Source organism: Mobula birostris, chromosome 10 (genome assembly GCF_030028105.1).
Source record: "Mobula birostris isolate sMobBir1 chromosome 10, sMobBir1.hap1, whole genome shotgun sequence".
Classification (NCBI taxonomy): domain Eukaryota; kingdom Metazoa; phylum Chordata; class Chondrichthyes; order Myliobatiformes; family Myliobatidae; genus Mobula; species Mobula birostris.
Window position 1 is genome coordinate 45,956,151 of NC_092379.1, and position 72,089 is coordinate 46,028,239.

A 72,089-nucleotide genomic window follows, 5' to 3' on the forward strand; every position below is an offset into this window, starting at 1 on the left:
CTATGATGTTGTGGCCATTACAGAGACGGATGGTGCAGGGGCAGGAATGGCTACTTCAAGTGCCAGGCTTTAGAGGTTTCAGAAAGGATAGGGAGGGAGGCAAAAGAGGTGGGGGCATGGCACTGTTGATTAGCGAACGTGTCACAGCTGCAGAAAAGGAAGACGTCATGGAGGGGTTGTCTACGGAGTCTCTGTGAGTGGAAGTTGGGAATAGGAAGGGGTCAATAACTCTATTGGGTGGTTTTTTATAGACCACCTAATAGTAACAGGGACATCGAGAAGCAGAAAGGGAGACAGATTCTGGAAAGGAGTAATAATAGTAGGGTTGTTGTGGTGGGAGATTTTAATTTCCAAAATATTGATTGGCATCTCCCTAGAGTGAGGGGTTTAGATGGGGTAGGGTTCGTTAGGTGTGTTCAGGAAGGTTTCTTGACACAATATGTAGATAAGCCTACAAGAGGAGAGGCTGTACTTGATCTGGTGTTGGGAAATGGACCTGGTCAGGTGTCAGGTCTCTGAGTGGGAGAACATTTTGAAGATAGTGATTACAATTGTATCTCCTTTGCCATAGCATTGGAGAGGGATAGGAACAGACAAGTTAGGAAAATGTTTAAATTGCAGTAAAGGGAAATAAAAGGGTGACAGGCAGAAACTTGGAAGCATAGATTGGAAATAGATGTTCTCATGGAAATGTACGGAAGAAAGTCGCAAATATTCAGGGGATATTTGTGTGGGGTTCTGAGTAGGTACATTCCAATGAGACATGGAAAGAACGGTAGGGTATAAGATTCATGGTGTACAAAGGCTTTTGTAAATCTAGTTAAGTAGAAAAGAAGAGCTTACAAAATGTTCAAAAAACTAGGTAATGATATGAATCTAGAAGATTATAAGGCTAGGAGGAAGGAGCTTAAGAATGAAATTAGGAGAGCCAGAAAGGGACCTTGAGAAGGCCTTGGCGAACAGGATTAAGGAAAACCCCAAGGCATTCTACAAATATGTGAAGAGCAGGAGGATAAGACGTGAGATAATAGGACCAAAGAAGTGGGACAGAGGAAAAGTGTGTATGGAACCGGAGGAAATAGAGGAGGTACTTAATGAATACTTTCCGTCAGTATTCACTACAGAAAAGGATCTTGGTGATTGTAGGGATAACTTGCAGTGGACTGAAGAGCTTGAGAATGTACATATTAAGAAAGGGGATGTGCTGAAGCTTTTGGAAAGCATCAAGTTGTATAAGTCACCGGTACCAGATGGAATGTACCCCAGGCTACTGTGGTAAGCGAGGAAGGAGATTGATGAGCCTTTGGCAAAGATCTTTGCATCATCAATGAGGATGGGATAGGTTCCAAAGGATTGGAGGGTTGCGGATGTTGTTTCCTTATTCAAGAAAGGGGGTAGGGATAGCCCAGGAAATTATAGGCCAGTGAGTCTTACTTCAGTGGTTGCTAAGTCGATGGAGAAGATTCTGCAAGACAGGATTTATGAGCATTTGGAGAGGCATAATATGGTTAGGAATAGTCAACACGTTTTGTCAAAGGCAGATCGTTCCTTACGAGCCAGAATGAATTTTTTGAGGATGTGACTAAACAGATTTTTGAAGGTAGAGCCATAGATGTAGTGTATGTAGATTTCAGCAAGGCATTTGATAAGGTGCACCGTGCAAGGATTATTAAGTAAGGAGGCATGGGATCCAAGGGGACATTGCTTTTTGGATCCAGAACTAGCTTGCCCATAGATGGCAAAGAGTGGTTGTGGACGGGTTATATTCTGCATGGAGGCCAGTGACCAGTGGTGTGCCTCAGGGATCTGTTCTGGAACCACTACTCTTTGTGATTTTTATAAATGACCTGGATGAGGAAGTGGAGGGATGGGTTAGTAAACTTGCTGATGACATAAACGTTGGTGATGTTGTGGATAGCGTGGAGGGCTGCCAGAGCATACAACGGGACATTGATAGGATGCAAAACTGGGCTGAGAAGTTGTAGATGGATTTCAACCCAGATAAGTGTAAGGTGGTTCATTTTTGTAGATCAAATACGATGGCAGAATATAACATTGATGGTACGACTCTTGGCAGTGTGGAGGATCAGAGGGATCTTGGGGTCTGAATCCATAGGATACTCAAAGATGCTGCACAGGTTGACTCTGTGGTTAAGAAGGCATACAGCGCATTGGCCTTCATCAATTGTGGGATTGAGTTGAAGAGCCGAGAGGTAATGTTGCAGCTGTATAGGACCCTGGTCAGACCCCACTTGAAGTACTGTGCCCATTTCTGGTCGCCTCACTACAGGAAGGATGTAGAAACCATAGAAAGGGTGTAGAGGAGATTTATAGTCATAGTCATGGTCATACTTTATTGATCCCTGGGTACTTGGCTACAATGATCTTGCCTGGATTGGGGAGCATGCCTTATGAGAATAATTTGAGTGAACTCGGCCTTTTCTCCTTGGAGAGACGGAGGATGAGAGGTGACCTGATAGAGTGTACAGATAATGAGAGGCATTGATCGTGTCGATAGTCAGAGGCCTTTCCCCAGGGCTGAAATGACTAGTCCGAGAGCGCATAGTTTTAAGGTGCTTGGAAGTAGGTACAGAGCAGATATCAGATATCAGATTTGTTTTTGTTATTTTTTTTTAAACACAGAGTGTGGTGAGTGCGAGGAATGGGCTGCCGGTGGAGGCAGAAGTGACAGGGTCTTTTAAGAAACTCCTGGATTGCTACATGGAGCTTAGAAAAATAGAGGGTTATGGGTAAAGCCCAGGTAGTTGTCAGGTAGAGACACTTTCACCACAGCTTTGTGGGCCAAAGGGCCTGTATTGTGCTGTATGTTTTCTATGTTTTGATATTGGATTTCAGCGAGTGCAGTTAATGTTGAAATTGTTGTAGGGTTATTAAGATTGTGAGGTGGTATCAGAGGTGGTATGTTTGTGGTGCCTTTGAGACCTTCCATATTTATGTATTTGCTTGCAGCAATCTAACAAATGATTGAGGTCATCAGGAAGGTGCAAACTGACCACTCCCAAATGCATATCAATGGCTTCTCCATGGAGAGAGTCAGGAGAACCAGAATGCACTGAAAACATAGTCAATGATGCCTCAACAATATCATCAAACTTCACCAGCAAAGTAAGTGAATCAATATTGGCATCCTCTTCCAGGCCTAATCCAGCACCGAGCCGCTAATTTCCTATTCAATGAATGGACCCTATTCAACGTCAAACCTTGAAGTGGGTGGCTACATCAGCAGAAGACTATGAACATACACTCAGTGTACTCTTTATATTAGGAATGTTCTCTCCTAATAGTGGCTGCTGAGTGCGGAACTTCATTGCTTAGTACAGCCCCTTAGGCACACGATGATGTGCCGATTATTCAACCTTCTCTTAGGTCAATTAACCCTTCCCTTCCTATATTGTCCAATATTTTCTATAATCCATGTGTCTAAGAGTTTCTTAAATGCTCATAATACATCTGGCTCCACCATCACCTCAGGCAAAGGCCACCTTGCACCTATCAATCAGTTTCTCTGTAAAAAAAAAAAACAAATACCAATCATTTTAAAATAATGCTTCCACATAGTAGCCATTTCTGCCTTTATAAGTCAGCTCCACCTATCCACTTGATTTATGCCTCTTACCATCTTGTACAGTTTGGTCGTCACCTCCCATTCTTCTTCTCTCCAAAAGATAGGGATATGGAAGGGAAGGACTTGGAGAGTTATGGAATGAATGCAGACAACTGGGACTAGCAGGGAGTATGATATGGTTGGCATGAACCAAAGAGTCTAATTCCATACAGTATTACTCTATAACTATCTCACTTCCAACAACCTTCCTAATGATCTGGAACTAGTGTACTCAAAGAATGAGAAGCTGTTCAGCCTTCATCCCTTCCACTGTAGAACCAACATTACTCAATCTCAGCCATTAAGTTGCACTATGCAGAAAGTTTGGAAGCCAAGCTCTGCATTATGTTTAACTCAATCAGCAAAGCACAGGAAAGAAAGGGCCTTAGATATGCAATAAACAAAATGCTGTTTATCAAAACGTCCCTGCTGTAAAACACTCTTAATCTGTTTGAATAGTGCTATAACAATAAACACTTGCTCAACATCAGAAAAAACAAAGAGATGATTATTAATTACAGGAGCAAAAAGCCAGAGACCCGTGAGCCAGTGCTCATTAGGTGATCTGAAGTAGCAAGTGTCAGTAACTTTAAATTAATCGGCGCTACCATATCAGAGGATCTGTCCAGAGTCTGGCATTAATGGCATTTTGATGTCAGTGGTGGGTAAATTGATGGAAAGTATTCTTAGAGATGGTATATATAATTATCTATTTGACAAGGTCTGATTAGGAACAGTCAACATGGATTTGTGTGTGGAAGGTCATGTTTGACAAATCTTATTGAATTTTTTGATGAGTTTACTAGGAAAGTTGACAAGGGTAAAGCGGTGGATGTTGTCTATATGAACTTCAGTAAGGCCTTTGACAAGGTTCCACATGGAAGGTTGGTTAGGAAGGCTCAATCGTTAGGCATTAATATGGAAGTAGTAAAATGGATTCAGCAGTGGCTGGATGGGAGACGCCAGAGAGTAGTGGTGGATAACTGTGTGTCCGATTGGAGGACGGTGTGTAGCGGTGTGTCTCAGGGATCTGTACTGGGTCCAATGGTGTTTGTCATATATATTAATGATCTGGATGATGGGGTGGTAAATTGGATTAGTAAGTATGCAGATGATACTAAGATAGGTGGCGTTGTGGATTATGAAGTAGGTTTTCAAAGCTTGCAGAGAGATTTAGGCCAGTTAGAAGGGTGGGCTGAAAGATGGCAGATGGAGTTTAATGCTGAAAAGTATGAGGTGCTACATTTTGGTAGGACTAATCAAAATAGGGCATACATGGTAAATGGTAGGGCATTGAAGAATGCTGTAGAACAGAGGGACCTAGGAATAATGGTACATAGTTCCCTGAAGGTGGAATCTTATGTGGTTAGGGTGGTGAAGAAAGCTTTTGGTATGCTGGCCTTTATTACTCAGAGCATTGACTATAGGAGTTGGGATGTAATGTTGAAATTGTATAATGCATTGGTAAGGCCAAATTTGGAGGACTGTGTACAGTTCTGGTCACCGTTATAGGAAAGATATCAATAAAATTGAGAGAGTACAGAGAAGATTTACTAAAATGTTGTCTGGGTTTCATCTCCTAAGTTGCAAAGAAAGGTTGAACAAGTTAGGTCTTTATTCTTTTGGAGCGTAGAAGGTGGAGGGGGGCTTGATAGTGGTGTTTAAAATTATGAGAGGGATTGATACAGTTGACGAGGATAGGCTTTTTCCATTGAGAGTGGGAGAGATTCAAACAAGAGGACATGAGTTGAGGGTTAAAGGGCAAAGGTTTAGGGGTAACATGAGGGGGAACTTCTTTACTCAGAGAGTGGTGGCTGTGTGGAATGAGCTACCAGCAGAAGTGGTTGAGGCAAGTTCGATGTTGTCGTTTAAAGTTAAATTGGATAGATATATTGACAGGAAGGGAATGGAAGGTTATGGACTGAGTGCAGGTCACCGAGACTAGGTGAGAGTAAAAGTTCAGCATGGACTAGAAGGGCCAAGATGGCCTGTTTCCGTGATATAATTGTAATTGTTATATGGTAAGACTCTTGGCAGTGTGGAGGACCACAAAGAAAGCATTACATTGCCTCTACTTTCTTAGAAGTTTGTGTCAAATCTATGTCATCTAAAACTTTGATAAACTTCTATAGATGCGCAGTGAAGAGTACCCTAACTGGTTACATCATGGCCTGATATAGAAACATCAGTGCCTTTGAATGGAAAGGTGTACAGAAAGTCATGGATACACCCCTATTGATCAGAGACAAAGCCCTCCACACCATTTACAAGGAGAACTGCCACAAGTCTAATGCCTTAGTTCACATTTTTACTGTTATGCTGCAGGTATTTCAGTTAGCAGTTCTGCAAGAGCTGCTGTTCTGCCTTCAACCTGTTTGGGTTATTTTTCAAGATAAGGGATGGTGTGGAATGTGTGCCATCCAACTAGTGGGAGGTTTTCTTGGTGAGAAAGTAAGGTTGGGCTTGAGGTTTTATTTTGTTCGAGAGGAAATGGAGAGAGAAAACACTGGGGAGAACCGGTCGTAGCTTACGATCAGTGGGAGACCCGCTTGTTCGAGATGGACTGCGAGCGACGTTTGGAAGGTGGTGTGTCCTTTCACGTAGACCAAGGGCCCAGTGCATGAGTGACAGAGAAGTTCAAGATGAGTTCCAACCTGTGCACATTTGACTGTTTAATTAGAATGAGCCTTTTTTTTGTTGTTCTTTACTAACCCTTCTGTCAAGATTCATAAATATAATTCCTTTAATCGTATGCAATGTACAGTCTGCTATTTCGTGGCACTAATTTGTAACAGGGTAGCAAATGACACAGCATCCACACAAACCGAGGTTTGGGGTAGGATCAAGCATGCCTACCCCAATCTCACGGGTTTTGCTGGGGCAGTGTCGTCTTCCCTAGTTTTACACAGCCAAGGAAACTGGGATGTTTCACAACAGCATCCACCATCAAGGATCCTCATCATCTAGGCCATGCTGTCTTCTCATAATTACCACTGACAGGAGGTACGGAGCCTTCAGTCCCACTTCAGGAACAGTTATTACCTACAAGAATCAGGCAGCTGAACCAGTGCAGATAACTTCACTCACCTCAGTGGTGGATGAACCCCACAACTTAAAGACTCATTTTCAGGTACTCTACAACTCATGTTCTCTTTTCACGTTTATCTTTTTGCATTTATTATTTGCATGGTTGTCCTCTTTACATGTTGGATGGTTGTCAGTCTTTGTCACGTACAGTTTTTCATAATTCTATTGTATGTCTTTATTTTCCTGTCAATGCCTGAAAGAAAATGAATCTCAAAGTGATAAATTCTTGCTTTACTAATAAATTTCCTCTGCAAGGGACTGGCAGCTGTTGGTGGACCTCGAAGGGCAGCTGAAGTTCCCCAACCATATCGCAGCCACCACCCTGCGACCAGACATTGTCCTAGTGTCTGAGTCTACTAAGAAAGTGCTGCCGCTGGAGCTGACAGTCCCATGGGAAGATAGCTTGGAAGAGGCCTTTGAAAGGAAGCTCTCCAAGTACACAGGACTGGTCAGCAACTGTCAGCAGGCTGGATGGAGAGCAAAGTGTCTCCCAGTGGAGGTTGGTTGTAGGGGATTCGTAGCCCGTTCTTTAGTTAGAGCCTTCAGCATCTTGGGCATCGAGGGAGAGAGGAAGAGGAGAGCCATCCGCAGTACCATCGATGCGGCAGAGAGGGCTTCAAGATGGCTGTGGCTCAAAGGAGCGGAGCCATGGAGTCATAAGTAGTTAGCCATCTGGACACAAGCTGGGGTCTGATCAGCCCCAGCTGGGTCACCTTGAGGAGGTTGTATGATGTTGAAAGACCCGGAACACCCAATAATTCCAGGAACATCACTGAAGATGTGTCCAGAAGCATCAATAGATGTATTACACAACTTTGAACTTTAAATTTCAATATTAAAGCCAGTGCTGAAACATTTTAAAATGAGAATCCTTCCAATACCTCAAGTTAGATAGCTTTGATTAATTGCAGATGTACAAAATGAAATTCACGATCTTCAGTGCATTATTATAGTTGTTGCCTTCCTGAGTAGTCATAGAGCTATATAGCATGGATACAGGCCCTTCAGACCAATTTGTCCATGTTGACCAAGATGTCTTTCTGAGCTAGTCCCAATTAGCTGCCTTTGAGCCATATCCCTTCAAAAGTTTCCTTTCCATGTACCTGTCCAAAAGACTTCTAACCATTGGAATTTTAGCCACCACTGCAGTTTCTCAATTAGCTTGATACATTTACGCAATACACTCTGTGAAAAGTTCGCCTCTCATGTCCCTTTTAAATCCTTCTCCATCAATGTCTGCCATATTCACACTCCCCTACATTTGGGAAAATCACGGACTATTCATCTTGCCTATCCTCCAATGAATTGATATACCAGTCAAAAGTCACTCCTAAGCTCTAGATGGAAAAGTTCCAGCCTATTCAGCCATTTTATTTACAAAATGCAATCCCTTTGTTCTTGGTAACAGCCTTGTCAATCTTTTCTGCAATCTTTCAAGCTTAATGACTACTGCCCATCTTATCATGTACCTCCAAGTACCCAAAAACTACATCCTTTGCAATCAACTACAACGTCTTCCCAATCACTGAGGTCAGATTAACTGGCCTATAATTTCCTTTCTTCTGCCTCTCTCCATTCTTGAAGAGTGGAGGGACATTTGCAATTTTATAGTCCTCAGGAACTAGTGATTCTAGAAAGATCATTACTAATGTCACCACAATCTCTTCAGCCATCTCTTTCAGAACCTTGAGGTGTACAGCAACTGGTCCAGGTGATTCAACTACCTTCAGGCCTTTCAGTTTCCCAAGAACCTTCTTTTTAGTTATGGTGACCACACACTTCATGCTTTCTGACACCTGGAACTTCCACCATACTGTTAGCATCTTTGACAGGGAAAACTGATGCAAAATATTTATTCATTTTCTCTGCATTTCCCTGTCCCACATTACTACCTCTCCAGCATCGTTTTCTAGGGGTTCAGTGTCCAGTCTTGCCTCACTTTTACACTTTATGTATCTGAAGAAACTTTTGGTATCCTCTTTAATATTTTTGGCTAGCTTACTTCTGTATTCCATCTTTGCCTACTTAATGTTGTTTTCAGTTATCTTCTGTTGGTTTTTAAAAGCCTGCCAATCCTGTAGCTTCCCATTCATTTTTGCACTTTTAGGTACCCACTCTTTGTCTTTTATGTTGACTTTGACTTCTCTTGTTAGCCACAGTCATCTTTCCATTAGAATACTTCCCCTTTTGGATGTATATATCCTGTGCCTTCTGAATTGCTTCCAGAAATTCCAGCCATTGCTGCTCTGCCATCATCCCTGACAGTGTCCTTTTCCTATCGTTTCTGGCCAGTTCCTCCCTGGTGCCTCTGTAATTCCCATTACTCCACTGTAACACTGATATGTCTAATTTAGCTTCTCCTCCTCAAATTTCAAGGTGAATTCAATCATATTATGATCAGTTGCCCTGATGGGTTCTTTTAACTTAAGCTAAGGAGTAGTTGTGCAGAATTCCGTGAAGGTTAATTTGCAGCTTAAGTCAGTGGTGCGGAAGACAAATGCAATGTTAGCATTCATTTCAAGAGGCCTAGAATATAAAAGCATGGGTGTAATGTTGAGAATAAAGCACTTGTGAGTCCTGACTTGAAGTATTGTGAGCAGTTTTGGCCCTCTTATCATAGAAAGGATGTGTTCAAACCAGAGATGGTTCAAAAAAAGTTCACAGAAATGATTCCCAGATTGAATAGGTTGTACAGGTCAACCTTCACTAATCCGGCTACCTGTAATCCAGTTCATTCGATAATCCAGCACTGATTGCGTTTATTGTGATCCTTCCGTCATTCGGCATTTTCACTAATTTGGCACTCCTCAGGTCCCAATGGTGCCGGATTAGTGAAGGTCGACCTGTAATAGAAAAAAAAAGTGTTTGATGGCTGTGGGGCCTGTATTCACTAAAATTCAGAATAATAAAAAAGATAAGTGTCATCCTCTTAAATCCTATTGAATGTTGAAAGGTCTCGATAGAGTGGATGTGGAAAGGATATTTCCTATGATGGGACAGTATTGGACCAGAGGACAGTTTCAGAATGGAGTGAAATCCTTTTAGAATAGAGATGGAGGAGGAATTTATTTCACCAGAGAGTAATGAATCTGTGGAATCCATTGGCACGGGTAGCTGTGAAGGCCCAATCATTGGGTATATTTAAGGCAGAGGTTGATAGATTCTTGATTAGTCTGGACATGACAGGTTAGGGGGTGATGGCCAGAGATTGTGGCTGACAGGGAAATGGATCAGCCATGATGATATGAAGGAGCAGACTCAATGGGCCAAATGGGCTAATACTGCTCCTATACCTTATGGTCTTATGGTATTTTGACCCTCTTCCAAAATTATAAGTTTGCAGCATTACATGTCTGATTCTAGCTACTGTCTCTTGATCATATTCAGCTTAACTAGAGTGTAGCAAGAATACAAAGAACATAGCTTTGTTAATTCACTGTTGGTGAGTAATCTACCATTTCCTCTATTAATAAACAGGCTTACGAAGAGAGGTCAACAGGAGACCTTCATTCCTCAAGTGATGTGGGTTTTCACAAAATGTGTTAAAAATGTTGAAAAGCCAATAGATTGCATTTGATATCAATTCTCATTTCAGTTTCTTGATGATTAGAATGTGGAGTTGCACAGGACTTAACAGTCTTCTGAATGCTGTGCTGTCCTTCAAGCAACTGAGTTGGTCTTTTCAACATCATATTAGAGCATATGACCCTTTTCAGCCTAGTATTAGTTACCAAAGGCAGGAACTAACCCTGCCAGGAAGGTAGGCTGGCATCTTGCCATGAATAGCTCAAATGTCTTTCGAACAAAAAGCTGTTCAATGCACAGTGGACATATTAGGGAAAAATCCTGAGCATCAACCTGCAGCAGCTATTAAGACTTGTTTACAAGCAGCAAAGCTGATCTTCAAATCAGCCCTGCTTTCACCGATCCACACAAGTCTGGGACTTGCACAAGATATTGGCCAGACCAAGACCCTTAGAACAATACTACCTTCTAACTATAGTTCAAAACTTGGCCCACTCCCCATATCTTAAGTTTCCTTGGTAAAGAATGACATCAAGAAAAAAAGTGCATTATTTTTGTTAAAGAAAACTAATAAATTGTTCTTTGCAATTACCCCAACTTGCAGAATATCAAGCTGCATTGATGCCCTTCCCTCCAGATGCTTTGAGTACTAAGCCACCTATAGTAGTCCTATCAAATGCCACAATACTGTCTCCACAGGTCGCTTGCTAAACTCTTAGCCACTCCCCAACCACTGAAATCTATGACAGGTAGAGAATCTTAGGATTCTATAAATTAACAGCAAGGTTGTCTAGAAAACAGTAGGTCCCCTTGTGTATCAATGGTTGGTTTAGAGTGTTGTGACTACTGGGATTTTGTTGAAACTGCAACTTTCAGTTTTCAACTTCCCATGATTATAACCTGATCTGGCATGTCTGTGGGAATTTAATCTGGTTCACTGATTCTGTATTCATTTGGCTTGGTACCTGCATGTTGTTAAGTGTTCTTGTCCAACTTCACGAGTACATTCACATATTCATGACCTGCCAGTACTAAAAACTCCCATGGGTCAGACTGCATTAAAAGAAAGGTAACTTAATCTTTGATCAGAGTTTTTCCTGGCAACACACAAAATGCTGGAGGAACTCAGCAGACCAGGCTGCATCCATGGAAAAGAGCACAGCTGACCTTTTGAGCCGAGACCCTTCAAAAGGACTGGAGAGAAGTAAAGAGCTGGGAAATTGATCGGTGAAGGAGATACAGGACTGCTGAAGGGGGGATCTGGGAGGAGAGGACAGAAGGACATGGAAGAAAAAAGTGGAGGAGCACCAGAGTGAGATAAGGAGATAAGGTGATGGAGGGAAATGGAAATGGGAAATGGTGAGGAGGTGGGGGTGGGGGGAGAGTGGTATTACCGGAATACAAGGTGATGCTCCTCCAGACTGGGCGTGGTCTCATCATGACAGTAGGGGAGGACATGGCCTCTCACATCGGAATGGGAATGGGAATGGGAAGTGGAATTCAAATGTGTGGCTACTGGGAGATCCTGCTTTTTCTGGTGACTGGAGCCAAGGTGCTAGGTGAAGCAGTCTGCCAATCTCCGTCGTGTTTCACCAACGTACAGGAGGCCACACTGGGAACCCGGATACAGTAGATGACACCAACGGACTCACAGGTTGAGTGCCGCCTCACCTGGAAGGACTGTTTGGGGTCCTGAGTGGTCGTAAGGATGGAGGTGGAGGGGCAGGTGTGTAATTGTTCTGCTTGCAAGGATAAGTGCCAGGAGGGATATCAGTGGGGTGGAACGAATGGACAAGGACATCACCTACAGACCGATCCCTGTGGAAAGCAGAAATCTGGGGTGAGGGAAAGACATGCTTAGTGGTGGGATCTCATTGGAGATGGCAGAAGTTACGGAGAACTATGTGCAGGGATCAACTGTGGCAAGGGATATGCAAAAGCGTGAGATTAGGGTATTTTGCACATACTCCTGCTCACTGGGTCATGGATGCCTGGGTACTTTTTATTTACTTCCTGTTGCAGATTGTCTTGCAGTTAATTAGTACTTAATTGGAATTAATACAAAGCTCTTTCCATTAATGTTCATTGTCTTATGAATAATCTGTATGCTATATGGTTCTTTGTTGAGCATAAGCACTAACCCATCAGTTAAGGATGCCAAATGATCTGGGTTTGTTCATTTGACCTGTGATCACGAGCCTTAGATACTGAAATTTAAAAAAAATCCTGATTGCTAATTGCCATACTGAAATTAGAACCTGATAGGTCAATCTTGCCAGAAGAACAGCATATCCTCTACATAATTCTGTCTGGTATTAAATATAAAGCTGGATTTGAGTAATTGTTGAGCTCACTTGACAAGTCTACAACAGCACTCCCAGCACTTCAATGCGAACTGGACTACAAGTAATTGCCATGGTAGAATATTGCACTCTTAGAAAAGCTGAATTTGACATATTTTGAATGTATTCCATTCCAACGTGTCAATCCATGGCCTCTTCTTGTGCCAAAATAAGGCTACCCTCAGAATGGAGGAGCAATACCCTATATTCCATCTGGGTACCCACCAACCTGATGGAATGAAAATTGATTTCTCCTTTCAGTAAGCAAATTACACCCCACCCCAACTCTGACCTTTACTACTTCACACCTGTCTATTACTTCCGAGTCCCCTCTTTCTCCTTCTCCTCATAAGGTCCACTCTCCACTACTATCAAATTCTTTCTTTTCCAGCCCTTGATCTTTCCCACCCACTTGGGTTCAACTACCACCTTCCAAATAGCCTCATTTCCCTCCTCTCTCACCTTTTATTCTGGCATCTTTTGCACTTCTTTCCCAGTCCTAAAGAAGGGCCTGAGCCCGAAATGTCGACTTTTTATTCTTTTCCATAGATGCTGCCTGACCTGCTGAGTTTGTGCTGTTTTGAATGTACCATTTAATGTCTTAAAGATCATGGCAAAGTAGATACTTAATTTTTGCTTCAGTTTTCACTGTAATTTTCCTTGCCAGAATCAACTGGAGGATCATTGGGTCAAGCTGTATCATTAGTGCAAATGTTTGCTTCTTCAGTTTAAGATGCAAGCATCTACAGGTTTGTCTCCATTCTACTTCCTTTGGTTAAGCCTATGTGCTCCTTAAGATACTTGCGTACTGATGAGGGATAATAGACCCTCAACCTTTGTCCCAGAATAGTTAATATACTCCAATTGGCAGGTCTTCATACTTTAAGAGGAAATATTCCAGATGGATTATTGAAGTGAGAGGACTATAGAAATTTAGTAGTTGGAAACATGAATGTTGGCATTAAAGGTACCTCAGTGAACAAAGTGATATTGAACTTGACATATCTTCAGCATTCTGTATTGTAGACATTTAAAGGAGCAACCACAATGAAGAATTATTTCGAACAATATTCCCATAAGATCATGTGGCTGTCTCTATTGTTGAATCTTGGATTCAGAATGGCAGATTCGCATTTTTTGCTTCAGATACAAATGAAGAATGTGGTTTTAAGTAGTGTGCATATTCTTCCTCTCCATAAATACAAAGTGAAAGTGCAGAAAGACACTTCTCAATTGATACATCTCAGTGGTAGTGTACATTAACAAACTTCAAAACTATACACAACCGAGTAGGCGAGGACAGCTCATTTGCCAGAAAACATCAGCTACTGAACTAAACTCGCTCCAGGCTCTGGTTCCTGATATGACATCTGACATCTGATCTAACTAGTGCTTACCACTAGACAAAGTAGATGTAGAAAGGATGTTTTCCATGGTGGGAGTGTCTAGGGGAAGATGGCATGGCCTCAGGATAGAGGGGTTTCCTTTCAAAACAGATGTGTAGAAATTTCTTTAGCCAAAGGGTGGTGAATTTGTCGAATTTGTTGCGACATGCAGCTATGGAGGCCAGGGCATTGAATGTATTTAAGGTAGAGATCGATAGGTTCTTGATTGGACACAGCATCAAGACTTACGGGGAAAGGGTCGAGAACTGGGGTTGAGGAGGAGATAGTTAAAAAAAGGATCAGCCATGATTGAATGGCGGAGCGGACTCGATGGGCCAGATGGCCTGATTCTGCTCCTATGTCTCATGGTCTTATATTACCACCGATCCATTATTACTGATAGGACAATCCATAATAACCAATAATAACATAATAAAACAAAATTAGAAAGCAAGAACAACTTACTTAATAGATATGGCCACTCCAAAAATGCATACTTTACGGATATCAATTAGAGAAAAATATCAGAAATATGCTAAATTAGAAGAGGAAATAAAAAGTCTTTAGAACCTGAACAGGGTATACATTGAAGAAGGATCTAGTGCTTTTTGGCGTATACATTGCTATATACACATTATCCCAGTAATAAGACCTACAATTGGTATCATCCCAAAGGCATTATATAATAGCATTAAATAACTAGGATGACACATTAATATCTATGCAATTCTTCAGAAAGCCAAAATACTAAACACCACTGAAAGTTCCTAGCAATTGAGAAATGAGTGTGCTTGGCTGTGCCCGTAATTCAGATTTTACCAGCTTGAGCTGAGAAGTCATCATCATCATCATCAGGTGCCATGCCCAGTTTGAGCTTTGACTGCCAACGCCCATACACTCCTGTTTCGGGTCAAGTGGATCAGTTCATTGGTATTCATTTCCAGTTCTCTGGCTGCTGACTCCATCATCATTTGTCTTTGTCTTCCTTTTGCTTTCTTCCCTTCAATCTTTCCCATAATTACCGTGCATTCCAACTCCTCCTTCCTAATCATATGTCCAATGAAGTTACGTTGCCTTTTCCTGATCTCATACACTATTTCTCTTTTTGTGCTTGCTCTGTTCAAGACATCCTCATTAGATCTACCTTTTGTCCATGATTTTCTTTGCATCCTCCTCAAAAACCACATATCTGCTGCTTCAATTCGTTTCTTCATGTTACTAGATATTGTCAAACATTCTGAGCCATTTAACATAACTGGATAAACGTGACATTTCAATACTGAGGTGGGTTGCCATGCCTAGTTTAGTATTAGTCAGTATACTCTTCATTCTCGTAAAGGTGTCTTTTGTCATCCCTATTCTTCTTTTGATGTCCATGTCGCACCTGCCATCTGAAGTCACCCAGCTTCCTAAGTAGCAAAAGTTCTGTACTTCTTTTATAACGTCCCCTTTTATTCTCAGCCTGTAGATAGGATTCTCCTTCTTTTTGGATATCACCATACATTCTGTCCTTTTGCAATTGATAGATAGACCCATTCTGCACTTTCTTCAACAACCATATCAATTAAGTTTTGTAGTTCTTCCTCCGTACTTACAATTAACAGTGTCATCCGCCTATCTGAAATTATTGATGTTTTCACCGCCAACTTTGATTCCCAAGATGTCTCTTACTTTTTGTAACATTATTTCACTGTACACATTAAATAAATCAGGGGAGAATATACACCCTTGTCCAACGCCTCTCTTGATTTTTGTAAACGACTAACCTCTCCATCTATTCTTACAGCGGCAGTTTGTTCCCAGTACAGATTTCTGATTAGGCGGAGGTCTTTTGACTGTAGATCTAGAGTTTCCTGTAATATTTCAAATAACTTTTTTTGCTTCACTTTATCAAATGCTTTTGTGTAGTCCATAAAACAAACAAATAAATCTTTCTGCTCTTGAATAGCTCATTCTGATAGTATCCTTAACATCAATGTTGCGTTTCTTGCACCTTTGTCTTTCACAAAACCACATTGTTCTTCAGCTATTTCGACTTCTATCTTACTTTTAGCTCTTGTCATCAAAATTCTTAGAAGTATGAGCTGAGAAATAAATAACAATAACCCATGAAGGGTTTTCTGTCCTCCATCAGGCTATCCCCAGGTGGCGTATTGGGAAATGCTCTGCAGATAAGCAGGACAGATTGGTAGTAATATACCACCAACAGACCACAACAGAAACAAATCTGGACAGGTCTGTTCCCAGACTGGGTGCTGCTCTGGTCAGCATCTGTTCTCCATGTCAGGGGCAGCTGAAACGAAAACATGGCTGCAGGTATAGAAAACAATAGCCTTTCACTTTAGAAATGGAGAAATGTCTACAGAGTGATACTGTGGCTGCCGGGGATCACCGGGGCATGCCTGCAGATAGCGCTGGGCATCATGGTAACAAAATACTAGTTGTGCACTGCTAAATAGGTGAGAAGACACTGGGAAACCCAAAAAAGATACATCCAGCATTCAAAGTAGCCCATCAACACCACTGGGTGCAATTACTGAAGGTGTTTCTCAGGAGAGCAGACCACTTACAACTGTGAACACTCAAATAGTTAAGAGAAGAAAGACACACATTAAAGGGTCATAAAAAGGGTCATTAGAAGTAAACACATTCATAATGCGTGTATCTTATCCAGTTACGGAACTTGAGACTGACATGACATCATCAACAGTTTATAACCAAATAGCCCTCCATGCAAGTAAATGAATAGCAGATCAACATTAAAAGCATCTGTTAGTCTTGCAAGACCATGGATCTGCGCCTGGAAAGACTTCACTCTCCAGAGCGCAGGCCTGGGCAAAGTTGTATGGAAGACTGGCAGTTGCCCATGCTGTAAGCATCGCCTCTCCACGAAGGGCATAAGGACCCATACAGCTTGGCACTAGTGTCGTCGCAGAGCAATGTGTGATTAAGTGCCTTGCTCAAAGACAAAACACGTTGCCTCGGCTGGGGCTCGAACTCACGACCTTCAGATCGCTAGTCGAGTGCCTTAACTACTTAGCCACGTGCCCACACAGATCAACATAGAGTAATAGTAAGAAACAATTTTATCCTGATAGACATGTTTAACCAAATTTTAAAAATTAAGAGCTACTTACAAAAATACAATTACTTCAACAGCTTCATAATCCGATGGTAACAGCAGATGTGGAGCCTGCAAAGAATTCTGACGATGAAACTGAGTTTACAGACGAAATAATCCTAACTTTTAGCACCTCATTAACTGAATATATGCGCACTAACCAAACAAAACTACCTTAGTTGCAAAAACAAAATAGTCGTCAAAATTTGCAAAAAATTGTTGACACTTCCAACAATATTATATTACCACAATAATTAGGGAAATTGGAAACATCAGAAGAACTACACAATAACAGCAGTGTAAAGCAATGGCTTCAGAATTGGGGTACTCATTCATAGAAGTCCAAAACTGAGAAATGAAATGAGGACAGTGAAATGGCAGAAGAGATTACAAAACAGAATTGAAACCATAACAGCCCAGGTCTTTTTTTTTTTTCAGTTTAGTTAATTAATTCTGTTTAGATTAGTTTTTTTTGGGGGGGGGGTTCCTTTTTCATGATTCTTGTCTAGTTATTTCTCTTTGTTCTGTATTATTCATTGATATCCTTTATGACTGAGAGTTTTGTCAATCTATTTTTTAGTTCTATAACTACTCATGTTAATTATAACAATGTATTCCCAATAACTTTGTATTACTACTATGTCATGTTTATATTTTGTGAAACTAATAAAAAGATTCAAGAAGAAAAAAAGAAACCATAACAGCAGAAACAGCCCAGCTAATAAAGTACAAAATAGATAACTCAAGCAAGAAATTTAAGAGAAAAGCTAAGGAAATACTAATGAAATATAAGGTGCATACAAGGTATGATCAATGTAACAAAAGCATTACAGACTTTATCGATAGACTAAAACAAAAGCCAGACGAAATAGATACATGAAATGCACCGGACGAAAACAGAATTATCAGTTCAGCAACAAAGAAAAAATGTTTATACAGGACAGACAAAATTTAGTTTCACACCAAAATATTGCCAACACTGTCACAGAATTACCAACAAACACAGATGATGAATTTTTGGTCAAACAGAGTTATGCAATAATTAAGAAGCAAACTGGATTAAAGAGAATAAAAAACAGACACACATCTGAAGACATGCAAGCACCTGAAGTTACAATGAATCTGCTAAAAGCAGGTGTAAAACGTACCCACAATTGGAAAGGTACTGGCAGTGATATATTCAAAACTATTGTTCTAAAAATCTAGTTGCCTTTATCCGTACCTATCAATACATATCATCTATTTTCCTAAAAATCCCGGAAAAGTGCCGAAATTTCTGACAAATTCTCTTAACCAGGGAGAAATTACTAATTACCTATAATTGTTGGTCCTTTTTTGCGCCTTGTGGCATATCCAGCAGTAATTTTGCCATTTCATAACATTAAACTGTTTTTTTTTAAATGAGGCAGGGTTGCTTGTTCAACACTCAACCCATTACAGATGGAAAGCATGCAAGCAGCCGGCCGGATTCAAACTCGGGGCCATTTGCCTCGAAGTAGGGTGTTGATGTCACTACACCACAGGCAATTATTCATCTTGAAGCATCATGCGTCTCACCATTCTAAGTGAGGTCAATATAATTCCTTCCCTTCTTGTTTTACCCCCTTCTCCCATCAACACAACAGTTTTACATATTCTGCAAAGGTGTCTCCGTTTATGCCCATTATCCCACAAGCCTTGCCATTATTCCCTAATTCTTAGCCCCACCAGCACCTTAGCTTTTGATTTCCTAAGGTCCACCCACAGTTATCCCAAAATGATGTAAATCAAATGATTGCTGTATATACTGATAAATGGTTAGTAAGATATTTCTTGATTGCTACCTCTAATTAAGACACAAAAGCAGCCACACCGACATTCCCAGTCAAATGATCTTTTGATCCATCAGTGAAAATGGTTCACATATCACAATAATTCTCCTTAAGGTATTGATGAACCAACAGATTCTCAAGCACATCAGGCCCCTCGGACTTCATTAAAGCATGTAACCTAAAATGAAATAAAGACATTGAAAATAAAACAACGTGGGGTTACCGAGAAAGTTAGTGGGACACATTGCATAATCCAGCAAGCCTTTATTCTTAGCGTGATAAGAAACCATCCACACAAAACTAAAAACACTCTTGTTATGTTCCCAACAGTCTTCCAGCATTTAACAGGGTGATCATTTCTCTGTCCCCTCAAATTAATCCAATATGTTAACATCAACTTCAGCCTCTGCAACTGTAAGGGTAATTGTCCTAATTCAACCAGTAAAGCCGAAACTGGAGATCCTTACTGCACCACAACACAGTATTAAAGCTCGTGCTTGATTCACATCCAAACATTTTAAACTTGAAGATGAAGCTAATCCATAAGTCACACAGCCATAATCAAGTGAGGTCTAATTAAACAAATTAAAATGGTCAACAGAGAATTTTGTGTAGCACTCCAAGAATACCCACCGGAGGACAGTTGATGCTCCTTTACATTTATCAGTTATTTTACTGATATGGCGTTTCCATGTCAACTTATTATCCAGCCACATGCTGAGAAATCTTGCCACTCACAACACAAGAGTTTGACCATAAAATGTCAACTCAATTGCATGCCTGTTAATTGTCTTTGTAAAACACACAACCTGTGATTTAGCTATTGAAAGCTTAAACCCCATTTGCCCACTGATCAACCTTATTAATCACTAATTGCATCCTATGTACAGTTAAATTGGAATTTCTACCTCTAATCCATAAAGTTTCTTCAACTGCAAAAAGTGATTTACCCACTCCAGTCCCAATCTCAGAGAAAGTTGTCACTGTCTCGATCGTTAATTCCCTATTTTCTCCTAATTTCCTTTGATTGTGGCACGGTTCCGACCGTTAATTTCCCATTTGCTCTTAATTCTCTTTGATGACGGCACACCTGGTTTCCATTCAGGACCTGCAGCCTATGAACCTTGGCGTTACAACTACCAGTTGCCAGATCGTTGGTTTTGCCTGTGTAGTAATAAATGTTCCCGGCCACTTATGACTGCATGTTCTAAGTTTTACTCCAGTATCGAGAATTATCTGTGAACTCAGTCTCTTCGTGTCAAGGTCAGCTTTCTAAGTTGAATTCCAGTTCCGAGGTTTACCTGTGAAACCCGGCCTTTCCGCGCCGAGATAAGTCTTCTAAAATTTTAGTTTAGAGTAACTCCGTCTCTCCGTACTAAGAAGAGTTTTGTCCGCCGTTTCCTCTTCTACGCTCCGAGTCAAGATAAATTCTGTCCATCCCCTGCCTACCTGCTCTCCGTCCTGTTTGCTGTTCGCGTCTGCATCCTAACCAAATCTTCATGCCTGTATCCTGCACTTAGGTTCGCCTCATTCGCTCATTCTGGCCAGATCATTCTGTTGCAATAGACCCAGCGGACACGAATACCCCGCAACAAGCCCTCTCCAGCCAGGGCTCCTTATTGGGTCTGCACGACCAACTCCTCCGAGAGGCCATGGAGAGCCTCTGTTCCCTGTTTGCTGACGTAACGAAGTAGACTGTGTATCCACTCGTTTTACTACATCCACTCCTGGAACTCTATCTAACCAGCCCAGAGAGCCTGTAGTGGCAAGCCCCTGTGTTTCAGCAACATCCCGGCCAAGAGAGCCGCAGGTACCTGAACCAGAGCACCAAGCTGGGGATGTTGGGGAACTGCCGGGCCTTCATTCTGCAGTGCTCCTTGGTGCTAGAACAGCAGTCATCCACGCGCTCCACGGATAAGTCAAAGGTTGCTTATATCGTGGGGTTGTTGCTGGAAAGTGACTTAGTGTGGGCTACAGCTGTCTGTGATAATCAACCAGAGATCTGCTCTTCTTTCGTCACCTTTGTCGCGGAAATGAGAAAGAACTTTGACAATCCCGTCCGTGGTAAAGACGCCGCCAAACGTCTACTCAATCTCCACCAGGGCTCACGCAGTGTTGCCGAATATTTTGTGGAGTTCCGGACGTTAGCGGCCGTCTCGGGGAGGAACGATGAGGCACTCCAAGTGGTATTTCGGAATGGTCTCAGCGACATTAAAGACGAATTGACGGCAAGAGACGATACTGACAGCCTGGACTCCTTGATCTCCCTAGCCACCAGGTTGGACAATCGTCTCCGAGTACGCCATAGAGAAAGAACGTGTCGTCCACCACCTTTGGCCACTCCACGGCACTCATTTCCGCCACCCGCCAGAACAAGCTTCCCTCCTCCTGCTCCTAGAGTAGCTCCCAGCCCGGCTGTCCCCACCGCTCTGGGATAGGAACCCATGCAGCTGGGACGGAACCGCCTTTCCCCCACAGAACGACTACAGAGATTGAGAGCGGGTGAGTGTCTATATTGCAGCCAGCCTGGCCATTTCCTGTCCCCTTCGGCCAAAAAGGGAAGGTTCACCCTGGTAGGCCAGACAACATTCATTTCCCTCCTTTTTCCTGGACCATGCCCTCTTTCATGATTTCCATCAAGACAATCCGGACAAGCTTTGTGATTCGCCTGGAGGCTCCGGTTGAGGGGAGATATTGTCACGGTCCAGATCGTTAATTCCCTATTTTCTCCTAATTTCCTTTGATCGTGCCATAGTGCCGACCGTTAATTTCCCATTTCCTGTTAATTCTCTTTGATGACAGCACACCTGGTTTCCATCAGGACCTGCAGCATAAGAACCCCTGCGTTTCAACCACTGGTTGCCAGATTATTGGATTTGCCTGTGTGGTAATTAACGTTTCCCAGCCGCTTAGGACTGTATGATCTAAGTTTTGCTCCAGTCTCTAGAATTACCTGTGAACTCAGTCTCTTTGTGTCAAGACCAGCTTTCTCAGTTCAACTCCAGTTCAGAGGTTTACCTGTGAAACCCAACCGTTCCGCGCTGAGATAAGTCTTCTAAAGTTTTACTTCAGAGTAACTCCTTCTCTCTGGACTAAGAAGAGTTTTGTCCTTCGTTTATTTCTCTACGCTCCAAGTCAAGACAAATTCTGTCTGTCTCCAGCCTATCTGCTCTCCCTTCTGTTTGCCATTCACATCTGCATCCTAACCAAATCTCTGTGCCTGTGTCCTGTACTTCGGTTCACATCATTCGCTTATTGCAACAAAAGTATCATTAATCATAATATTAAACAAAAAAAGACTACAAATACTGCCTTGTACGGTCCATTTGCTATCTCATAGAAGTCCATATATACCTTACCTACCTTTATCTGCATAGGCTACCATAATAAAGGACCTATATAGAATCCTGGTCAAGCCCCACTTGGAGTACCAGAGTACTGTGCTCAGTTCTAGTCGCCTCAGTTGAGGAAGGATGTGGAAACCATAGCAAGGGTGTAGAGGAGATTTACAAGGATGTTGCCTGGTTTGGGGAGCATGCCTTATGAGATTTGTTTGAATGAACTCAGCCTTTTCTCCTTGGAGCGACGGAGGATGAGAGGAGACCTGATAGAGGTGTACAAGATGATGAGAGGCGTTGATTGTGTGGATAATCAGCGACTTTTTCCCAGGGCTGAAATGGCTAGTACGAGAGGGCACAGTTTTAATGTGCTTGGACGTAGGTACAGAGGAGATGTCAGGGGTAATTATTTTTTTTTACACGCAGAAAGTGGTGAGAGCGTGGAATGGGCTGCCGGCGACGGTAGTGGAGGCGGAAGCAATAGGGTCTTTTAAAAGACTCCTGGATAGGTACATGGAGCTTAGACAAATTAAGAGCTATGCGTAACCCTGGGTAATTTCTAAGTTAAAGCTGTGCCGAACATGTCCTTGTGGGACAAAGGGCCTGTATTGTGCTGTAGGTTTTCTATGTTTCTACGTTCTATTAAAAGACAACCAAAAAAAAAATTTAGACGACTTCTCACTCCTAATTTCGATAATTTAATCAAAAGACCTTTCCTCCATAACATTTTTTTTTGTGTGTCATACTCTGCCAGAGCCTCGGGGACCATTTTTTCAAGTGGTGGTCTCGGAAGAAAGATTCTGTGAGTAGTCCCCCACGTCCTTCTCACAGCACAGTTTTTTTTTTCTTACGAGGCCAAGTTGCGAGTTTGACTCTCAACCCGCACGGATGGAAAGCGTTCCTGGGAGCGGCCCGACTGGGTTTCAACTCGGGCAGCTTCGCTCCGGAGTATGGCGCTGATGTCACTGCGCCACCAGCCGGCCATCTCCATAACTTGGGCTTCATCAATCCGGCTTTTTTTTCTGATAGACAAATGATTAGTTGGAGCCTGTTCAATTTGGTCTGCAGCTGGTGGCTTCACAAATTGGTGTGCATAAAATAAAAATTTGAATTCAGACTTTCGTTGTCTGCTTTGACGTGCTCTGACATCAAAGACAAAATGTTTCAGAATCTGTCAGTCTTGCGGACCTAACTTATAAGGAAAGATTGAACAGGTTTGGACTTTATTCTTTAGAACTTAAAATATTGAGAGGAAATTTGATAGAGATATACAATTTATGAGGGGTATAGATAGGGTATTTAGCAAGCAGACCTTATCTCCTGAAGTTGGTTTAAGGGGGAAAGGTGAAATGTTTAAAGGGAACATGAGGGAAAGTTCTTCACTCAGAGAGGCGTGAGAGCATGGAATGTGCTGCCAGCACAAGCGGTACATGTGAGCTAAATTTCAATATTCTAAGCAAACTTTGCATAGGTACATGACTGGTAGGTGTTTATCCCTGGTGCTGGACAGTGGGTGTAGGCAGTTTAAACGGTTTTGGCATGGAGTAGATGGCCCAAATAGCCTGTTTCTATGCTGTACTTTTCTCTGAGACTACGTATTCTGAGTAGAGGATTCCAAACAATAATTACCACCGATGGTTTCATTTAAGTCAAAGAAATCCCATTTGTAAAGACTTCCACACCCACCCCCTCACAGGTTCTAATATGTGTCATCACTTAGATGATAGATGTCCTGATGATGAGTTAAGAGATGGCAAACTTTTGACCCTGTTGCTATTGCAGATGTACCAATTTTGAATCTGGAAAGAGAATGTTGTATGACTAACAAAAAATACTCAGCTAACATAATGAAATATGAAGGAAGCGTTGCCTCAAATATATCCCAACAATGCTGACATTTAAAATTTGTCATTTCTGAGAAAGTGAAGACTGGTTCAATTAAGGCTTTCACAGATACGTTGAGCTACATCCTTGGAACTGAAGAACTGTCAATTCTTGCTGATATCATTGGAATATTTCAAGCTTTTATTGCTGACTGTGAATGTCGATTTAGTCTACGGAATTCAATCAAATGTAAATTCAGAAATTGACTAGAATTGGAACATTTGGATGATCTACGGAGGATAAACCTGTATCTTTCATCTGAATTAGAAGTTAATATGGGCAGTCTTTATAAACGTGTAATAAACTTGTAATAAAGACAGTTGAGAAAGTTTACAAAATGTGAAAGATTTTCTGTTGTACTCCATTATTATTATACTCCAATTAATCAAATGCATGGTATGTAATTTTCATTTTTTATTCTAAATATTCATAATAGGATTAATGGGAAAAAAAATAAAAGTGCTGCACTCTTATGCTTCCTGAGGTGAAAAAAAGGGGAAAGATAAAGAATGAAAGAAAGAAAGAATGGGCAATGGAAAAAGAGAAGGGGAGCCAGGAGAAATTTTTGGAAATCAATGTTTATGCTGCACGTTGGATGCTACCTGGATGGAATATGACGTTTTCCTCCCCCAACCTATGCATGGCATCATTGCGGCAATAGAAGCCTGCATTGTTTGTTCTCCTGTAGCATATCATTGGTCCTGTAATAATGTGAAGCCAAATTTTCCCTCCTCATTCTGACAAGAAGACTGGAAGTAAAGAGTTTTCATGGAAAATTGAGGATGTAGTCAAACAATGTTATTTGAAAACTAGCTTTTCAATTGCTAGGTACTGATTTGCACAAGTTTGATCTTCAGTACAGTGCTAAACAAGACCAACTTTAAAACAGAATGATAACAAAAGCAATTTCAACTTCAGCAAAGTAGAAAGCAGAAACAGATACATGGAGCCATAGGATTAGATCTGAACCAGCTAATTAACAACACCAGAAATTTCATCTTTGGATTAAATTGAAGCTCTATTGACATCATGTTTTATGATAATATGTTCCTGGAAATTAAACCCCATCCCACTGTACCTGCACCAAGCATAGATACAATTAAAATATTGCAAAGTACCAAAGTAAATGGTCAAATTTTATAATCACTATAAGTACAAAGAACTGAACGGGTGGTTAACAATTGTCTAATGATTTACCTTTGCAAAAATTTGAAACGTACTTCTTTCATGATTAGCATACCGATAAGCAGCATAGCTCCACTCAAACTTCTCAGAACTGTCTGTGGTGCACAAAATATTATGATTTCAGAGGTTTTTGGATTTTGGAATTTCACATTGGGGTACTCAACCTGAACCAAGGAGAAAGTGCATGAGAAACTGCAAGGTAGATAAGTCACCTACCAGATGGACATCACCTCAGTGTTCTGAAAGTGGTAGCTGAAGTGATTGTAGAGGCATTAGTAGTGATCATTTAAGAATGAATAGATTCTGGAATTGTTCCAGAGGGCTGGAAAATTGGAACTGTCAATTGCATGAGGTTTTGGGGTACTTGGAAGCATGTTTCAAAGGAGCAAATCTTGTCTGACATACCTGTTGAAATTCTTTTAGGAAAAAAGAACTGGCAGGACAGATAAAGGAGATTAAGTGGATGTTGTTTAAAAGCCTTTGACAAAGTGTTGTGCATGAAACTGCTTAAAAAGGTAAGAGTCAGTGGTATTACAGGAAGGATACCAGCACGGATAGAATATTAGCTGACTATCAGAAGGTAAAGTATAGGAATAATGTGAGGTTTTTCTGGTTGTCTGACAATGACTAATGGTGGTGCACAGGGGTCGCTGTGGCACCGCTTCTTGCACATTATATGTTAGTGATTTAGTTGGCAGAATTGATGGCTTTCGAGCCTAGTTTGCTGACAATAGAAAGATAGGTAGAGGGGCAGGTAGTGTTGAGGAAGAAGGGAGTCTGCAATTGGACTTAGACTGATTAGGAGAATGGACAAAGAAAGGGCAGATAGGGTATATTGTACTAAAGTGAGTTCAGTTCTTTGTCTTGACATCGGTAGAAAAAATAAAGGCACAGACTATTTTCTAAACAATGAGAACAATCATAAATCAAAGTTGAAAAGGGACTTCAGAGTCTTAGTGCAGGATTCCTGAAAGGTTAACTTTCAGTTTGAGTCAGTGGCAAGAAAGCAAAGGAAATGTTAACATTCATTTCAAGACAACAAGAACATAAAAGAATGTAAGGGTTTATAAGCCAATGGTCAGACTGCATTTGGAGTACAGTGCGTGGTTTTTGGCCCCTTATCTAACAAAGGATTTGCTGGTATTGGAGAGGGTCCGGAGGAGGTTCACAAGAATGATTCCGGGAATGAAATGATGAATGAATGGAGAGTAACCCTGTACTCACTAGACTTTGGAAGAAAGAGGGGGAGCTTATAGAATATTGAAAGGACTAGATAAAATGGATGTGGAAAGGACAATTTTCTGTAGTGGCGGAGTCTAGGACTAGAGGGGAGAGCCTCAGAATTGCTCCTCTAGGTTGTGAATGGTCATTTTAAAGACACATTTTTGACCTAATGGTCAGTTCTCAAGGGGTAGTAATTTGTGGAGGGGATTTTAATATTAGATTAAATCCTATATTAGATTTGTGACGAAAGAAGGGTTACAAAGAGTACACATAGACTAAGATGTTAACTGTCCTGTGCTGGCACCAGTGGGATCAGCAGTTGATCTGCCACCTGTCTTCAGGAGAAAGTGAGATAAGGAAGACAATGGAGCAGCATTGGAAACGTTAATGAAGAGACGAGAGAGTTTAACGGAAGGAGACACCGGTCTGAGAACTGTCAAGATCGGCTCCTTTCTGAACCCTGAACTGTTTGAAGTGTGATGGACAGGTGATATCCCAGCAGTGGGATAAAAAGGGACAGGTTCGCTAAGGCAGGACACACACACGACACCACGAGGTAACGAGACCCTGGAAGCGGTGCGCCTCCCACAAGTCGGTAGGAGTTTTGGGGGCTGGTTGCGGGACCAAGCCATAGACGCACAGGGTGGAAATGTACGATCAGCGGGAACTTGGTGTGTGTCGGCCCTTGCCTGGGTGCCAGGTTCACTGCAGAGGAACGATCGTATCTGAAACGGAGGGGTCACAGTTGGTGACCTCAGAAGACATTACAAAGGGCTCGCCCGAAAGCTGACTGTGAGGAATATCGAAGGTCTGTTTGGAATCCGATTTTGAATATTCATTCGCTCTCTCTCTCTCTCTGCCACGGCGACGGCGATTACTGTGAACTGAACTAAACTGAACTCTGTCACTTTGAAATTGGTCATTTACCCCTAGATGACGATAGAGCTTGATTGATCCTATTATCCTAGTTCTGTGTACATGTGTGTTTATTCATTGCTAACCTGCTGCATTTATATCCTTACAATTAGAGTACTGTGTTGTTTATTTCTTTAATAAAACTCTTTTAGTTCCAGTAATCCAGACACCAACTGAATGATCCATTTCTGCTGGTTTGGCAACCCAGTTATGGGGTACGTAACATAAGTGGGGTTCTCGTCCGCGATTTTGAATGCTAAATTTGGGACGGAGTAAATTGATTGGGTTAAAATTCCCGAAGGAAAGAAAAGAAAAACAGCAGAAATGGAGATTGAGGAATTTCTAAAGGCGCCGACCTTGGAGGCATTAGAAGATGCCAGGAAAGTGGAATTGGCAGCTGCGGCCAAACGGTTGAATCTTGTTAAGGGGAAGTCGACAATGAGGAGAGAGGAGATGCACAGAGCTATCGTAGAGCACTATGTATCCAAAGGTGTGTTTCCCCAGTGGGAGCTAGAGGTGATAGCTATTGGAAAACCTAGTGGAGACGCAGTACAGGTGCAGCTTGAAAAACTGAGACTCGAGCTCGAGTTCCGGGTACGGCAGCTAGAACTCGAAGAGAACGAGAAAGAGAGGCAGTTGGAGCGAGAAGACAGACAGTTGGAACGAGAAGAGGGGGACAGACAGTTGGAGCGAAAAGAGAGGCAGAGGGAAAGGGAATTTGAGCTGGAGAAGTTAAAGATGATGGCAGCGCAGGGGACCATGCCGAACCAAGGTGGAGGGTTCAGGGCGACCCAGGAGGTTAGGCTGGTTCCCCCATTTGATGATACCGATGTGGATCGGTACTTTCTCCATTTCAAAAAGGTTGCTACAAGTCAGGACTGGCCGAGGGATAAGTGGGCTGTTTTGCTTCAGAGTGTACTTAAAGCAAAAGCCCAACAAGCTTACTCAGCTTTGTCTGCGGAAGATGCCCAGGGGTATGAGGTGGTGAAAGAGGCCATCCTCAGGATTTATGAGTTGGTCCCGGAGGCATACCGGCAGAGGTTCCGGAATGCGAGGAAGCCGTGGGACCGCACGTATTTAGAGTTTGCCCGTGAGATGCAGACATATTGTGAGCATTGGTGCGCCTTGAAGGGGGTAGATGGGGATTATGACAGACTGCTACAGCTGATCCTGATTGAGCAGTTTAAAGGTTGTGTCCCTGAGGGTATGAGACCCTACCTAGGTGAGAAAGAGGCAGCCACGTTAGCCACAACTGCTAAGTTAGCGGATGAGTACGCGTTGACGCATAGAATGAAGTTTGTCCCGAGTAAAGACCACCAGAAGGGTAGTCAGGACGGCGGGGAGAGTCCGCTAGAAAAGTCAGAAAATAAGCCGGGAACTAGTGAGAAGGATAAGGTAGACCGGGAGCAGTCTGGTAGGAAGTCTCCTGGGGTCGTCTGTTATAATTGTGGGAAAGTCGGACACTTTGCGTCCAGGTGCTTTGCCCCAAAGAAGGAGACGGGAAAAGGAAAATCGGCGATTTTGACTGGCTGTATCGAGCTGGTAAATGAACCGCTAGGAGAGGAAAGGTCTGCCAAAGTTCAGGAAGGGCGCGAGAGGTTTATCTCGGCCGGATTGGTGTCGGTGAAGGAGGGGTTAAACCCAGTTCCAGTGCGGATCTGGAGAGACACGGGAGCATGTCAGTCATTGATATTGAAGAGTGTATTAGAGTTTAGCTCAGAGACCCAGACTGGGGAGGTCAGGGTCAAAGGTATCGGGGAAGGGACAGAGGCAGTCCCTTTGCACCAGATACACCTACAAAGCAACTTGGTCTCTGGACTAGTCATGATCGGGGTGAGGTCCGATTTACCGAGGAAAGGCGTGGAAGTCTTACTCAGTAATGACCTCGCGGGGGGAATTGTGCTCCCAGCCGTGAGATTGACAAATCAGCCTGCCAGCATTGAGGCCTCGCCCATGGACTTGCAGGTTTTTCCCGTTTGCGCAGTAACTCGGCGGATGTCGAGGAGAGTTGCAGAGGCTGATATAAAGTTAGCTGAGATGTTTCTGCCAGCCTTGTACGAGGAGGGGGTAGAAAGTGAAAAGAAGGAATGTAATGAAACAGGAGGAAGTGTGAAATTAAGGTAGATTTATCATTAGAAAAGAAGGACTTTATACAGGCACAGGAGCGAGACGATGAAACAGCTCGCTGTGAAGTAGAGTTAGGAAGAGAGCCAGTAGGCTATGGTGTGAAGGGAGAGGTGCTAAGGAAGGAAGGGAGACCAAGTACCGCAGATGAGGAATGGGGGATGGTGTCAAAAATCTCTGGGGATGAGATTTTTAACCTGGCCCACAAGGTACCCCTCGGTGGACATTTTGAGGTGCTGAAGGAAACAGTCGGCGGAATCATGAAAGAGGTTTACTGGCTGCACAGGAGGAAGGATGTTATTGATTATGGCAGACGTGAACTGAGATGGTCACAGGCTTTCGATATGCTACCAAACCTAGTCGGTGTTAGCGCAGAAATCAATGAAGCTAGAGTCCCCCTGATAAGAAAAAAAACACATTTTAAAAAGATGAGTATGGTATCGACCAGATGGGAGAAGGCTATTGTTTTGGCCAGCTCTGCTGATAAGGTCTCTCCCTTAATCCCCGAACAAAGCGACTCTTTAGGAGAAGTAATTAAACGGCTCACACACGTGTGTTTGATTGTCCCGAGGTGATGCAAAGAACTGGGACGTTGGGTGGTAATTGGCACACTAGGTCTGCCTAGTGAGCAACATCCCTATAGAATAAGTAATTCAGTGACGAAAGGGCTAACGAACACAGAAGTGTATATTGGCGATGTAATACGGCTGTCTGAAGCCAGCTTGATAGTGAACCTTGAAAAAAATGAGTTCGGCCACACGAAGGTCACTTATCTGGGAATTGTGGTAACACAGGGGCAGCTGGCAGCGATGCAAGCTAAGGTGCGGGCTATCTCTGACATCCCAACCCTGACAGACAAGAGGGCCCTCAGAAGGCTCTTGGAGATGGTGGGGTACTGTAGGAAGTTTTGCAATAACTCTGCGGTTACTAGCCCTCCCCCTCCTACTAAGCCCTTGCGAGAGAAAACTCAGTCGGGATGGGACGACCCTTGTTATCGTGGTCCGGGACGAAACCCGATGAGAGGTTACACTGATCGCAATTCATCAGTGTTTTCGGCCACTATGAAGTTTGCTAAATTGGAGCCTGGTTTAGGGGATTATTAATAACACATATAAAAGGAACAGAAAATGTGATTGCTGACTGTCTGTCAGGTGTTGACAACTTAAAATTCTCTGTATTAGCCAAATAGCTAATGAAGATGTATATTTGTGTGTATCTAATAATGTATTCATGTTTGTAATTTTTACCCCGGTAAAAATCCTTAAAGGTGAGGGATGTGACAAAAGAGGGTTACAAAGAGTACACATAGACTAAGATGTTAACTGTCCTGTGCTGGCACCAGTGGGATCAGCAGTTGATCTGCCACCTGTCTTCAGGAGAAAGTGAGATAAGGAAGACAATGGAGCAGGATTTGGAAATGTTAATGAAGAGACGAGAGAGTTTAACGGAAGGAGACACCGGTCTGAGAACTGTCAAGATCGGCTCCTTTCTGAACCCTGAACTGTTTGAAGTGTGATGGACAGGCGATACCCCAGCAGGGGGATAAAAGGGGATAGGTTTGCTAAGGCAGGACACACACACGACACCACGAGGTAACGAGACCCTGGAAGCGGTGCACCTCCCACAAGTTGGTGAGAGTTTTGGGGGGCTGGTTGTGGGACCAAGCCATAGACGCACAGGGTGGAAAGGTACGATCGGCGGGAACCTGGTTTGTGTCCGCCCTTGCCTGGGTGCCAGGTTCACTGCAGAGGAACGATCGTATCTGAAATGGAGGGATCACAGTCAGTGACCTCAGAAGAAATTACAAAGGGCTCGCACGAAAGCTGACTGTGAAGAATATCGAAGGTCTGTTTGGAATCCGATTTTGAATATTCATTCGCTCTCTCTCTCTCTCTCTCTCTCTCCCACGGCGACGGCAATTACTGCGAACTGAACTAAACTGAACTCTGTCACTTTGAAACTGGTCATTTACCCCTAGACAACGATAGAGCTTGATTGATCCTATTATCCTAGTTCTGTGTACATGTATGTTTATTCATTGCTAACCTGCTGCATTTATATCTTTACTATTAGAGTACTGTGTTGCTTATTTCTTTAATAAAACTTTCTTAGTTCCAGTAATCCAGACACCAACTGAGTGATCCATTTCTGCTGGTTTGGCAACCCAGTTACGGGGTACGTAACAGGTTCTTCAAGAATAGTTACTCAGAATAAACCTCTGACTCGGAAAATGAATTTATTGATGGAGGAGTTGGGAATTATAGATGTGTGGAGGGAATTACACCCCACTGGTAAAGATTATACACATTGCTCTTTCCCTCATTCAGCCTTTTTAAGGATAGACTATTTCTTTATCTTCAATACAGATAGACTCAGGATAAAAAACTGTAATATTGCAACAATTGATCTGTCAGATCATAGCCCAGTCTCTATGTCTCTAATCCTGGAAAGGAAAATGAGGAAAACACTATGGAGGCTAAACTCACATATACTCAATAACCCGAAAGTAATGGCGAGATTAAGGGGAGAAATCAAAGAATACCTAGACCTTAATGACACGGGAGAAACATCATCAGTGATCTTATGGGATACATTGAAAGTTGTACTGAGAGGGAAAATTAATTCCATTACTACTCACATGAAAAAAATCAATGCACAAAAATTAGCAGACCTTCAAGGAAAATTAAAACAACTTCAAGTTGTAGATAGCAACAAAAGTAATTCAAATTAAAAATATGAAATTAGGAAATCGCAAAGTGAAATTGACGATATTTATACGTTGGAAACTCAAAGAAATTTTCTTTACCTGAGTCAAAAGAATTATGAAGTAGGAGGTAAATCAGCTAGATTATTAGCATATAAATTATGAAAACAACAAGCAGACAATACAATTCATAAAATAAAGAATCCAAAGACAAAGCTTGTGGAGAGTACAATAGGGAAAATTCAAGAGAGTTTTGAAACATATTATCGAGAGCTGTACTCCCAACCCCAGGCCTCCAATGAGCCCTATATAGACAGTTTATTGAACTCTTTATTAAACTTACAGATTTACAAAATGAAAGTCTATTAGAACCAGTAACTGCCAAAGAGCTGAATGTGGCCATCTCTAGGTTAAAGGCTGGAAAGTCCCTAGGTTCTGATGGGTTTACCTCAGAGTTGTATAAATCCCTGAAGTCACAATTAGCCCCATTACTACTTAACACCTTTAATGGGATCTGGCAGAGAAGAGAAACTTCACCTTCCTGGAGAGAAGCGATTATTTCAGTTATTCCTAAAGAGGGTAAAGATAAACTAGAATGTGGCAATTATCGGCCAATTAGTGTTCTTAATTTAGATTATTAAACTATTTACATCTATATTAGCGTGCAGATTGGAAAAGCTCTTACCTGGCCTAATCCATTTAGACCAGACTGGATTTATTCAAAAAAGACAAACACAGGACAACATAACTCTGCACATATTAGAACAGGTTAATAAGAATGAGACAGAGACAATGGTAGTAGGATTAGACACTGAGAAAGCTCTTGATTTGGTTAGTTGGGCATTCCTATACAGAGTGTTAGGAAGATTTGGCTTTCAAGAAAAGTTTATTAAAGTAATTCAGACTCTGTATGACAGACCTACAGCTCAAATTAAGATAAATGGGGACCTCTCTGACTCCTTTATTTTAGAGAGAGGCACTAGACAGGGATGCCCAATTTCTCCTCTCCTTTTTGCGCTATATATTGAACTGCTTGCCCAACTAATAAGACAGAGCGAAATTGTAAGTGGTATCAAGGTTGCAGGGATTGAACAGAAAGTGGCGTTATTCGCAGATGATGTTTTAGTCTATCTGAGTGAACCAGAAAAATCATTTATAGGATTGTTTACACTGTTGGATGATTTAGGGAAAATATCAGGTTATAAAATAAATGTAAAGAAAACGCAGGTTATGTCCCTAAATTATACACCATCCAAAAAATTGCAGGATACATATGATCTTAAGTGGGAAGCTAAATCATTAAAATATTTAGGAGTAACCTTGCCGAAGGATCTTTCAACGCTGTCACAAGTAAATTATGGTCCATTAATCTCAGAGATAAAAGCAAATATGCATAGATGGAATCTTATCCCCTTTTTAAGTTTAAGTTCAAGGATAAATACTATAAAAATGATAATTCTTCCTCGGCTACTGTATATTTTCCGTACTTTACCTGTGGAGGTGGATGATAATCAATTCAGGGAATGGGACAAATGGATTTCCCACTTCATTTGGCAAGGAAAGAAACCGAGAATTTGATATAACACCTTACAGTTAGGGAAGGAAGGAGGAGGTATGGTTCTTCCTTGCCTGAGAAATTATTTTTATGCCTCACAGATAACCCCTCTGTTACACTGGTGTAATAGGGAATATAAGGCTAGATGGAAGGAAATAGAATTTGGATTGGTTGACAGTTTTCCTCTACAGGCCTCAATAGCTGACAAAGGATTGATGGCCCAATTAGAAAAATTTAAAAACAGTTGGATGAATCTTACATTAAAAGTATGGCAGAAGGTGTTTAATTCATGTGGAATTAATAACATGTTAAAACTCTTCAGATGGTGTGCATATGATACCGAATTCCTTCCCAACAGAGGAGGTAAAAGATTTGAACTGTGGATAATTCAGGGAATGGGATTCTGCACCGCTACATGGATCCTAGTTCAGGAAATCCTCCCAAGGTGGGGAGCCCCAGTTCAGGTGGATTCAGATCAGGGAGCACATTTCACGGAGAAAGTGATCAAGGAAATGTGTCGACTACTAGGGATTGACAACGGTTCCACGTACCCTACCACCCCCAGAATTCAGGGATGGTAGAAAGGATGAACTGAACAATCAAGAACGCGTTAGCCAAAGCCATAGCTGAGACAGGAAAGACGTGTGGATGTATTACCAGGAATCTTGATGAGATTGCGCGCAACCCTGAACCGCACTTTGGGTCTCAGACCCTACGAATTATTGATGGGGCGAGCAATGCGATTCCCTTATGGGGTAATTACAGGTTGCGGGGAGCCTGGACCCTACAGGGATAGAATGACCCAATGTGAAAGACCTTTGTAACCAAGTTAAATTTTAAAAGACTGAGCGAAATAACAACAGCGAATCGCTGATCAGAAAGAGCCAGAGGGAAAGGGGATAGTTCCACCACAGCCCAGCGATCAAGTTATGGTGCAGGTGCTGCCAGAAAGGCCTGGGTTTGTGGGGGCTCATCTGGGACATAAGACATAGGAGCAGAATTAGACCATTTGGACCATTGAGGCTGCTTTGCCATTCAATCATGGCTGATATCTTCTCCCCCTCCCCAGCCGCACTCCCTGGCCTTCTCCCTGTAACCTTTGATGGCATGTCCAATCAAGAACCTATCAGTCTCTGCCTTAAATACACCATCTGACCTGGCATCCACAGCTGCCTGTGGTAACAAATCCCACAAATTCACCCCCCTCTGGCTAAAGCAATTTCACCACATCTCTGTTCAAATAGATGTCCCTCTATTGTGAGGCTCTGCCTTTTGTCTTAGGCTCCCCCACCATGGGAGACATCTTTTCCATATCTATTCTGTCCAGGCCTTTCAACATTCCAAAGGATTAAATGAAATCCCCCCTCATCTTTCTAAATTCCAATGAATACAAATCCAGAGCTCTCAAACGTCCTTCTATGATAACCCTTTCATTTCTGGAATCATCCCCGTGAACCTCATTTAACCATCTCCAATGCCAGCACATCTTTTCTAAGATGGGGAGCCCAAAACATTTCACTATATTCAAGGTGAGGCCTCACCAGTGCCTCATAAAGTCTCAGCATTACATCTCTGTTCTTGTATTCCAGGCTTCTTCAAATGATTGCTAACACTGCATTTGCCTTTCTCACCACTGACTCAATGTACAAGTTAACCTTTAGGGTGTTTTGCACAAGGACTCCCAAGTCTTTTGCATGTGAGATTTTGGATTTTCTTCCCATTTAGAATATATTCTGCACATTTATTTTACTACCAAAGTGCATGATCATGCATTTTCCAACACTGTCCTTCATTTGCCACTTTCTTGCCCATTCTCCTTATCTGTCTAAGTCCTTTGGAAAACATTTTCAAGTTTGAAGAGCACTGAGACGCTCCAACCCTGGTGAGATTGTCCTAACATTTAACCAGTAACACAGCTGAATATATATTGCCAAAAACTCACTATTTGTAGACAAAACTTCAAATTGTCACTCAACCAGCAAACTTGCAGAGACACATGGACATTGTGGAAATTGAGATGTAGAGAAAAGGATTATGTTCCCCAGCCAATCAGCAAATTCATAAATCTGCTCACGCCGGCAAATAAATATTTACCTGTTCTGTCAATGATCCAGCTGATGCACCAGTGACTTCACTCTGATGCAAAATCCTTGTCAAGGTAGAAATAAGTTCTGTGCTTCATCCATTCGTACTGTTTAGCAATATGTCCATTGGAGAGTCTTTTATTTGCTCTTTGTGGGAAAGAGTCACTTATTCCTGGAGAATCTATAGGACACCCATTGGAAAATCAAAGACAGAAAAAAGCAAAAGAAAGGCTATGAAATATTTTAAAAATTAGCAGAAATTGAGAGGATTGGGAAGGTTTGAGAGAACAGCAGAAGGCAGCTAAAAAGCAATGGGGAAAGAAGAGATGAAATTTGAAGGTAAACTCACCAATCGTATCAAAAATGAAAACGAAAAGTTTTTTTTCAGATATATGAAGAGTGACAGAGAGGCAACAATGATCATTTGACCACTGCACAATGATGCTGGAGATGTGGTAATGAGGAACAAATAAATGGTAGATGAACTGATTAAGTATTTTACATCAGTCTTCACCATGGAAGACACTGGCGAAATGACAGAAATTCCAGAGTGTCAGGGGGTGGAGGTGTGTAGTTGCAATGACTAAGGATGAATGGAAACTGAAGGGTCTAAAAGTGAAAACATCATCTGGTTCTGAAAGGGAAAGCTGAAAACATTGTGGAGGCATTAGTAGAGACATTTAGAGTCATGACTGGAAAATTGCAAAGGTCACCCCATTCCTTAAGAATGGAGGGAAAGACAGGAAAATATGAGCCAGATAGCCTGACTTCAGTATTTAGTAGGTTTGGAAGTACCTGGAAGTCTGCTGTTACTCTCCCAGGCTTTTTTCTAGCTGCATATCTTCCAGAGAACCTCTGCAGGGAATGGCTAGGTGCACAGCAGAATCTGTCGTCTTTTGTTAAGACACATGCAGAATTTCTCTTGTTTGTAATGGAGGACTTAGTCCCTTTCCTTCCTAATTGAATGAATAATTTGTAGCTTCAAGCTGGCCTCAGTTGTATATATGCACAAGTCATGCATTTTTTTTTCAGCTCAGGAACTGAGGTTTAATGTATTCAGGTTCTGGAGTGGAGGGGCCAACGGTGAACAGTTTCCCATTTACTCCTGTATATGTGCTGGTCTCTAGCGGACAGCTTGTTGGGAGGGTGGAAAGATGTTTAATTGGGCTGGAGTTGGTGATAGAGCCTTGGTTGACCGTAGCATCTATTGGGATCAGCTCCGTGGTGGACTTCTTGGTTAGAATCATAGAGCATATGATCATGTAGTTGAATTAGAATGGCGATGAATTTTGTTAAATTGAAAAGATTTTCTGCTATCCTTCTCTGTTGGCAGAATGGAAAACTTGAGTGATGTTGGGTAAGGGTCAGCATGATGATTATTTTTGATCCCTGTATTTATCTTGGAGTGTTTGTGTGGTGATTATGCACATTGTAGATCTTGATGGGCAGAATCTATACTCAAATTAGGGAGCTACTCTTCAATCAAAGGAGAAGGTGGTTGAACACAGTCATAGTGATGACTTTCCCTGTTGTGGGAAGCACAAGGGCCCTTCTGTAATTCCAGTGATCAGATTTGTTTCATTTTGTGAAGATCATCAAATTTGGACATTTCACAAGGCCCCTTACATATCTTTCTCTTCGCTGATGCAGGAGAGGAATACTTGAATTCATGTCAGATTCATGTTCTTCTCTGTCATATTTCTGTAGCAGGGATATTATTTACTCCAGATATCTTGTTTCCACTGCTTGGATTGAGGTGGTAGTGAGAAAGAATTGGACAGACTGCTGTGGGATGGAGTTAAAGCATCGAAGGGACAGACTCAGTTGAGTCCTCATTATTGTCTCATTGATGAGTCATCTATTCTTCACTTCCAGTTCCAAGGGGCTCTTGGGTCTTTAGGCTGTAGATGCTCTTGACAGCTCTGGGGAGTACACATGTGATATTCAGCGAGTTGCTGGCTCTTAACTTTTTCACCAGTTTCTGTCCTTTAGATCTGGGAGTTTCCATTAGACTTCGACCATTAGATGCCTGAATCATATATTATTTCTCTAGATGTGTGGTGATTTCCTTTGTAAATAATTAAGCCCTTAAATTTCCAGGCCACTTTCATCAAATAAGTCCTGTTGTTTTCGAACAGACAAACCAAGAATGTCTTTATAGTTGCTAATTAGAGCTTACATCACATGAACCAGCCCTTTAAATTACCATGATGCCTATCTATGCTAAACCCATTTGCCTGCATGTAATCCATTTTCTTTTACTCTTTTTTCTGTGTTTTAAATATTGTAATTCTAGCTGCTTCTACCACTTCCTCTGGTGTTCTAGATAACTATATGGGAAAACATGCCTATTGTATCTCCTTTAAGTTTTTCATCTTCAACTGATATCCTCTCATTTTATATTCACCTAAACTCGGGAAAAACCATGAACTCTCTAGCCTATAAATATATATATCTGTCATAATCTCTGAAACCTCTGAAAGATCACTTCTGAGACTCTTCGACTACTGTGTGCACAAACACAGCCTATACAATCTCTCATTGTAACTAAAGCCCTCCTTTCAAGCCAACATACTGATGTATCTCTTCTGCACACTCTCAAACACAACCATATCCCATGTTTCAATTAGAACTATGTAATTCTCTGTGCAGCCAAACCATAATGCACATAATGTCCTTATTCATATACTCGATGTCTTGATGTTTGGAGGCATTCATGCCAAATGTCTTCTGCAGTATCCTGTTCACTTGTGTCACTATTTTCAGGACACAATGCACTTGCACCTGAAGGTCTCTCTGAATGCCAACACTCCAGAGCTTCATTATTCACAGCATATATCATTACCAGCATTTGTCCTTCTAAACTGTATTCTTCAATAATTTTCTGAATTAAATTCTATCTGCTATTCCTCTGCTTCACTTTCCTACTGATCTGCAGACCTCATTATAAACCCTTCACTGTCTATAAATCTGCCAATTTTTGTGTCATCAGCAAATTTTCTATTTAGCCGACATACACTACAGGGGACTACTGCCATTTTGGGTAATTTCTAAAATGTTGTTAGGTTTTCTGACAGGTCCTGACAGATGCAGTGGTGTGGTAGATGACAGAGCTGCTGTCTTCCTGCTCCAGTGACACAGGTTAAATCTTGTCGTTTGGTGTGGTCTGTATGAGCTTTCCATGTTCTCTCTGTTACTCCATTGGTTTCATCTAGGTGTTCTGTCTCCAACAACGCCCCCCGATATGCCAAAGACAGGAGGATTTTAGGTTAATTATAGTCATAGTCATAATCGTACTTTATTGATCCCGGGGGAGATTGGTTTTTGTTACAGTTGCACCATGAATAATAAATAGTAATAGAACCATACATAGTTAAATAGTAATATGTAAATTATATCAGTAAATTATGAAATAAGTCCAGGGCCGGCCTATCGGCTCAGGGTGTCTGGCCCTCCAAGGGAAGAGTTGTAAAGTTTGATGGCCACAGGCAGGGATGACTTCCTACGACGCTCTGTGCTGCATCTCGGAGGAATGAGTCTCTGGCTGAATGTACTCCTGTACCCACCCAGTACATTATGCAGTGGATGGGAGACATTGACCAAGATGGCATGCAACTTAGACAGCATCCTCTTTTCAGACACCACCGTGAGGGAGTCCAGTTCCATCCCTACAACATCACGGGCCTTACAAATGAGTTTGTTGATTCTGTTGGTGTCTGCTACCCTCAGCCTGCTGCCCCAGCACACAACAGCAAACATGATAGCACTGGCCACCACAGACACGTAGAACATCCTCAGCATCGTCCGGCAGATATTAAAATTATCAACTATAAATAATCCATTGTGTGTAGGTGTGTGGTCAGACTTGAGGGAGTTGATGGCAGCGTGGATAGAATAGAATGCGTGAGTGTAACTGGGTGGTTAATGGTTGGCACTGCCTCATTGAGCTGAACTGTCCATTTCCTTGTCACTCTGAGAGAAAACCATTCTTTCTGTGGTCATTCAGATCTCCTAAATTGAATTGATCTCCTAACTACACATTTCTGCTGTTATATGTAACGTTCAGTTATATTAGCTTGTGTATGTCTAGGGGAAATCCAGCCCAGCACCCGCCACTCCCTCTGCATACCTGTCTGTCCTTTCAACACAATGTAAGCTAAGCTCAACTATAAGCTTCTTTCAGCCATGATTTAGTGATGCCCACATCATACATACCAATCAGTAACTGCGCTACAAACTCATCTGCTTTACTCTATATAGAGCACACATTCAAATATAACACCTTCAGTCCTGTATTCACCCTCCTCAATTTCGTCTGTCTTTTGTATTGCAACTCATCTAGTTGACTCAAATTTTGCCCTATCATCAGCTTCTCCTTGCTAGCAGTGTCAGTACACACTGCCTCTCTAGTTCGCATCCCTGCCAAACTAGTCTAAACCCTCCCCAACAGCTCCAGCAAACATGCCTACAATGATATTGGACCCCCTCGGGTTCAGGTGTCACCCATCCCTTTTGTACAGGTCATACCTTCCCCAGAAGGAATCCCAATGATCCATAAATCTGAATTCCTGCCAAATCATCCTATTTTTATCCTCACTGTCACATGGCACTTACAGCAATCCAGAGATTACTACACTGGAGGTACTGATTTTCAGCTTTCTACCTAGTTTCTTAAGAGCTCTCTTCAGGACCTCCTCACCTTTCCTACCTATATCATTTGTGCCGTATGTCCCAAGACTTCTGTGTGGCCACCATGCTCCTTTAGAATTCCATGGAACTGATCGAAGACATCCCTAACCCTGGCACTGGGAGACAACATACCATCTGGCTGTCTCTATCGCATGCACCGAATCTCGACACTACTCCTCTAACTATGAAATCTCCTTTAACCAATGCAGTCCTCTTCACCTCTCTTCTCTTCTGAGCCACAGTACCAGAATCAGCACCAGAGATACTGTCACTGGGGTTCCCCTCTGGCAGATCGTCACCCTCAACAGTATCCAAAGTGGTAACATCCACAAGGGTACTTCACACTGTCTGTTATTTCCCTTTCTTCTCCTGATAGTCAACCAGTTACCTGACCTGGCTCCAGCATCCTAGGGGTAGCTACCTCCCTGTAACTCTTATCTATCACCTCCTCATTCCATGTATGAGCCAAAGGCTCATCAAACTGCATCTCCATTTGCTGAGTGTGCTCTCCTAGGAGCTGCAGCTCGGAGCACCTGGTGCAGATGTGGTTATCCAACAGGCTGAAGGTCTCCCAGAATTCCCACATCTAACACACAGAACAAAATTTGGTCACTGGAGCCATTGTCACTGCACTAACTGTGCCCGAACAGGCACGGGATGAAGAACTAAGAAGAAATAGAGAAACTTGCCAGATACTTGCCTCGCCCAAGCTTGATGAGCCAAAGCCACCTCAAACACTGGCCCACTCACAGAAGTGACCAGGAATGGCCACTCTGCTTGTGCCTGCATTATTTATATTCACCCTTTCAGAGTGATTGACCACAGTCCAACTCAAAAAACTGCCACAAGGTTTCATCTTTTTAATTCTGAATGTGAACATAAGTCAAAAGGTAGGTCTCTTCTTAAACTCCCACTCAGTGATCGGTCACAGCTCAACTCTGAAAAACTGCTGCAACGTTCTGCAATTTTAATCCTGAGTGTTTATCTAAGTGAAAAGGTAGCTCTCTTCTTACACTCCCGTGCAGTGATCGATCTCTGTCCAACTCATTGAAACCTACCGATTATTGAAAGGCCTCAAAATGTGGAAGGGATGTTTCCTATGGTGAGAGAGTGCAAGACCAAAGGAACATCCTTTTAGAATGGAGATGAGGAAGAATTTCTTTAGCCAGAGAGTGGTGAATTCATTGCATCAGGTGGCTGTGGAGGTGAATTCATTGGGTATTATTAAGGCAGAAGTTGATAAGACTCTTGATTAGTCAAAGCATGAAGGGAAATGGGGAGAAGGCAGGAGATTGGGGCTGAGAGGGAAAATGGAACAGTCATTACAAAATGTCAGAAAAGACTCGATGTGACAAATGGCCTAATCGTGCTCCTGTATCTCATGGTCTTATGTTACTATCCTCTCGGTTACCTATGTGACTGCATCAACATCTGCAATAACTGCCTAATAGGGAACTCTGCTTGGAGTGATAATGTTGCAATTTGATCTTATATTTGTCTCCCTGTTGGTGATGACTTTTCTGCCATATAGTTAGGAAGAAGCTGACATCTACATTGGATTTCGAGGTAAGTGGGCTCCATTTCAAATTTGAGCAGCTCCTTGCACGCTTTCCATCCGCGCCAGGTTGAGCATCAAGCTAACAACTCAGCCTCATAAAAAAACAGACAAAAATGCTAAAGAAACAGCAAGGTTGCTGTGCAATATGCCACAAGGCTTAGAAAAGAAAAAAGGTTAGGAAGAGGACTTCAAGAAGTTACCTCACCTTACTCCTTCCCTGCCAATTGCATTTATCCAGAGTTTGTACCCTTTTAGATGAAAAATAGTAGTTGTCAGTGTAATGCTGCTGGAGCACCAATTTCATGGGTTCAGATCCCACCTTTATCTGTAATTGGTTACGTGGGTGCAATTGGGCAGTGGTCGTGGTCGAGTGGTCAGTGACTTGGGCCGTCTCCCCCACCGGACTTAGTCTGGTGAGGAAGGGGTGAGGACACCCAGAAGGACTAGAAAAAACAAGACCTGACAAAGGGCGGATAAGCTCCTTGTGAGCCAACAGCCATCTTCCGTGGAAGAGATTAAAGCCTCACCACGTATCTACGAATCGTATGCTATGCACCTAGTTAGAAGAGACATGATGAACTTGGGCGCTGCACCGTGGGCCTGGACCTGCCCAAGCCCTCCGCCTAAGGAAGAACCGAGCTTGAGGAAGCGGCCGTGGCTGGAGGCCGATACGGCCTCAGGCTCGAGTTCGGCGGGGGCAGTGGCAGGTGGTGCCAAGGCGGCCAGCGAGAACAAACCGGAGGAGTGGCTGCATTCGGTGCTGTCGCAAGATCGAAGAAGATGTTGGTGCATAGCCGCCAACCCTGGATTTGAGACGGCACCCACTGACTGACTGACTGAATTGGGTAGTGCAGACTCATGAGCCGAAACGGTCTGTTACTGTGCTGTATCTCTAAATAAAATAAAACTTCCCTGCACAGCCAGATGTCACTGTCATTCCACAGGTACAAAAGAAAAAATAATTACAATAATTTGAGTATAAATTCAATTACATTTCACTTTTTTTTACCAGTTCATATTATTTCCTTTCTTCCTCCCTCATTTTGCAGCACAATGCCACCAAGTGTTGAATGACTGTCTGGGACCAACAGGAACAGAGCAGAACCCCACTCATCCTTCTGAAAACAGTACAGACCCAGAGCCTTCGTATGATAACCCTTTCATCCCTGGAATCATCCTTGTGAACTTCCTCTGGGCCCTCTCCAATGCCAGCTCATCTTTTCTAAGAGGAGGGGCCCAAAATTGTTCACAACACTCAAGGAGAAGCCTCTCCAGAGCCTTATAAAGCCTCAGCATCACATCCTTGCTCTTGTGTTCTAGACCTCTTGAAATGAATGTTGACATGGCATTTACCTTCCTCACAACCAACTCAACCAGCAAGTTAACTAGGGTGTTCTGCACAAGTCCCTGTGCATTGCTGCTGGGTAAGCAGTTACAGCTGTTCACTCCAGCAGCATGTCAGGATTTTGCTGCACCTTCTGCCTTTTTCTAGATACTGGAGGCTGCAAGTTACGTAACTTTGTGTAAAGACTTCATTAAATGTACAAAGTCCTTGATCGGTGAAAAAGGCGAATGGTATACTAGCATTCATAGCAAGAGGATTCGAGTACAGGAGCAGGGAGGTACTACTGCAGTTGTACAAGGCCTTGGTGAGACCACATCTGGAGTATTGTGTGCAGTTTTGGTCCCCTAATCAGACGAAAGACATTCTTGCCATAAAGCGAGTACAAAGAAGGTTCACCAGATTGATTCCTGGGATGGTAGGACTTTCATATGATGAAAGACTGGATCAACTAGGCTTATACTCATTGGAATTTAGAAGATTGAGGGGGGATCTTATTGAAACGTATAAAATCCTAAAGGGATTGGACAGGCTAGATGCAGGAAGATTGTTCCCGATGTTGGGGACGTCCAGAACGTGGGGTCAGAGTTGGAGGATAAAGGGGAAGCCTTTTAGGACCGAGATTAGGAAAAACTTCTTCACACAGAGAGTGGTGAATCTGTGGAATTCTCTGCCACAGGAAACAGTTGAGGCCAGTTCATTGGATATATTTAGGAGGGAGTTAGATATGGCCCTTGTGGCTAAAGTGATCAGGGGGTATGGAGGAAAGGCTGGTACAGGTTTCTGAGTTGGATGATCAGCCATGATCATACTGAATGGTGGTGCAGGCTCGAAGGGACGAATGGCCTACTCCTGCACCTATTTTCTATGTTTCTATGACCTCCACCCCTTTTATTCTTCTCTTTGTGACCCTTACATAGCTCCAGACCAGGTTTGGGTTTCTTTCCTGAATCACAAAGTTCAAGTAGTGTTTCACGGTTATTGTTTTCCCCGTAGGATCCTCTAGATCACCTAGATTCACTGAAGTTGATTGCTTTTGTTCTTTTGCCCTCTCTTGTGTACTTTATTGTTTTGAATATATTTCACAGGTTGTTAGGAGAGGACTTGCTTATGGGAAGCTTAACCTAAACATCGGGTCAAGACCTGAATGAGTTGGTCAGTTCAGTCACCACTGAACACCGATCATTAAACACAGAAGTGGAAAAAACACCATTCAGACTGGGAAGAAACAGTACAGATGTTCCTTGTGTGGGAAGGGTTTTACCCGATCTTACACGCTGCTGAGGCACCAGCGAGTTCACACTGTGGAAAGGCCATACACCTGTTCGATATGTGGGAAAGGCTTCACTTCCTCGTCCAACCTACGGATGCACCAACTCGTTCACACTGACGCAAGCCCTTTCAAATGCTCCAAATGTAAGAAGAGCTTTAAAAGCAGGGCTCATCTGTTGAAACACCGACAGGCTCATACTGGAGAGAGACCATTTACCTGCTCCGTGTGTGAGAAGGGATTTAGTTCTGCATCCAACCTACAAACACACCATGTTCTCAATGTAAAAAAGGTCTTAAAAACAGCAGTGATCTGATGAAACACCAGCACACTCACAGTGGAGAGAGACCATTCACATGTTCTGAGTGTGGTGAGGAATTAACATCTTCATCCAGCCTCACTGCACACCAACTTGTTCACATTGATAAGAGACCCTTTAAAAGCTTTGACTGTGTGAAGAGCTTTAAAAGCAAACAAGAACTGCTGAAACATCAACACACTCATGCCCTAGAAAGGCCATTTACCTGCTCTCGATGTGGGAAGGGATTCACTCGACCATCCAGCCAACTGGCACACCAATGTACCAGGGAAGGTGAGAAGCTTTTTACTTGCTCTCTGTGTGAGAAAGGTCTCAGACACACCACTCACCAACTTGTTCATAACAATCAGGATCCGTTTCAGTTTACTGACCGCAACAGGAACGATTTGCTGGTATGGCATCATGCCTATGCTGGAGAGAGGTCATTTACCTGCCCAGTGTGTGGAAAAGGATTCACCCTGTCGTCCACACTGCTAAGACAACAACTCATTCACAGTGGAGAGAGGCCATTCATTTGCTCTGTGTGTGGAAAGGGATTCACTTTGTCAGCCGACCTGTTGAAGCACCAGCGAATCCACACTGGAGAGAAACCTTTCAAATGCACACTGTGTGGGAAGAAATTCAGATGTTCAACCAACCTTAATGTCCATCAACGTGTGCACACTGGGGAGAGGCCGTTTACATGCTCTGTCTGTGGGAAGGGATACATCCTGTCTTCCCACTTGCTGAGACATCAGCTTGTTCACACTGATCAGAGACATTTTAAATGCTTTGACTGTGAGAAAAGCTTTAAACGCAGAAATGATTTGCTGAGACACCAATGTACTCACACTTTGGAAAGGCCATTCACCTGCTCTGTGTGTGTAAAGAAATTCACCCTGTCATCATATCTGCTAAGACACCAGCTCACTCACACTGGAGAGAGGCCATTTACTTGCTCGGTGTGTGGTAAGGGATTCACACAGTTATCAATCCTGCTGAGACACCAACTCACACATACAGGAGAGTGGCCATTCACCTGCGCAGAGTGTGGAAAGGGATTCACTTGCAGTTCTCCTCTCACTGAATATAAACGTCTTCATGCTGGTGAGAAATGCTTTTCTCTTTGTGCAGGAAAGGATTCAGTAGATGATCCAAGCATATGAGGTACCAGTTTCTTCACACTGAAGAGAACTGATACACCTAATCCATGTGTCGAAAATGATTTACTTATTTCACTAAACACTAGCTTATTCAATCTGATATGGTAGCTTTATAGTGTTTGGGCTGTAGAAATTGTTGTAAAAGCAAGTGATTTGTAAAACACCAATGTACTTGCCCTGGGAAGAGGCCATTAAAAGTTCCACAGTCGCTGGAGAATTCTCTCAATATTTGAATTGTTGAGCTACCAAAAAACTCATAGCTGACTGCAATAAAATTATGATAATCTCGTATCCGATGTTTCGACATCTTGCTTGGCATTCATGAGTTGGGCCGAAGAGCCCGTTCCTGTGTTGTATTACTCTATAACCAAACTGGATGCTAAGTCCTTGCTGTCCATTAACTGTCGGGTCAGCACTTATTAGGTGAAGGTGAAGGGCCAGCATGGCTTGGGTATGTATTTTTGGATCGGGAACACTGTGAGTGGGGGTTAAGTTTGCAATGAGCCTTGGATCAGAGCTCAAGCCAGAACTGGGATCCACCGTATAATCTGGGTGTGTAGCTCAAACTAGGCTACAGAGTGTAATCCACATTTGCAGAACTCCTAAAAATCAATCTGGGGTCCTGAGTATGATCCGAGTGTACAGCTGGAGCTGGGGCCAAAAAAGGATGAAGTATATAAAGATTGCAGTCACCAGTCCTGGCTGTACACCCTGTCCTCACTCTCTGAAATACAAGCTGAAACTCACTGGGCTGTGTGTCCTGCTCTCTTTAAACTCGTAGAGTTCACTGGAAAATTTACTATGTGTAACAGATGCTCTTTTTAAAAAAAGTGCAAAATAAATTTGAGACTATGGGAAAGAAATCCAAAAGTCTGGTAAACTTTGAAAGTTCAAAACCAGTGCATTATTGGAGTTTTAATGTACAAAATTGAATTCTGTTATTTATATCTAGAGCTAATCCATATACATCTTGTTCATTAACATTTGTTTCTGTTGATACCTGCCTTTCTCCCATTAATCTTTCCCACATTAATCACTCAACCAAAATTCTGAATATAATGGCAGTTTTTTTGGAGAATTATAAATGTCCATCTATTCGACATAAATCTTCTTGCTAATGGGGTCTTGCCAGGTCACAGAAACAAAATGCTGGAGGAACTCAACAAATTAGACAAAATCTATGTAAAGGAATAAACAGTCAACATTTTGTGCTGAGACGCCTCTTGAGGACTGGAAAGAAAGGAAGAAGCCAGAATAAGAAGGTGAGGGAGGATAGATACACGCTGGCAGCTACAGGTGAAGCGAGGTGAGGGGGAAGCTTGGTGGTGGATGAAGTGAGAACTGGGAGATGATATATGGATAGGTAAAGGGCTGAGGAAGGAATCTGATGAGAGTGGACCATGGGGAAAGGGGAAGGAGGAGAGGTACCAGAGAGATGTGAAAAGGTGATTGGCAGGTGAGGAGAAGGGGAAGAAGGGATCCAAAAAGGCAAGGGCTCAGAAATTACTGTACATTAGAGAAATCAATGTTCATGCCATCAGGTTGCAGGCTACCCAAAGAGTCGTCAACCATCCAGCTTTAGAGTGGCCTCATCATGGCAGTAGAGGAGGCCATTGAAAAACATGTCCAAATGAAAATAGGGAGTGGAATTAAAATGATTGCTCACCAGGAAATCCTGCCTGTTGCAGACGGAGCAAAGAAATTTGTTACAGCCATCCTGCAATCTATACGATGTCACCAATGTAGAGGATCCTGCACTGAGAGCACCAGATTCAGAAGATGACCCCAACAGTCATGCACGTGAAGTGTTGCCCTATCTGGAAAGGATGACCCTGAAAGACTTGCAGTCTGTCAGGTTTGTGTTGTTCAATTTATGTTAGTCAGTAGGGTATAAGTATCAGCGATAGAGAGAAGTCACTATGAAGTTTATTTATATGAGCAAGGAAGAGATTGTTGTCATCATCTGTGAGGTTCAGTTTATGATGGGCATGACATTTGTGCCGATAACTGGGAATTACAGAATCATAAGAGATGGGCTGGCCAAAATTAATTGGAAGGAAACAGTAGCCGGGCCTGGGGCATAGCAGCATTGACTGGAGTTTCTGGGAGCAATTTGTAGGATGCAGGATAGATAAATCACAAAGGAGAGGAGATGTTCTAAAGGCAGGATGGCACAACTGTGGCTGACAAGAGGTCAAAGCCAACATTAAAGCCAAAGAGAGGGCCTATAATAGAACAAAAATTAGTGGAAAGTTAGAGGATTGGGAAGCTTTTGAAAACCAACCGGAAGCAACTAAAAGCATCAAAAAGGAGAAGAAGTTGGACTATGAAGTTGAGCTATCCAATAATATTAAAAAGGATACCAAAAGTGTCTTCAGATATATGAAGTGTAAAAGAGAGGCTAGAGTAGATATGGGACTGCTGGGAAATGACACTGGAGAGGTAGTAATAGCCATACAAAGAAATGGCGGAAGAACTGAATAAGTACTTTGCAACAGTTTTCACTGTGGAAGTTACGAACAGTATGCTGAAAGTTCAAAAGTATCAGAGGCAGAGGCGAGTAAAGTTGCCATTACTAGGGAGAAACTACTTGGAAAAATGAAAGGTCTGAGGATAGATAAGTCATATGAACTAGATGGTCACAAGCACCAGGGTTCTGAAAGAGATCGTGAAGGCATTTCAAGAATCAATGGATTCTGCATTTTTCCAGAGGACTGCAAACTTGCAAATGTCATTCCACTCTTCAAGAAGGGAGAGAGACAGAAGAAAGTAAATTATAGGCTAGTTAGTGAGACCTCAGTGGTTGGGAAGATGTTGCAGTCTATTATTAAGGATGAAGCTTTGCAGCACTTAGAGACACATGATAAAATAGGCCAAAGTCAGCATGGTTTCTGAAGAGGAAATCTTGCCTGACAAATCTATTGGAATTGGTTTTGTGAAAAAAAGGTTGGCTAGACAAAGGAAAGAAAGTGGATGTTGTTTAATTGGATTTTCAGAAGGTCTTTGACAAAGTGCTGCACGAGGCAGCTGAAAACAGGTAACAGCCTATGGTATTACAGGAAGGATACTAGCATGGATAGAAGATTGGCTGGCTGACTGACAGGAGGCAAAAGATGTGACTTTTTTTTTTCTCGTTTGCTGCTGGTACTACTGGTGTTGCGTTGTGGTTGGTGTGGGACCACTTCTTTCACGTTGTATGTCAATAACTTGGATGACAGAATTGATAACTTTGCGGCCTAGTTTCCTGACTCTAAATATAGGTAGAGGGGCAGGTAGTGTTGAGGAAGCAGAGAATCTGCAGGATGACTTAAGATAGATTAGGAGAATGGGAAAATAAGTGGCAGATGGAATTGTACGGTCATGCACTTTGGTAGAAAGAATAAAGGCATAGATTATTTTCTACACGGTGAAAAAAGATTCAGCAATCAAAGGTGCAAAGGGACCTCTGAGTCTCCTTGCAGGGTTCCCTAAAAGTTAACTCGGTGGTAAGGAAGGCAAATGCAATGTTACTGTTCATTTGAAGAGCACTGGAGCATCAAAGCAAGGATGTAATGCTGAGGCTTGATGAGATGTTGATTAGACCACACTAGGAGTATTGTAAGCAGTTTGGGCCTCTTACCTAACAAAGGATATGCTGGTATTGGAGAAGGTCCAGAGGAATTTCACGAGAATGATTCTGGGAATGAAGAAACTAACATATGGGGAGCATTTGATGCCTCTAGGCCTGTACTCACTGGAGCTTAGAAGAATAAGGGGTAGGATCTCATTGAAACATATAGAATACTAAAAGGCCTGGGTAATATGGATGTTGAGAGGATGTTTACTATCAATAATGCAACTTTGATTGGACTGCCAACTGCCATTAAAAGACAGAAGATGTTTGCTATAGTGGGCAAGTCTACCAGCAGAGGGCACAGCCTCAGAATTGAAGGTTGGTCCTTGACAGCAGAGATGACGAGGAATTTCTTTAGCCAGAGTTTAGTAAATCTGTGGAGTTTATTACTACAGATGACTGTAGAGGCAAGTTATTGGGGATATTTAAGCAGAGATTGAGGTAGGTTCTTGACAGGAGTGAAGGTAGGACGGATTAGAGATAAAGGTGGGAAGATGTGCCTGGAGGCTGTGAATGTGAGCCAAGTCCTCAATGAATACTTTTCTTCAGTATTCAACAAAGAGAGGGAACTTGATGACGGTTAGGACAATATGAGTGAGGTTGATGTTCTGGAGCATGTTGATATTAAGGGAGAGGAGGTGTTGGAGTTGCTAAAATACATTAGGACGGATAAGTCTCCAGGGCCTGATGGTATATTCCCCAGGTTGCACCACGAGGCGAGGGAAGAGATTGCTGAGCCTCTGGCTAGGATCCTTATGTCCTCGTTTTCCACGGGAATGGTACCGGAGGATTGGAGGGAGGCAAATGTTTTTCCCTTGTTCGAAAAAGGTAGTAGGGATAGTCCGGGTAATTATAGACAAGTGAGCCTTATGTCTGTGGTGGGAAAGCTATGGAAAAGATTCTTAGAGATAGGATCTATGGGCATTTAGAGAATCATGGTCTGATCAGGAACAGTCAGCATGGCTTTGTGAAGGGCAGATCATGTCTAACAAGCCTGATAGAGTTCTTTGAGGAGGTGACCAGGCATATAGATGAGGGTAGTGCAGTGGATGTGATCTACATGGGTTTTACTAAACCATTGGACAAGGTTCCACACGGTTGGCTTATTCAGAAAGTCAGAAGACATGGTATACAGGGAAGTTTGGACAGGTGAATTCAGAATTGGCTTCCCTGCAAAAGGTTGAGTGTCATGGTGATCAGAGATTAAGGGAGCTAGGGCTTTACTCTCTGGAGAGAAGGAGGATGAGAGGAGACATGATAGAGGTGTACAAGATATTAAAAGGAATAGGTAGAGTGGATAGCCAGCGCCTTTTCCCCGGGGCACCACTACTCAATTCAAGAGGACATGGCATTAGGATAAGGGGTGGGAAGTTCAAGGGGGATATTAGAGGAAGGTTTTTTACTCAGAGAGTGGTTGGTGTGTGGAATGCACTGCCTGAGTCAGTGGTAGAGGCAGATACACTAGTGAAGTTTGAGAGACTACTAGACAGGTATATGGAGGAATTTAAGGTGGGGGTTATATGTGAGGCAGGGTTTGAGGGTCGGCACAACATTGTAGGCCAAAGGGCCTGTAATGTGTTGTACTATTCTATGTTCTTTATTCATAAGGATGTCAATGGTTATGAGGAGAAGGCAGGAGGATGGAGTTGAGAAGGATAATAAATCAGACATGAAGAAAAGCAGTGAGGAGTCGATGGGCCAAATGACATTCTGCTCCTTTGTCTTATGATCAAATTTGAGTTGACGCAAAAGGCATATTCCACTGTGTTTCGATATAGACGTGACAACAAAGCTAATCTTTTAAGGCCTGAACTTGCAGATTTGAGTATTCAATGTCACTAGAGTTGATCAGAATTTCCTTAGCATGAGAATTTGGCCCCACAGTTATAATGCAGTGCATAGATGCAGGTCTGCTGATTGATGTTTACAAGCTGAGCGTGAGGCTTGGTAATAATTTCTCTTTTGGCTCTTCCCACTTTCTTCAGACTAAGGGTGTAGCTATGGGCACTCGCATGGGCCACAGCTATGCCAGCCTTTTCATTGGTTATGTGGAACAGTCTATGTTCCAAACCTATACTGGTACTGCTCCCCAACTTTTCCTTCGCTACATTGACGACTACATTGGTGCTGCTTCCTGCACCAAACCTGAGCTCATCAAACCCACCCAGCCCTCAAATCAACTTGGTCTATCTCGGACACTTCTCTCCCCTTTCTCGATCTCTTGGTCTCCATCTCTGGAGACAGACTGTCCACTGACATCTTCTATATGCCCACTGACTCTCACAGCTACCTCGACTTTTCCTCTTCTCATCTTGCCACATGCAAAAACGCTATTCCCTATTCCCCATTCCTCCGCCTTCACCACATCTGCTCCCAGGATCAGGCTTTCTGTTCCAGGACATCTCAAATGTCCTTTTTCTTTAAGAATCCTGGATTCCCTTCTGTCGTCATCAATGATGCCCTCATTCGCACCTCCACTATTTCCCGCACTTCAGCCGTCACCCCATCCTCCCTTCACCACAACAGGGACAGAGATCTCCTTGTCTTCACCTACCACCCCATCAGCCTCCAGATCCAGCACATTATCCTCCACAACTTCTGCCACCTTCAATAGGACCCCACCACTGAGCACATATTTCCCTCTCCACCCCTCTCCGCTTTCCACAGGGATCGTTCCCTCCACGACTCCCTGGTCTACACGTCCCTCCCCAAGGATATCCCACCCGGCACTTATCTCTGTAAGCGTAAGTGCTACACCTGTCCCTACATCTCCTCTCTTGCCACCATTCTTAGGTCCCAAACAGTACTTCCAACTGAGGCAACACTTCACTTGTGAGTCTGTTGTGGTCATCTATTGCTTCCGGCGCTCCCGGTGCAGCCTCCTCTATATCGGTGAAACCCGACAGAGATTTGGGCACCACTTCGTCGAGCACCTCCGCTCCGTCTACCACAACAAATAGGATCTTCCGGTTGCTACCTACTTCAACTCTGCTTCCCATTTCCATTCGGATATGTCCACACATGGCGTCCTCTACTGCCTTGATGAGGCTAACCTCAGATTGGACGAGCAACGCCTCATGTACTGTCTGGGTTGTCTCCAGCTCCTTGGTATGAACATTGAATTCTCCAACTTCCGGTAATTCAGTCCCCTTTCCATCATCCCAGTTTCACTGTGCCCCCTCCTCCAGCTGCCTATCATCTCTCTCATGGTTCCACCTCCTTCTACTACTCGTTGTGCTTTCCCCTATTCCTTCTTCACCTTTCCTGCCTATTCCCTCCCTGCTTCTGCTCCCCCACCCCTTTATCTTTCCCCTTTCTGGTTTTTCACCTGGCTCCTACCTTCCTTCTCCTTCCCACCCTCCCCCCACCTTCATTATATGACCTCTGCCCCTTCCCTCTTCAGCCCTGACGCAGGGTTCCAGCCCGAAACGTTGACTGTTCATTTCCACGGATGCTGCCCGACCTGCTGAGTTCCTCCAGCGTGTTGTGAGAACTGAACTTAGACTGGCCAGTATCTGTGACACTGCTGCAGGAATTATGGAAGGCACAACTAAAACTGACCTTGGCTCGTGGTGGGTTAGAGTCCTGTCCGGCTTTTACTCTTTACTCCTGCGGTGTGCTGCAACAGGGAGACTACCAACATCTGACCCTGTATCAGCTGTCACAAGCACTATGGTCTCAGCTCCAGACGGTTTGTGGTCAAGGCTAGGGTCGTGATTATGTACACCCTGTTCTTACACATCTTCTCCCAAAATCATTCCGTTTTCTGAATCCTCAGAGTCTGATTCATGTCCCGGGGAGGGCCAGCCTGAATTACAGGAGTTTGCAGTCTCCTTTGATAAACTGGGGTGGGAAAGTTCTCACAGGGTCTGATGTCTGTCCCATTCACCCTCTTGATAGGCCCTCCCTCCAAAAGTACTACCGTATACGTGCTGTCTAGTACCTCTACCACCCTGTCAACAGTTGATTTCCAAGAATCCGAGATCTTACTACAGCCTAATAGTCTGTCCCAGTACATTTACATCAATCTTCAGACAATGAATTTTATCCGCCTGTAAGGCAATGCATTCTGCAGCCTCTATTCTTTTGCAGTGGCATGAGCATCACTCAGTTGGTTCTGGTGTTTTGCTAACCAGTCATATTTCCTGGTTACAGACTGTTCTTGACCCAGCAGAGCATCCACTGGCAAGCGGGGATCAACACTGAACAGTAGGTAGCAAGGGAGAGATCTGGTGGTTACGTACGATGTCACATTATACGTGTACACCAACTCGGATAGCTGCGTTGGTCACCTGTGTTTCTTTTGCAGAGACAATGTACACGACAAATCGTGCATCATCCTGTTGAAATGCTCACACTGAGCATTGCCAGTAGGATGATGGGGTGTAATATGACTTTTCTTTACCCCGTGCAGTTCGCAAAGCTCAGCAATGCCCTCACTTTGGAAGTTATGGCCCTGATCACACTACAACCTCTTAGGGACACTGTGCTTCATAAACCACTCCCTCAAGAGCACGTTTGCTGTGGTACCACCTCTTGACCCTGAGTTGGGTAAGCTTGGGTGAATTTTGAAAAGATATCTGTGACTTCTAAGACATACTCATGCCCGTCAGCTGCCGGTTCAGCACAGTGAAATCTACAGCGACAACTTCAAGCCACCTAGAAGCAAGATATGATGTCATGGGGTGTGTGTGGGTGGGGGGCAGATCTTAGGGTGTGACATTTACGTTAACTCGCAACGCGGACAATTTTTGATCCACTATTCCACAGCCTCATGCAAGCCCACCTAAAAACAGATGCTTCTCAACAAGTGCAAAGTACACCCTGTGCGTTGATGGCCCATGGAGTCATGTACATACCTTAACACTTTACTCCTCAAGCTGGTAGGTAGCAGAAGGTGATAATGCTCCCCATGCTTCTCATCCTCAACTACACAATACTCCCCACTGCTTCAACAGAGATAAAACTGGTTTAGGCAGAACTCTACCTTCCTTGCCATTCAGCTTCTGTTTTTGTCCCATAGTTTCTAAAGACACTTAACACAGGGTCTTGCTGCTGAAAAGTGTGCAAGTCCCTATTGGAATAACCAGGGAATGTTGGGGTGTTTCCATGCATCAGCCCACCAACATCACTAGTGTCAGTGTCAAGAGCTCAAATTTGCTTAACCTTACAGCTTTTCAGACCAGCTGTAACCAGTGGCGGGTCAAGAGCAGTGCCATGATTGATAGGACTACAGATTGCTGCTGTCAAACTCAACATCCGATAGGTTCAGACTCCCCGGCAAATGGCTGCCCAGAGCCAGCGTCAGCCAGGGTATTGCTCCGATATGGACAACACTGAACAACAAAGTCAAACACTAAACACAAAATAATCTGCAGATGCCGGGGTCAAAACAACTCTCACAACACGCTGGAGGAACTCAGCATGTCGGGCAGCATCCGTGGAAATGATCAGTCAATGTTTCGGGCCGTAACCCTTTGTTAGGACTGTAGAGGGAAGGGGCAGAGGCCCCATAATGAAGATGGCGGGGGGAGGGTGGGAAGAAGGCTGGTAGGTTCCAGGTGAAAAACCAGTAGGGGGAAAGATAAAGGGGTGGGGGATGGGAAGCAGGGAGGGGATAGGCAGGAAAGGTGAAGAAGGAATAAGGTAAAACAAATGGGTAGTAGAAGGAGGTGGAACAATGAGGGAGGTGATAGCCAGCTGGGGAGGGGGCAGAGTGACATAGGGATAGAGGAAGGGAGGGGGAGGGAATTACCAGAAGTTGGAGAAATCAATGGTCATACCAAGGGGCTGGAGACTACCTAGACAGTATATGAGGTGTTGCTCCTCCAAACTGAGTTTAGCCTCATCATGGCAGTAGAGGAGGCCATGTATGGACGTATCTGAAAGGGAGTGGGAAGCAGAGTTGAAGCGGGTGGCTACTGGGAGATCCTGTCTGTTATGGCGGACGGAGCGGAGGTGCTCGACAAAGCGGTCCCCCAATCTACGTTGGGTTTCACCGATGTAGGGGAGGCCGCACCGGGTGCACCGGATGCAATAGATGACCCCAACAGACTCACAAGTGAAGTGTTGCCTCACTTGGAAGGACTATTTGGTGCCCTGAATGGTGGCAAGAGAGGAGGTGTAGGGACAGGTGTAGCACTTGCGCTTACAGGGATAAGTGCCGGGTGGGTGATCCATGGGGAGGGATGTGTGGACCAGGGTGTCGTGGAGGGAACGATTTCTGCAGAAAGCGGAGATGGGTGGAGAGGGAAAGATGTGCTTAGTGGTGGGGTCCTGTTGAAGGTGGCGGAAGCTGTGGAGGATAATGTGCTAGATCAGGAGGCTGGTGGGGTGGTAGGTGAGGACAAGGGGAACTCTGTCCCTGTTGTGGTGGCAGAAGGATGGGGTGAGGGCCGCAGTGCGGGAATTGCAGAAGATGCGGGTGAGGGCATCATTGATGACAGCAGAAGGGAAACCACGATCCTTAAAGAAAGAGGACATTTGAGATGTTCTGGAATGGAAATCCTCATTCTCGGAGCAGATGAAGCAGAGACGGAGCAACTGGGAATAGGGAATGGCATTTTTGCATGTGGCAGGGTGGGAAGAGGTATAGTCGAGGTAGTTGTGAGAGTCAGTGGGCTTGTAGAAGATGTCACTGGACAGTCTGTCTTCTGAGATGGAGACCAAGAGATCGAGAAAGGGAAGAGAAGTGTACGAGATAGGCCAAGTGAATATGAGGGCTGAGTGGAAGTTAGAATTAAAGTTGATGAAATTGAGGAGCTCAGTATGGGTGCAGGAAGCAGCACCAATGTAGTCGTCAATGTACCGAAGGAAAAGTTGGAGAGCAGTACCAGAATAGCTTAGGAGCACAGACTGTTCCACTTAACCAACGAAGAGTCAGGCATAGCGTGGGCCCATCTGAGTTCCCATAGCTACACCCTTAGTCTGAAGAAAGTGGGAAGAGCCAAAAGAGAAGTTATGGAGTGTGAGAACCAGTTCCGCCAACCGAAGGAGGGTAGTGGTGGTGGGGAACTGGTCAGGTCTATTATCCAGAAAGTAGCGGAGGCTTTGAGGCCTTCTTGATGGGGAATGGAGGTGTATAGGGATTGGACATCCATAGTGAAAATGAAGCGGTTGGGACTGGGGAACTGGATGTTATTGAAGAGGTGGAGGGCATGGAATGCATCCCAGAAGTAGCTGGGGAGGGACTGAATGATGGGTGACAAAATGGAGTCCAGGTAGGCAGGTACAAGTTCGGTGGGACAGGAGCAGACAGAAACTATGGGTCTACCAGGACAGTCAGGCTTGTGAATCTTGGGGAGGAAGTAAAACCAAGCGGTACGGGGTGTGGGAGTTATGAGTTTAGCGACTGAGGATGGAAGGTCTCCGGAGTTGATAAGGGTGGTGATGGTACGGGAGACAATGGTTTGATGTTTTTTTGGTGGGGTCCTGTTCCAAGGGTAAGTAAGAGGAGGTGTCAGAAACACTGACAGCTGTGAGATCCATCTCCGCTCAATTGCTCCCAACTCGGCAGTTTTCAAGTGGGATAATGGATTATTGTCAGCAATTATTGTGAATTTGGAGCCCAGTAGGTAGCCACGAAACTTCTCTACTATAGCCCACTTAAGTGCAAGCAGCTCTAATTCCATGCTGCTTCAATTCCTTTCATTCTTTTCAGCATTTCACAATCGCCGGCTTGCATATGCAATAACCCTCTTTGTCTCTCCTGTTGTCGGTATAAACAGCTCCTAGTCAGTACTGCTTGCATCAGTCTCCACTATGAAAGGCTGTGTGAAATTGGCAAAGCCAAAGATAGGTGAACTGGTCAGTTTCTCTTTGAGTAAGTCAAAGGCTGTTTGACAATCTTCCGTCCAAGACTGTTTTAACATCTGGTTTGTTTTACTAGGACTCCCTACACGAAGACACAAATTCACTACATCATGCAGTGGACCTGCAATCTTTAAGAATCCCTGAGTGAACCATGTATAACAACTACAAAAGCCAAGAAATGATCTTAAGTCTTTGACTGTAGATTGGCTGGCAATTGCTGAACAGGTAAGGCCTTCTCAGGATCTGTACCTATCCCCTTGGCTGATATCTGGTATCCTAAGAACTTAAGCCCTGACTGCAGAAAATGACATTTTTCCAGTTTCACCTTCAGACCAGTCTCCTTGAGATGCTGAAGCACAGTGTCAAGCCTCTCCAAGTGTTCTTGTAAAGTCTGCAAATACACCAGAATATCATCCTGATACACTAGTATAATATGGAAGACTAAATCATTCATGGGTGCCTGCATGAGTCTTCAAAAAATCGTCGGCCCATTGCAGACCCCAAACGGCATGCAAAGTTTTTCATAAAGACCAAATGGGGTTGGAAAAGCAGTCTTATCCCTATCACGCTCCTCTACTGCTGCTTGGTGGTAACCACTCACGAGGTCTATCACTGAGAAAGACTGCACTCCCCGCAGAGCATCAAAACTCTCGTTCAGTCTCCGATAATCTACACACAGTCGTATGCTACCATCAGCCTCCCATACCAACACTACAGGTGAGGCATACGCACTATTGCTCTCCTGAATCACACCCTCCAACAACTGTGAGATGTGCTCTTTCACTTCACCGCACTGATCAGGCAGAATGCTATGGTATGGCTGTGAAAGAGGCTCGTCATCCATTAACCGAATTTCATGATGGGCCTTGTCAGTATACCCAATTTCTACATCTTTGACTGCAAAGATATCCACGTTCTTAACCAGTAAAGCTCTTAGCTGAGCTTGTTGTTCTTCACTGCTCCCAATGTTGAGTTTGTCTAGAATTGACTTTAACGTAGTTACTACTCTCCTCCTTTGTACCTGTTGTAGTGTGGACGAAATCACTGGAGAGACAGAGTCACTGGTAGATGCAAAGCAACTTCTTTAATCAACACAACAAGTTACAGCAGGCATTGTACGGACAGAGACGCTTTCCACAGTAAGGTCTGCTAGCTCAATGTGGGCAAGATATTTATATGCTAAACACAAAGGCAATCGTTACTTAAAAAGTTATAGACAATGCTTCCTTTTGAAGCTACATACAAACACCACAGCTTTGGATTTCATCCTTTCCTTCCGACGCCAACATGTCTGGGTTGGTATCCACAGCCTTTAGTTCAATCCACAATACATTTATTTGGCATTTTACTTGCAAACATAGAAGACAATTAATAATTATAATATATAGATTATACTGTCTTTGAAACTACAGCCTCTGGTCAAATTATGGCGCCAGAAGCATCTGGTATTCATACCTTCTTAGGAAGCGCATTGTCAAACAGAAGTCTGGTGGCTAAAGTCATTTAAGTGTAAACAAATCATCTACCCAAAAACAAACTCACTCTAACAGTCCCTCCTCTTGTCCTTCCTGGACAAAAATTAAAATTGTATCAGGAAAGGCCAACCTAGGAGGGTCTGCTTAAATAGGGCCGCAAATATGCCATCTCGAAATTCTCCCCCAATGATGTACCTCGATATCTATCCTAGCATTACCTAATCGTTAACTACCAAATGTTAAACAGAGAGGCTGTTCCAAGTCTTTAGGAATGCAACTCCTTTTGTGTGCCTGCTCTTCCCCTGCAGGCTGACTGCAGCTTAATTACGCAAACAACAGGAATTCTGCAGATGCTGGAATTTCAAGCAACACACATAAAAGTTGCTGGTGAACGCAGCAGGCCAGGCAGCATCTGTAGGAAGAGGTACAGTCGACGTTTCAGGCCAAGACCCTTCGTCAGGACTAACTGAAGGAAGAGTGAGTAAGGGATTTGAAAGTGGGAGTGGGAGGGGGAGATTCAAAATGATAGGAGAAGACAGGAGGGGGAGGGATGGAGCCAAGAGCTGGACAGCTGATTGGCAAAAGGGATACGAGAGGATCATGGGACAGGAGGTCCGGGAAGAAAGACAAGGGGCGGGGGGGGGGCCAGCGGATGGGAAAGGGGTATATTCAGAGGGACAGGTTGGAGGAACAACACCTTATATTCCGTCTGGGTAGCCTCCAACCTGATGGCATGAACATCGACTTCTCTAACTTCTGCTAATGCCCCACCTCCCCCTCGTACCCCATCTGTTACTTATTTTTATACTCACATTCTTTCTCTCACTCTTTTTTTTCTCCCTCTGTCCCTCTGAATATACCCCTGGCCCATCCTCTGGGACCCCCCCCCCCCGTCTTTCTTCCCAGACCTCCTGTCCCACGATCCTCTCGTATCCCTTTTGCCTATCACCTGTCCAGCTCTTGGCTCCATCCCTCCCCCTCCTGTCTTCTCCTATCATTTGGATATCCCCTTCCCCCTCCAACTTTCAAATCCCTTACTCACTTTTCCTTCAGTTAGTCCTGATGAAGGGTCTCGGCCTGAAACGTCGACCACACCTCTTCCTAGAGATGCTGCCTGGCCTGCTGCGTTCACCAGCAACTTTTATGTGTGTTGCAGCTTAATTACATTCTTTTGTCTTCAGCCCTTTATCCTCTAGTCGCTGAAACTCTCCTTCCAGGAGCACCCACAGGCTCTCTCATCGAGCTACAGGAAGGTGTTGGGGTGGCCTCTATGTAAATGTCTGTAAGGACCTCTCCCCGGTGGCACCCCCTTCTGAACTGTTCCGTTGATCACTGGCTCAACTGCTGAAAAGGGCCCAGCTCCTCATGTTCAGCGTGACTGCTTTCAGATGCCGTGTGCCGTCTGAAATGCCATCGAAGTGGTGGAACTTGCCATCTCTGCTTTAACTCAAAAATCCCTCCCCATCTATTTCCCAAATAATTTTCTATACTATGCTATAAAATTAATCATCTACCTCCAGCAACTAGCCTTCTTTACAAAATATCATCGTCATCACACTTTAGCAGGCTATTCATGGTTTTCCAACACGTTCTCAGTGTCTTCTGCCACGCTCTTGGCGTTTTCTGCCTTTGCGTTTTTCCTGGGTATGTTTTCATCAGCTGTGGGCAGGTCTGCCATGGCCGGCTGGTGTTCCTCTCTTAGGTTCTCTATAATTACCATGGTTACTGTGTACACTTGGCTCCCCACTCTGTCTCTGGGAGCAACAAGAGGGTGAGTTGTATGCTTTAACCCGAGTACAGTGTTTCCACTGGCTGTCTCGCCAAGTCTGTACACAGACACATGTATCATTCATTAAGAGGACCGTCTGCAGGGAGCGCTCATGGAGTGAGTTCGCTTCTGGCTTTGCTCCATTCCCGTTATCTCTTTTTTAACCTATTATCTCCCTTACTTAACCAATTTTTACCTACACGAGAAGATTTATTTTATCTTACTGATTTTTTGTTGAACTGCAACTCTGGAATCTAAAGAAATGAGTACAAGATCCAAAGCCAAAGATGGGCAAGATTCCGACGGGAACGGAGGAAAAAAAAAAGGTGACTCTAAACAAATGGAGCTACCCTATGATGAAGTTCTTAGAGGAAAAATTCGAGGAACAACATCAAAATCTATCTGAAAGTTGATCTGATAAATTATCTGATAAATTTGAACAGCAATGTCAAAGTCTTAATGAAGACTTAAAAGCAATCACGGAAACTCTGAAATCCCTGGATTGTGAAGTTCAAAAACATCGAAGTAAAATTTCTGAACTGGATATTAAATCTCAGAAGACGGATTCAGGATTCCAGAACTTGGAGCAGAATTTAGCTTCGACCATTAAACAACTGCAACATTTTAAATCGAAAGTTATCGATCTTGAAAATTGATCGAGAAGGCAGAACTTACGTATAATTGGTCTACCCGAGGATGTTGAGGATCGAAACCCTTCAATATTCTTTGCTCAACTTTTAAAGGATACGTTTAGCTCAGTATTTCCAAGGGAGCCTCCATTGCTCGACCGCGCCCATCGTATACCGCGGCCCAAGCCGGCATGCACCGAATCAAAACCGGGACCAACTATTCTTCGTTTCCATTACGTTAATGTTAAAGAACAGCTTCTCCAGGCTGCTGGTCAGCAAGGGATGATCAATTATCGTCGGCATTCTTTCATAATAGTTCAAGATTACAGTCCCGAAGTGATGAAAGAGCGATTGACTTTTAAACCTCTAATGTCGGAATGTAATCAAAAAAAATCTCAGGCATTATTGTACCTTGCACGCCTGAGAATTACTCTTCCTGATGGATCTCATCCTGTCTTCCATTCCACAGCCGCTGCTCGAAGCTTTATGGATGACAACTACCCATCTGATACGGACACCGCCCTTTAATTAATGTTCTGCGCTCTCAGTATCAGCATTTTCTGGTGTTTAACAAAAATAACAAGCTTTCTATTACCGTACAATGAAGGTTTTTTATAAGCTCAAGATTTTTGTTTTGTGCTTAGTACTATAGATATTATTTTACAACTTATCTGAAAAAGTCTTTTCTCGCCAATAACGTTACTTTTCCTTAGTTACTTTTTTAACTACTTGATTTCCGATATTATCACTAACAATTTGATCTGACGATCAATTTTAGTTATATGTCCTTTATTTTTGCTTTTGTATAATTCAAATGGCAGTTTGTTTTTCTTTTTGCATAATCTCCTTTGTTCTTTTTGGGCACGCCAACGTTCTTACGTTTCTTCTTCCCATAATCCCCTTTCTTTTTTTGGAAGCGACATTTTATTCACTTTCATTTATAACTAATCATACGTGCTGATACTAACTTTTTTCTTATTTGCGTACTTTAGAAATTATACTATGTAGATTATTGTAGTATAGTGTTTAATTTTTCTATATCGGTTTTCGGAAGGTCATCTACACGTTTGTATATAACATATATCTTTGGAGTTGCCTCTTGCAGAAATGGGGTCAGATTTAGTGTTAGCTAGTTCTTTCTTCAGCCTTCTCTGGCTTAGTTTGGGGGTTTTAGGGATGGAGGGTGGGGGAGATATTAATTTTTTCTATTGGGCTGATTTAGTATACAAAGATGTCTGCAGTGTCAGGATTTCCGGTTCCTCTCTGATCATGTATTCCTCTTCCGATTTCATGAGTTCACATTATGGTTAACCCTTTACACGCCAAAGGGTTAATGTTAAATTCTGGCTCACATTCTTAATTTTGTCTCTTGGAATACAAATGGCTTAAACCATCCAATAAAACGGAAAAAAAAATTCAAAATATTCCAAAGACTGAATGCTCATTTTATTTTTGTACAAGAAATTCATGTAAGGAAAGAGGATAATCAACGCTTCTTTAAGTTCTGGAAAGAAAACTATACCACTCAAACTCCCAAGCCAAAGTTAAGGTGTTTCAATTTTTATAGATCCCTCAATTACATTTATTCATCAAGACATTATCTCAGATCCTAATGGTAGAGTTTTGCTAATTACTGGGTTACTTTTTAATAAAAAGGTTGTTATGGTTAATATTCATGCTCCGAATGTGGATTATCCTGAATTTTTAAGCACATATTCACTTCCTTTCCTAACGTAAATGAGTATATGTTGACAATGGGTGGTGACTTTAATTTATGTTTAAATCCCATGTTGGACAGATCCATAGGTAGTCCGGCTTTACCGAATAAGTCGGCTACTCTCATTAGCTCTTTTATGTTTGATTCTGGGATTTCAGAAATTTGGAGATTTCTACACCCAAAGGACAAAGAGTTATCATTCTTTTCACATGTTTATCATTCTTATTCTCGAACTGACTTTTTTTATTGACTCTCGATTAATCCCATCTGTACTTGATTGTAATTATGACATTATTGCCATTTCAGATCATGCTCCAATGAAACTTTCTATCAAGTTAATAGATACTTCTTCTACTCATAAACAATAGCGACTTAACCCTCTTTTGCTTCTAGACTTGGACTTTGTTAAGTTTATGAAGGGACAGATCTATTTCTTTTTTTCAAGTAATACTACGGAAAAAGTTTCCAATGCAACAATATGGATGCTTTTAAAGCTTATATCCATGGTCAGATTATTCCCTATTAGGCTAGTTTGAAAAAATGTACTAAGAATGAAATACTCTTGTTGGTTGATAAAATTAAAGAAATTGATAAAAAAAATACGCTATTGCTCCTCGTAAGCAGCTGTATAAACACAGAGTTGAACTTCAATTGGAACATAGTTTACTATTAACATCCCCGATCGAAAATCAATTAATGAGATCTAAAAGTGAGTTTTATATTCATAGTGATAAGTTGGGTAAACTATTGGCTAATCAATTGAAATTTGCTTTGGTTAAATGTCAAATTACTAAGATCTGTAAACACGATGATACTTTGACAGTTGATTATGACAAGATAAACAAAACCTTTCAAGAATTTTATACCTCTTTATATCACTCTGATTTTCCTCATGACTTTAATATCATGCATGATTTTTTAAGTAAACTGAATTTTCGAAAATTATCACCCGAAGACTGCTTATCATTAGAAACTTATATTACAGAGGAAGAAATAACAACTGCAATCTCATGTATGAATTCTGGTAAAGCACCTGGTCCCGACGGGTTTACAGTGGAATTTTTAAAATCCTTTTCCTCTATTCTCTCTCCGTGGTTGTCTAGAATATTCAAAGAAGCAATCAGTTTAGTTAAATTGCCACAATCATTTTATGAAGCCTCTATTTCCTTAATTCTTAAAAAGAATAAAGATCCTACTGATTGCGCATCATATAGACCGATATCTCTTTTGAATGTTGATACAAATTTTTTTTCAAAAATTTTAACAACTAGGTTAGAGAAGGTATTACCTCAAATTATATCTATGGACCAAACTGGATTTATTAAAAACCGTTATTCATCTTTTAATATTAGGAGGTTAATGAATATTGTTTATACCCCTTCATATAATACTCCGGAATGTATTATCTCATTAGAGGCTGAGAAAGCCGTTGACAGAGTTGACTGCCTTATTTATTTACTATGCTCGAGAAATTTAATCTTAGTTTGATGTTTATATCTTGGACTAAATTGTTCTATCATACCCCGGTAGCTTCGGTTTGCACCATAATCAAAGATCTCCCTTTTCTCGTCGATTTTGTGGTACTAGGCAAGGATGTCCTCTTAGTCCTTTACCATTTAATACTGCCCTTGAAACTTTAGCAATTGCTATCCGTGACTCGCACAATATTTATGGGATTACCTGCAGAATTGAAATACATAAATTATCACTATACGCAGATGATTTGTTATTATATATCTCTAATCCGGAGAAGCCAATTCCTGTTATTCTAGCTTTGTTGGCTCAATTTAGTAATTTTTCTGGCTATAAATTAAACCTTAATAAGAGTGAATTACTTTCCCTAAATAAGCAGGTACCTATTTATCGATGTTTACATTTAAATTGATTACTGACTCATTTATATATTTTGGGATAATTATGAAAAAGTATAAAGATTCATTTAAAGCTAATTTTTTACATTTAATTGATCAGATTAAACTTTTGTTTACTAAATAGTCACCAATATCTTTGTCTTTGATTGGTCGGATTAATGCTATTATGATGATTATTTTGCCTAAATTTTTATATGTATTTCAATCGGTTCCAATTTTTATTCCAAAATCTTCTTTTGATAATGTTGACTCAAAAATTTCCTCATATATATGGCAAAACAAAAATCCTAGGCTAGGTAAAAGGTATTTACTGAAATCCAAAAAAGAGGGGGCAGGGGGGTTAGCGCTCCCGAATTTTATATTTTATTATTGGGCAATTAATATTCGATACTTAAAATTTTGGTTGCAAGATTTGGATGCAACTTCAAGTCCAAACTGGGTAAATCTTGAATGTAATTCATTACAAGGGTTTTCTTTGGGTTTGGTTTTAGGAACTTCGCTTCCTTTCATTTTTTCTAAACTGCATAAACAAATGAATAATCCAATAGTTAAGCATACTTTACGTATATAGTTTCAAGTTCAAAAACTTTTTTGGGTTGAATCAATTTATTTTAGCAAGTCCTATTATACATAATTTCCTTTTTCAACCTTCCACTATGGATCAAGCTTATTTTGATTGGAAAATCAAAGGTATAGTACGATTTCGTGATTTATTTTTGGATAATTGTTTTATGTCTTTTGATCAACTTTCTAATAAATATAATTTACCCAGATCTCACTTTTTCAGATACCTACAGGTTAGAAACTTTTTAATTACTGTTCCTCCTAATTTTTCACACTTATATCCAATGGATATTTTGGAAAAAAATAGATTTAAATCTCTCTCAGAAAAAAGATTGTAGCAATTATTTATAATATAATTATGAATTTATGTCCTGATGTATCTAATAAAATGAAAACTGATTGTGAAAGAGAACTTAACATTATTACACCAATTGAAAAATGGGAAAAAGATTCTTCAATTAGTTAATTCATCTTCCATATGTGCTAAACATGCGCTGATACAGTTTAAAGTAGTGCACAGGGCTCATACATAAACTATCTCGTTATTACTCTTATATAAGTCCTATATGTGATAGATGTCATTCCGAGATAGCTTCTTTGACTCACGTGGCCATTGTTGGAAAAATATTGGAAAGATATTTTTGATATTATTTCAACGGTTTTGAATATAGACTTACAACCTCACCCAATTACTGCTGTTTTTGGGTTACCAATGATAGAATCAAATCATTTACCCTCTTCAGCTGGTCGGATGATTGCATTTCTTACTTTAATGACTAGAAGATCCATTTTGCTGAATTGGAAAGAGATTAACCCTCCTCCTATATTTCACTGGTTTTCACAAACTATGTTTTGTTTAAATTTGGAAAAAAAATTAGAAGTGTGGTTTATGACCCTTCCATTAAATTTGAAAAGACTTGGAGGCCATTTATTCAGCATTATCTTATATGATATAATTTGACCAATTCAAAACTTATTTTACCTCTCTGTAGTGTTGGTTGAGAGGAACGGAGTTGTCGACACTAAGGTTTTCTTTCTCCCATTTTTTCTGATGTTAAAACAGCCCAGGTCTTTTTTTTTTAAGTTTAGTTGATTAATTCTGTTTAGTTTTTTTGGGGGGGGGGGTATTTTTTTTTCCTTTTTCATGATTTTGGTCCAGATTTTTTTTTGTTCTGTATTATTCATTGGTATCCTATATGATTGGGAGTTTATTAATTAAGTACCATTTGGTTCTGTAATTACTCATGTTAAGTATGACAATGCATTCCCAATATCTTTGTAATATTATTATGTTATGTTTATATTTTATGAAACTAATAAAACAATTGAAAGAGAAAGAAAGAGTACCCTCTGTGGTCCTATCCACTTGGGGGCAAACTCTGGCCTTTCTGGCTGCACCCTCAGCATGACTTGGCCACCGGGCTGTGGAAGAACTATCCCCTTTCCCTCTGGCTCTGTCTAATCAGCGATTCGCTGCTATTGTTTCACTCGATCCTTTAATATTTTAAGTTGGTTACAAAGCTCTTTCACATATTGGGTCATTCTGTCCCTCTAAGCTCCAGACTCCCTGCATCCTGTAATTCCCCCATAAGGGAGTCGCATTGCTCGCCCCACCAATAATTCGTAGGGGCTGATACCCAAAGTGCGGTTCAGGGTTGCGCACAATCTCATCAGGATTCCTGGTAATAGATCCACCGATGTCTTTCCTGTCTCAGCTATAGCTTTGGCTAACGCATTCTTGATTGTTCGGTTTAACCTTTCTACCATCCCTGAACTCTGGGTGTGGTACGGTACGTGGAACCGTTGTCGAATCCCTAGTAGTTGACACATTTCCTTCATCACTTTCCCCGTGAAATGTGCTCCCTGATCTGAATCCACCTGAACTGGGGATCCCCACCTTGGGAGGATTTCCTGAACTAGGATCCATGCAGCAGTGCTGGCGGTGCAGTCCCTTGTTGGGAAAGCCTCTACCCACCGAGTGAAGTGATCCATAATTACTAGGCAGTAACTTTTCCCTCTGCTTTCTGGCAGGGGCCCTGTGAAGTCTGTCTGGATGTTTTCCGAGGGTCCCCTCGGCCGAGGCTGATTTGCCAGCTGTAGCTTTTTGCCCTTACCTGGGTTGTGCTGGGCACAAGTTATACAACAGTGGCAGAATTTCTCAACATCCCCGCCCATCCCTGGCCACCACCAGCCCTGCTGGAGGCTTGTGATCATGCTCTGCCTTCCCTGATGCATAGCCCCAAGATATAACTTTAGTATCTGCCTAATACATGGTGGGGCCACCGCGACTCTTTCCTCCCCATTTGTCCAGCACCCATCTGATCCCTCCTTTGCTCCTTTTCTCCTCTATTTTTCCTTCTCTTCTGCCTCTACTTCTTCATATAATTTTACTATGGTAGCTTCTGTCGTTTCCTCCTGCACACTTGCAATTTCAGTTGCCTCTTGTCCCCCTACTGCTTTATTCGCAGTAATGTCTGCCCTTGGAGGAACTGGGAAAACTTTATGTTCTGGAATGGCCGCAGTCTCTCTGTGTATCCCCTGCTGTTTTTGTTCCTTCGTTATACCCTGAACAGCGGTCTGTGTGTCAGTTTGTATAGGGTCCTGCTTAGGGGGTTTATACAGACCCTCCTCTGTTTTAACTGGGTTTATCCTCACCTGCTCACAATCTTGCTTGTCTCTAGCTCACATAGCTGGGAACTGCTGACAAGATAACCCATAGACACCATCCTGGCTCCAGTCTCTAATGATCAGGGCAGTTGCGCCTAAGCTAGCCAGGCCGTGTATTCTGTTGGTTGTGCACGTTTGCTGCCCCTGACTCGCCCATATTGTTTCTCCATTTCCCAAATCCATAACAGATCCTGCTTCCCCTATGATATCTATTCCAATGATTGTGCCCTCATTATTTGGACATACCCAGAAATACACTGAAAGCTGCACTCCCCCGATGTCTAGTATCTGTGATTCGCTTCTTTCTGCTTTTACTGTTTTCCCTCCTACACCTTTGATATAACTGGCCTGTCCGGTTGTTTGTAAGGGTAAGTCTGCTATCGATACTGATGCTCCTGGGTCCACTAACACTTTACATTGCCATCCCCCTAGCAATGCCGTTATGTACATCTGCGAGTCATCAGAGCTGCCAGTGGAGCCCGCTGCCACATATTTCTCTGCCCTAAGAGGCACCGTTACTAACTCTTCTATCTGATCAACAGTCAGACTGGATGACTGGGAGTCTGCCGTAACCTTCGCCTGGGTTTCCCCCCTCCCTTTTGGACACTGTCTCCAGCCATGTCCCAATAGGCCACAGCTGTAGCATATCAATCCCTTCACTGTTTTATACTTGGTACACAGTGCTTTGCTCGGTGCCCTGGCTGCTGGTAAGCAAAGCAAACTCTCCAGGACATCACAGCAGCCGCATCCACTATCCTCACTTTATGATTTCTCTTGTCTTTTCTTTGGTCTATCTCACTGGCACACGAACTATCGCAGACCTTACCATTATGCCTAAATCTAAAACGTCCTGGTGGGCTGAGTTCAGGCCTTCCTTCAGTATTTTTAGTAATACTTGGTCGTCCCTCCCTGGGTTATCCAACCCTGAGTACTCTTCATATGCTCGATATTTATGTTCTGCATAATCCATGGCTGTCTCGTCAGCTTTTTGAATCACTGCCATTATCGCTCCTGAGCTACTCTCGCCTCCCCCCAGCCGCTGCCTCACTTCTCCTTTAAAAGAGCGATATCTTTCTTCATTACAGGCACTCCCGGTAGTTGCCCATGTACCATCCCGCACCCCCTGGGCCATCCTGTCCCACATATTCCTCGGACACTTCGCTTTCACTGACACATGTATAACTTTTGGGTGCATCTGGTGAATTCAATCATTTCCTCGAGTTTGCGCCACAACTCTGAATTGTCACGAGCGACTTTAAGTGAGGGCAACTCGGACAAAATGCTCTGTTTCTCCCCGGTGGTGAAGGGCTTATGAATAGTCGTAATCAAGGTCAAGGGCTGGCTCGGATCATCAGAGTTCTCAACCTAACATTGCCTGACCTCAATAGGTGCCATTCTGGTAGATCTATCTGGGTAAACATAGAAACATAGAAAATAGATGCAGGAGTAGGCCATTCAGTATGATCATGGCTGATCATCCAACTCAGAACCCTGTACCTACCTTCTCTCCATACCCTCTGATCCCTTTAGCCACAAGGGCCATATCTAACTCCCTCTTCAGTATAGCCAATGAACTGGCCTCAACTGTTTCGTGCGGCACAGAATTCCACAGATTCACCACTCTCTGTATGAAGAAGTTTTTCCTCATCTCGGTCCTAAAAGGCTTCCCATTTATCCTCAAACTGTGACCCCCTCATTCTGAACTTCCCCAAAATCGGGAACAATCTTCCGACATCTAGCCTGTTCAATCCCTTTGGAATTTATACCTGTCAATAAGATCTCCCCTCAATCTTTTAAATTCCAGAGAGTATAAGCTGAGTCGATCCAGTCTTCCATCATATGAAAGTCCTGCGATCCCAGGAATCAATCTGGTAAACCTTCTTTGGACTCCCCCTATGGCAAGAATGTCTTTCCTCAGATTAGGGGACCAAAACTGCACACAATACTCCAGCTGCGGTCTCTCCAAGGCCTTGTACAACTGCAGTAGTACCTCCCTGCTCCTGTACTCGAATCCTCTTGCTATGAATGCCAGCATACCATTCGCCTTTTTCACCACCTGCTGTACCTGCATGCCTACTTTCAATGACTGGTGTACAATGACACCCAGGTCTCGTTGCACCTCCCCTTTTCCTAACCAGCCACCATTCAGATAATGCAAACAACAGGAATTCTGCAGATGCTGGAAATTCAAGCAACACACATCAAAGTTGCTGGTGAATGCAGCAGGCCAGGCAGCATCTATAGGAAGAAGTACAGTCGACGTTTCAGGCTGAGACCCTTCGTCAGGACTAACTGAAGGAAGAGTTAGTAAGAGATTAGGGTCTCGGCCTGAAACGTCAACTGTACCTCTTCCTAGAGATGCTGCCTGGCCTGCTGTATTCACCAGCAACTTTGATGTGTGTCACTATTCAGATAATAATCTGTTTTCCTGTTCTTGCCACCAAAGTGGACAACCTCACATTTATCCACATTAAATTACATCTGCCATGAATTTGCCCACTCACCTAACCTATCCAAGTCATCCTGCATCCTCTTAGCATCCTCATCACAGCTAACACTGCCGCCCAGCTTTGTGTCATCTGCAAACTTGGAGATGCTGCATTTAATTCCCTCGTCTAAGTCATTAATATATATTGTATACAACAGGGGTCCCAGCACTGAGCCTTGCGGTAGCCCCCAAGTCACTGCCTGCCATTCTGAAAAGGTCCCGTTTATTCCCATTCTTTGCTTCCTGTCTGCCAACCAATTCTCTATCCACATCAACCATACCCGCTATACCGTGTACTTTAAGTTTGCACACTAATCTCCTGTGTGGGACCTTGTCAAACGTCTTTTGAAAATCCAAATATACCACATCCACTGGTTCTCCCCTATCCACTCTACTAGTTACATCCTCAAAAAGTTCTATGAGATTCGTCAGACATGATTTTCCTTTTACAGATCCATGCTGACTCTGTTATCACATCTTTGATGACTAGCATTTTCCCCATCACCGATGTCAGGCTTACTGGTCTATAATTCCCCGGTTTCTCTCTCCCTCCTTTTTTTTTAAAAAAAGCGGGGTTTCATTAGCCACCCTCCAATCCTCAGGAACTAATCCAGAATCTAAAGAGTTTTGAAAAATTATCACTAATGCATCCACTATTTCTTGGGCTACTTTCGTAAGCACTCTGGAATGCAGACCATCTGGCCCTGGGGATTTATCTGCCTTTAATCCTTTCAGTTTACCTAACACCACTTCCCTACTAACATGTATTTCCCACAGTTCCTCCATCTCACTAGATCCTCGGTCCCCTACTATTTCCAGAAGATTATTTATGTCCTCCTTATTGAAGACAGAACCAAAGTAGTTATTCAATTGGTCTGCCATGTCCTTGTTCCCCATTATCAATTCACCTGTTTCTGACTGTAAGGGACCTACATTTGTCTTAACCAATCTTTTTCTTTTCACATATCTCTAAAAGCTTTTACAGTCAGTTTTTATGTTCCCTGCCAGCTTTCTCTCATATTATTTTTTTCCCTTTCCTAATTAAGCCCTTTGTCCTCCTCTCCTGGACTCTGAATTTCTCCCAGTCCTCAGGTGTGCCGCTTTTTCTAGCTAATTTGTATGTTTCTTCTTCGGAAGTGATACTATCCCTAATTTCTCTTGTCAGCCACGGGTGCACTACCTTCCCTGGTTTGTTCTTTTGCCAAACTGGGATGAGCAATTGTTGCAGTTCATCCATGCGATCTTTAAATGCTTGC